Below are 72,089 nucleotides of genomic sequence, written 5' to 3' on the forward strand. Positions count from 1 at the left end.
AGTCACTTCACTTTTCTGGGCCTCAGTTCCCTCATCTGTAAAATAGGGATTGAGACTGTGAGCCCCATGTGGAACTGGGACTGCATCCAACCCGATTTGCTTGTATCCACCCCAGCGCTCAGTACAGTGCCTGACACACAGTAAGCTCTTAAAACAATCATAATAATTATTATTATGGTTCCTTGAAGAGAGGCCACTTGAAAACAAGACGCTTACTTGCAACCCAAACCTCAGTTTTACTCCAACAGCTCAGCACTGCCACTTCCCAAGGTCCAGTTTCACCACTAGCACAAGCTTTCTAGCGGTGGATTTTAGCCATTTCTTCATTCCCTTTCTACCCAAAGGCCATATAAGGGGACAGTTCATTCGTCTTCTCCCCCTACGCTTTTTTTCCTTCAACCCAAAGAAGGCATTTTCCTCCCCAGGGAGAGTCACACGGCTTAAGATCACACAAAGTTTTATCGGAACACATTTGGCCACAGACTTTCCGGAGGTGCGGCTTTAGCTAAAGCTTAACCTTTCCCCAGTGTCCCAAAACAACGAGAGATTACCAGTGGCTGGGGGTATTCCATCCGTAAAGAATCATAAAAGAAACAAATGCTACCTTCCAGATAACTTGGACCATGCCTTAAAATCTCCTGAAGAACGAAAACCCCTAGACCTGCCAATGTTATCACGACCCAAAGGAACACGGTGAAGAAATTTCATTTTGCTCCCGTCCCCTTTCCCTGCCAACTTCGATTGAGCCCTGAATTGAGGCTGCAGCTCCCTCTAGTGGTCGATGCATTTGTATATTTGGATTGAGCGGGGTTTTTGAAACTAAATCAACCAACACCTCACCAAACCCGACACTTGGGTAAGGACGGTAGCACTCCAGTCGGTTTTGAGACTCTAAACGATTAAGAAACTTTTGAAAACTCACAGAACCAAAGGTGAGAAACCACCCCTATTCAGTATAAGACATTTAGCATGAAAGCCGTCTTATAGCTGGGGCTACCTTAAGAATGCTCTTATAATAATAATAATGATGCCATTTGTTAAGCGCTTAGTATGTGCCAAGCACTGTTCTAAGCGCTGGGGGGATACAAGGTAATCAGGTTGTCCCACTTGAGGCTCACAGTCTTAATCCCCGTTTTACAGATGAGGTAAATGAGGCCCAGAGAAGTTAAGTGACTTGCCCAAAGTCACACAGCTGACAAGTGGCAGAGCTGGGATTAGAACCCACAACCTCTGAATCCCAAGCCCGGGCTTTTTCCACTATGCTGCTTCTCCATAGGCTCAAGGCCCCAGTGCATATTTTACACACCTTTTAAGCATTTTCACTCTACCTGGGAGCATCGTTTTCATGCTTGTAACATGCTGGCATGAAATGACACTCAAAAGGGAATGAGAATATATAGACTTTTGGGATGCAAGATAGAATTTCAAGCCTGAAATGTTCTCTGGATTTTCTCAGGATTGGTTTGATAGTACTTGCTAAGCACTAACTGTACTTCAAGCACAGTCCTAAGCACTGGGGTAAGGTACAAGTCAGTTACGTCGGACACAGTCCCTGTCCCATAAGGGGCTCACAGTCTTACGTGGGAGGGAGAACAGATATTCAATCTCTGCTTTACAGTTGGGGAAACTGAGGCACAGAGAAGTTAATGAACTTGCCCAAGGTCACACAGCTAGCAATTGGCAGAGCTGGGGTTAGAACTCAGGTCCTCTGACTCCCAGGCCCGTGCTCTTTCCACTAGGCCTCGCTGCCAGGAGATGCGGATTTAGGTATGTTACTCCACTGCTGCATCCTTGGGTTCTTTCCACACACCGCTCATTAGCCCAGTGGCAGCACAGACTTCAAGCTCCTTGAGGGCAGAGATCATTTCTACCCACTCCACTGTAATTTCTCAAGTGCTTAGCATAGTGTTCCGCACACAGTAAGTGCTCGGTTGAGTGGTGGGATGCTATCCATTTTTCTGACGAGGGTTTCACCCATTTTAGGCAGACACCACCATTCTTGGTTCTGGTCCTTTTGAGGCTGTCCCCCTCCCCCTTCAACAGGAGACACTAGTAGCCTTGGAAGACAGGACCAAATGTTCTTCCTTAAAACAGTTACAGCCAGATCTCTTCAACACCTTCCAAAATGTTTGCTGAAAGGAATTGCGTTGACATCATCAGTGGAACAGGCCGCTGCCTGGAGGCACTCAATTTTATTAAATGACTGCGTTTTTTTCTAATCTGGAAGACAGCTCAACACTGACCACAAAGTTTATTAACAAGTCTTAAAAAATATTTACTAGTTTACAGGAAAAAAATTAGTCTGTTCATATTTTTATACCTGAAAACAAAAATACCCGGAAGATTAATTTTAGTCCCATACAAAATATCTCCAGAATCCCTCAAAATGTTACTCTGGGAGGGCTGTTTCCTAGATTCTCCCTTCTTTCCTTCACCTAATGACTGGTGCATATGTGGGTCACTGAAAAGAAGGAGTTAAGGAACTGAAATTCATTAAAAATTGACAAGGGGAAAGCTCAGCTTCTAAATATATTTTGCAATGCTCTTGTTCAAATGTTCTCAGGCTAGTCAGGGAAACCACATTCTCCAGTCAATTCTGTTTTAGCCAGGCTTATTTCAGTTCTGGAAAATTTTAGCTATTTTCCAAAGACAACTTCTGTACCTGGATGTCAATAAAGTTGCAACTAGATCCCTGAGTAATGTCTTCTCTATTATAGGACTGAACTCCTACCTAATAATAATTGTGGCATTTTTTAAGTGGTTAATATGTGCTAAGCACTGTTCCAAACACCAGGGCAAATACAAGATAATCAGGTTGGACACCACCTCTGTCCCATATGGAACTCAGAGTCTAAGGGAAAGGGAAAACAGGAAATGGGGGCACAGAGAAGTTAAGGGACTTATCCAAGTTCACACAGCAGAGAAGTGAAGGAGCTGGGTGTAGAACCCAGGTCCTCTGACTCTCAGGGTCAGCTGTTTCTGCCAGGGCATGCTGCTCTCTTGGACTCATTTCATCATTTGGGATGGAAGTCCCAAGGTTTCCTGAATGTAGTCACCTCCTTGCCATTAAGCCATAAACTTCTACTAAATGGAAGTTATTGGGAAGAACAGCAAAAGGCCGCTTAAAGGTGAATTTACAACTGAGCAATCTCTTCAAAACTACTCCTCTAGTTCAGTGCCTTTTGCCTAATGAGAAACTGCCCCAAGCAGCATCCAGGAAGACTCCTGGAGGCCAGAGGCCCCCTGCTCTCTCCATCCTCCTTCCATGTTTCCCTCAGGCCTTCAAGAAAAATCAGCTCTTGAATCTCAACACTTACTAGTCTGCAACTTTGGAGAGGTTCCACTTAAATCTTTATCGCTGGCCTTCTCCCAACATTTAAAAAATGGTAAAGCAAGGACTTCCTCAGTGAAATGCAAGCTTGTGTCTCATTAAAGATCTTAGTAAAAGTCAAATCCTGATACAGTAATAAACTAAAATTTTCTTTACATATAAAAATAATGTACAGGAGGATTTTTCAGCAGAATACAGTCTTTGAGATCAAACATATAAAACCATTAAAGTAGCCTGACATATTTTACCGCAGAGTAGGATTAAACAAACCTAAAATTGAGAACTTGGATTCATTTTTTTAAAAATATAAACAACCATACACTAGGGTTTTGAAATAAAAGTTTTCTGCAGGTCCTGGGAAAGGAGGGGATATTACTGCATTCAAAACTCTATGGGTTGATTAAAAGGAGAACCCTCCAACTTGTAAATAGTAACAAAAACACACAAACCAAATGAAAATGTACTAAAATTTAATCATTCATAAAAGCTGTAATTTAATCTGTGACAGTAAAACACAAGAAGCAATATTAGAGTTGGTTTAGTATATTATATATTTTAGCTTTGTAAGCTATAGAAATCAGTTATCCCAGTTTTTTTCCTATAAAAGACCCATTTTTCCAAAGCATTATGCACAAACATTTTTAATTAGAATATAATGGCAGAATGATATTCCATAACTTTTAAATATAAAATGAAGTCAATGACTCAAAAAGTTATTTGTTGCAGTGAGTTGGGAGAGAAAAACCCATATTCTCTATCTATATTACTATAGATATAATGGTTCAGCTTTTTAGTGCTTGGTGTGGGGGAATTATGATAAAAAGGTCAATATGAAATCATTTAATTATAGTAGCAATATCTAACATTTGAAATGCATCCATGCTCTTTTGTATAATCATATTAGAGTCAAGTATATTTATTTTCACATCTGTTATAACTGCTATTGCAAAGGAGAAATACTACTGTCTTATTTTCCAAGAGATATACACAGAGCAATTTTTTTTTTCCCCAGGGAACTTGTGCAAACCATTATAAGATCTAAATTCTTCACATAATATATAAAACAGGAGAAGCCTCTTCGGATATGTTGTTAATTTATTTTTTGAAGTCTGGAATGCTGGCACTTTCCAATTAGGCAACAGTTCTTCATTCCTGTAATCTAGAATTTAAAAGAATAATGAAAAATTAATCTCAGTATACTGGCCCAGCTGATAATTTTGATGGGATTCCCCACTAGAGGGCTAAAGATGCTTGGGAAAAAACCCAAAATGCTTTAAAATAGATGGAGTGAGATACAAGTGGGCTTTAAAAAATTTCCTTCCTTCGCAAAGTTTCTTCATATACTCAAATGATGACGTGAGAATTCACAGCAGAGAAGTCTACAACCGCAAAGCTTGATCTCACTGAAGATTTGTTCATGTTTTATATCACATCAGATATGTACACTTGCAGAAGAATTTCCAGGGTTTAATATATCTTGATGCAGATTTTTCGAAGAAGAAATACTTCTTTCACTGAAAAGTTATTACTCGGCCTGTGCAGAAGCGTTTCTTGGAAAGTCCTGGTACTCCAAATGTCGAGGTAATAGGTTCTTTTAACAAGGTTCTGGATCACCAGCGAAAGCCACTTTTCAGAGAGAGCTGGTCTCCTTTTTAACTGAGGAGAGAATCTCTATCACCAAAACCAGAAGGAATGTTCCTCTACCCTTCAAAGGAGTCTTTTCGGTGTGGATTGTGAAGCACTTCAGAGAGGCCATTAATCAGTTACTGCAAAGTGCATTGCAAATAATGAGCTTTTCAAATGCCAACAGACCAATTACTTAATGTTTACTGAGTGCCCACAGTGAGCAGGGCTCTGCAGAGAATATTCAGAATAATTACCAAAGCTTAAAAGGTAACTGTCGGTGGCCTGATCTTTCAGAGCAAAAGAATGTCATAGAGGGAGGAGGGGGAAAGGGAAGACAAGTTGCTCTCCTAAAGCCCTGTGCTCAAGCCAGGTTTCTCAACTCACACAAGTAAACCAACGACCCTGTTGCATTGGAGTCACCTCAGCGCTTAGGGCAGCGCACTGCATACAGTAAGCACTCAATAAATACCACTGATTGACTGGGCAATTAACTCTTACCAGGGTGCTCCCATTCATAAAAATAAAAATTAAAAATAAAAATTGATACTCCTGCTGCTCATCATGAATGACCAGTAGATAGCATTCCTCTAACTAAAGTTAAGAGAGGAAGTGATATTTACTGGGATCTTAGTCTGAAACCTCAAACTTGCTGAGATAATGGCACCCACCACGTGGAAGCTTAAATCCATAGCCAAAGGAGACGACGCCCAAAAACTGAGGTCAACGTGTTCCTCCTCCCTTTTAAAGAAGAGGAAAAAGCCTCAAATCACATTTGACTCTCCTACTTTCTGACCAGCAGATCAGTCCTGGAAGAAAAGTCCACCAGATTGTCCATGGGACCCATTAAAACTCCCATCAAGGATGGGCTCAACCAAAGCACTGACTTGCCTACACAGTTCGCGAAATGAGTCCCATCGCCCAGTTGGGGATGGTAAATGATTTCCTTTTGGAGATGTGGTCACTGCTTCATTTTAATATTTAATTTTGTATCTTCAAGAGATAAATTGAACTCAATGGCTTAAATGAATTGCACTGCTGAAAAGGGAGTAACTTACTCCTCTCATTGCTGGGGTCAGATCCAGAACTTCATTAAAAACTCCCAATACAGTAATACAAGACCACGCCCTCCAGAGTCAAATCCATTTAGAGCGAAGTGGGGGTTAAGTAAAACCACCCGGGGAAATACAAAAGCAGCATGTCCCAGTTGACTGAGCACTCTAAATCCGGCCCCCAAAATATCCCTATTAAGCCTTCCTGACATTGCTCAAAAGGTACCTAAAATCACCCACTGTTCAGAGATTTTGAAAGGGTGATAAAGACCTGACAGCAAACACTTTGCTTAAGACTGAAACTGTTGGTGGCCAAGAGACCTCGATGAAAGAGCAAGTGAGGGTTTTAAAGCGCAGATGTGCTACCTGGTCACTCACATCATCACAACCGTGCAAAGAAGTGACACTGGCCTCACTGAGCTTCCTTCCTTAATGGTTCAAAACCGACTGCGAGTTAAGTCAGCTTCTGAGAAACAGGCTGCCTCTGTCATTTTCAGAGTACTTTATAACCACCACTGACTCAAATCCGAAGAATTACTTATAGTTCAGGCCCAACGATGTTTTGGGTGAGTTGCTGTTTCACTGTGACTTAGCTGGATTCCTTTCCTGTCTTCCATAGCAGTAAGAGACTGCCCTGTGACCCAGAGGTGGCGTCAATGATCTCACAATTATTGCAGGCCCCCTCCCAGCCCCAGGGCACTTATGTATGTATCTGTAATTTCTTTCTTACTATTAATGTCTGTCTCGCCCTCTAGACGGTAAACTCACTGTTATATTGTACTCTCCCAAGGGCTTAGTACAGTGCTCTGCACAAAGTAAGCGCTCAATAAATATGATTAACTGACCGACTGAACTTTGGGAACAATGTAATCTGGGGGAAAGAGAATGGCTCAGATGCTGACACACATTTACTTTATTCACTCTTACCTGGCTCAGAGCTGCTGCTGGCTGTGGGTCTAAAGCAGCAGACATGATTTCTTTTTAGGCTTCTTTTTTTCCACTGGTGTTTTCCTATTTATCTGTCTGACCAAATCATAAAATATCTATAGAAAAACACCAAGAGGAGTATTCAGTTGCATGAACATTTAGAGGTTTCGTCTAAAAAGAACAATAATGAATTCCTTTCCCCATTAACATTCCATCTAGTTGACTATCTTCGGTCAAAGCTGCTTCTCTCTAGTAAGTCAGTAGATGGTCAGGATATCCATAGAGGTGTAAGGGAACAGAGAGGCATAGCTAATTAATTTTACATAAGAGACACTATGTTTTCAGATTATCGATATCAACTGAAGACAAAAAAGGAAAATAAAAATTCATTAGATGTTAAAGTAAATTAATTCTTCTGGGTTTCAAGAATCCTTATGATTTCTATTAATGTACTCACACTCAAGTAGCACTTTTAACTTGAACTAAACCCAAGGAGATTCCAACTCCAGCCTAATTTTCAGGAATTTCTGGCTGGGGACCAGACCTGGGTCTTCTGACTGGCTGACCCTGAAGCTTTTTGCACCTCAGAGTCCTCAGGTGCCCTGGAAGGAATGCCGAATTGACAGGCAGAGAGATCCAAAACTACCTTGGGGAAATTCAGATGGTTTTTGGGACCCATGGATTAAAAATAGGACATTAAAGAGAGGCAAAAGCAGCATCACAGTTTTCTTAGAAATGGACATCTTAAAGATTTAACTCAACTACCTAGATCTTAAAGCATATATGAACTATGGAGCCTTGCCAAAGGAGTATAAAACTTGGAGCAATCTGACCCCTCCCCTTTATCACCTTTACCCCACCCTCTCTCAAAAAATACATTAGCAACTGGCATACACTGTCATTGTCGCCCAAGAAATGCTATTTGTAAGGACTAAATTAGCTGAGCAAAAAATGGAAAGTATAAATGCTGATTGACCTTTCCCAATGTCACAAAAAAGAGTGATCCATCACACTTTTTTCTCCCCAATTCTCAGAGCACCATATTTTTCTTCCAAGCTCATAGCTTTGAGGCAATTATCCAAGAAAATAATTTACAACCAGGACAAGGCAGGCTTCCCAACTATTTTAATAATGTCCAAGAAGTGCCTTATCCACCTCTTGGAATCCATCCTGGACACCAGAAATGAAGCCATGAATTTGGAAAATGATACAGTGTATGGAAGAGGATAACTGAGAACTCTTTTCACCCAAAATGGAAAGGCGGTTCCCATTTAGAAATGCAAATTCCATTTTAATTTTTGCCAGATTTATCATTTCTCCATAAAGGACAGAAAGACAACAATATTTTTGGAGATTTCAGCTACTAAAACCAAGGCTTTCCTTTGGAAAACCCACTTCACTATTTATCGCTTTCAACTAAGAGCAATCCCATGGAGTTTTGGAGTGAGTGGTCTGGTGATGGAAGCATTTGGGTCCGTCTGTCACCCAGTTCCCTCTCAAAGCCTGAAAGGTCTACAGGAAATAATGAAGGGAACACAGAACTGAGTCATCTCAGAAGAACCCTCCTCTAATCTCAAATTGAGATAGCATGATTCCACTTATTCTGCAACATGGTGAAAACCTTCACTCCATTAAGTTCAAAGTAAGCGGATTTGCTCAAAAACCACCAACCAGCCCCTAGATGTTTCAGAGCAGTGCTATCAGGCACAACCTTAGCTGTAAGATGAAACCACGGAAGAATCCTCATGCAGTCCTCTTAATAGAGAATTACTGATTCTTCCACAGCCACCCAAAAGATAGGATGGAGGGAGAACTGGGATTGAGTGTTTGAGGAGGCGAAAGGGAGTTAGGTTCAGTTATATCACCTCCAGCATGGAGATGGTTCTAATGAACCCTGGCTCCCAGTCACCAAAGGGGACTGAAGAACCAAGGAGGAGGAGGGTGGGAAGGACAGCAAAAGGTGGGTGGGGAGGAAATGAATGTGTTATGTGAGGGAAGTGAGATTTATGGGGAGGGCTGAGTGAGGGAGCAAGATCCTGCCCATGTCTGCCATCTTCCCACACATTGCTCCGGCCACCTCTCTGCCTCTTCTCCCTTCTCTCCAACAATGTGACTGAATTATTGGGTCGAAGAAATATCAGACAGAGAAGCTTGAGGGGGGTAGCTAGGGACCACTGGGCCAAAAGGGCAACGGGATCTGGAGGGGTGGGATGTGCGTAGGTCATTCCCTTGTATGGAAAACCCTTGCCACTCAGTTCTGCCAAACAATGTTCCTCCCCTCTGAAAAAGCCACCTCCTTCAAAGAGACATTCCCTGATTAATTGCCCTCTCTTCTGGCCAGGCAATCCCATCAACCACCTTGGCACATATACATGTATAACCTGGATTTAATTTTTTATTATTCGTATAATTACAGTTGCAAATGTTTCATTTCGAGTGAAGGTGCTAAAAAAAGGAGACAATAGGGACAGGTTTCTAAGAACCAATAGGCCCAAAATCCCACTGGAAGCTCTCGGGTCTCGTCACAAACCGGGAATGAGGGAAGCTGGTAATGCAGCTCAAAAAGCCTTGGAAGCAATCATTCCCATGGAGCTGGCACCAAGCTCTTTTACCCTTTTAGTCATTTGGGTCTGCTTTTCTCCCCCGCAGGCTGCAAATTCCTTGAGGAAAGAGGTCACGTCTTTCATTTCTTTTGCATGTTCCCCAAACACTTTACACAGTGCGCAGTAGGAGCCCGATACATGTTGTTGATGATACAATTAAGTGGTGACCTCATTTTGTTAGAAAAAAAAAGTTTTAGGAATACAGTATGTGAAGGGCCTGGTTACAGAAGCCCTAGTGAAAAAGGAGAGCCTTTTTGCTCATCTGAAGACTGTAAGCTTGTTATGGTAAGGGAACATGTCTGCTAATTCTGTTGTACTGTACTCTCTCAAATGGCTAGGACAGTGCTCTGCACATAGTAGGCGCTCAATAAAGACCACTGATGACTGATTACAAAGCCTTCCCTTTCCTTTAATGTTTTGCAGACAACATATTGAACTGAACTCTGCGAGTACTTCTACCCTGAACTCTGTTCTCAGGGACTCTACACAGACTTAAAGTTGTCTAGGGCCTGAAAACCCACCCAGAAAGCTTCCAGTATGCAAACAAACTAGTTCAAATTGCAGACCCTAGGGGGGATGTGGGAGGAGACACCCTTGGGGTCAAGCACAAAGATGATCTGAGTGGCCCTTATAGTCACTCTAGGGCAATTATGAATAGGTCACATTCTAAAAAAATGTTAGCCTGGAGCATGTAGGTTTCCAAAGCAGTTCAAGACTTCACTGCGGGCTTAAATGAGCCTTTACAGGAGAAAAGCATGTCAGGTCTTAAATCTCTTTTTTAAAGATCTAGAAAAAAAATATTCTAATCATCACTGCTTTCAAAATTATGACCAGAAAATGACAATTCCCCAACCCAAATGTTAAAAACAATTTAGGAATCTTTGGCAACATGAATCAGGGTAATAGCTATAAATCAAGGAAATCCTAAACAGCCAAGGTAAAATAAACACAATATGACATGGCTGTTTATTGCAATTTAAATCTGAACAGGACAGTTCTCATAGTAGTAATATGTTATTTAGAAAATAAATAGGATGTTCACAAAAAGCAGAGTTTAAATTTAACAGCTTCTCCTAACTTTAAATGATAGACTGAATTCGTAACATGCACTTTCCTCATTCTAGAGCTATGACTTCTGAGGTCTTCCTATGGGTAGATTGGGAGAGCCAAGTGGGACAGGGACTGTTATCTAACCTGATCCTCAGAACAGTGCTTATTACTTAGTAACAAATACCAAAATAATAATTAAAGTAGTATATGAACAGCCACAGTTAACGTCATTTAGAGTGATATGTCAGAAATGTATTTCTATAAATGTATTTCTACTTTGCTAGCACATTCTTCGAGTAAAGCAGAAAACAATCATTTAAGGTAGAGCCCAGAGGCTAGAGGTTACCTCATTGACGTTGATCTTTGATTTTGCAGAAGATTCTAAAAAGGCACAGTTACACCACTGTCTCGCTAAGTTCTGACCCTGTTCTTTGCCAACTACTCGCTCATCTTCCAGGTCGCATTTATTGCCGACCAAAATCATTGGAACCTGGAGAAAAAGAAAGGCAGGGTGAGGTAGCCCAACATTGAAGGTTACTTACTTTGACACCAGAAATTTCACAAAATCAAACCAGACCACATAATCAGATTTTCATTAAGGAACTCAAAATAAAAAGGCACTAGCTTGTCCATATGTTCCCAAAAGTAGAAATCCGGAAAAACAAATGTTAGGTCTGTTAACATGATAACACAAGAAAATCCCACCATGAGATAGATAAAATCTACAAATAACAAATGATTAAACCTTCATGAAAAACCAAAAAACACACAGAAATCTCAGACTAGAAGCTCCTTGTGGGCATGTATCAGGTTTTCTACTTCTACTGTGCTCTACAGAGTGCATGGTACAGTGCTTTGCACACAGTAGGCATCCAATAACTACTTCTGCTTGGAAGAGTCTTATGGAAAGTTCTCTTAGTATTGTCAACAAATGCTCATCTCTAACTGCAGCTCATATATGCTTTCACATGATCTATGGATAAGGGGAAGAGCAGACATACACAGGGGAAATTTTCAGTAGCCTCTTTATGTTATTGGCCATCCACATTAAATCACAAATAGACTTTTTAAAAGTTCATGTGCTCTTTAGATTTGTTGGCCAATGGAAACTCAGGGAAAAAAAAGCTCTAAGTTCCTAGTGTAAAAACACTATCATAATGAACAGCGTGAGCGAGTGGAAAAAGCACGGGCCTGGTAGTCACAGGACCTGGGTTCTAATTCCAGTTCTGCCACTTGCCTGCTGTGTGATCTTGGCCAAATCACTTAGTTTCTCTGTGCCAAATCACTTAGTTTCTCTGTGCCTCATATTCTTCATCTGCAAAATGGGGATTCAATGTCTGTTCCTCTTTCTAATTAGACTGTATGCTCCATGTGGGTGGGGCAAGGACTGCCTCCAACCTGATTAACTTGTATCTATCCCAGTGCTTCGAACTGTGCTTGATACATGGTAAGTGCCTAATGAGTAACATAGTAATAATGATGATAATAATGCTAAAAAACCTACACACCCTTTGAATATACAAGACTGGGTTTCAGATAATTATCACCTCTAAACATACTTTAAACAGAATAAAACTTTAAGCAACCTTTATGTACTTAGGAAAGTTCAAAACAGGGTAGTATGTGAAACAGTTCAGACCTAAGTGCTATTAAAAGAACTCTGTCACTAGGGTTTTGAGATTTAATCTCCAAATTGAGATCGACAAAGGTGATTAAAAATACATCTAAGAAAAGGTTCCAAAGGCTAAGAATTTTAAGCCTTAAAATGAAACACGACTTACTCATTTTTCCAAGGGGGTGGGTAAAGGGACAATCTGATCTCTTATAGAGAAGCATCGTGGCCTAGTGGAAAGAGCATGGGCCTGGGAGTCAGAGGACCTTGGTTCTAATCCCAGATATGTCACGTGCCTGCTGTGTGACCTGGGGCAAGTCGTAGTGGATAGAGTATGGGCCTAGGAGTCAGAGGACCTGGGTTCTAATTCCGGCTCTGCCATTTGTCTGCGGTGTGACCTTGGGCAAGTTACTTCACTTCTCTGTGCTTCAGTTTCCTCATCTGTAAAATGGGTGTGAAAACTGAGTTCCATGACGGACATGGACTACGCCCACCCTAATTATTTTTTTACCCCAGTGCTTAGTACAGTGCCTGGCACATAGTACGTACTTAACAAATACAATTTAAAAATACATTAAACTTCCCTGTGCTTCAGTTTCCTCACCTGTAAAATGGGGATTCAATCCTACTTCCTCCTACCTAAGATTGTGAGGCCCATGTGGGAAGAGGACTGGGGCCAACCTGATTAATTTGTATCTATCCCAGTGCTTAGAACAGTGCTTGGCACATAGTAAGTGCTTAATAAGTATAACTATTAATATTATTATTATTCTAAGAATACTTATAAATAAGTTTTATTTCTTAGACCCTTTCTACAACATGTTCACTAGTCAACTTGTAGTTTTTCCCAACCTGCATTTCTAACTTGGAAAATTCTACAATGGCCAACAAGTTTAGAAGCATTAAGAAATTTTTTTCTTCTTAGGTGTTTTACCAAGAGATCTAGCAAAAGACAAATATCCATGTATCCATAAATCAATGGTACTGATTGAGCACTTAATGTGGGCAGAGCATGGTCCTAAGTGCTTGGGGGACTATAATATAATACACTTGGATAGGTATATTTCCTGCCCAGAAGGAGCTTAGAGTCCAAGGGGAGACAGGCATTAATATAAATTATGGATATGTGTTGTGCGGCTGAGGGTGGAGTGAATATCAAGTGCTTAAAGGATATAGATTCAAGTGCATGGGTGATGCAGAAGGAAAAGGAAGTAGGGAAAAAGAGGGCTTAATTGGGAAAGGAATCTTGGAGGAGCTGTGATTTTAATAAGGCTTTGAAGGTGGACAGAGTGGAAATCTGTCATATATGGAGGGGGAAAGAGTTCCAATCCAGAGGGAGGATTCATTCAATAGTATTTATTGAGCGCTTACTATGTGCAGAGCACTGTACTAAGCGCTTGGGATGAACAAGTCGGCAACAGATAGAGACAGTCCCTGCCGTCTGACGGGCTTACAGTCTAATCAGGGGAGACGGACAGACAAGAACAATGGCAATAAACAGCGTCAAGGGGAAGAACATCTCGGAAAAACAATGGCAACTAAATAGAATCGAGGCGATGTACAATTCATTAACAAAATAAATAAGGTAACGAAAATATATACAGTTGAGCGGATGAGTACAGTGCTGTGGGGATGGGAAGGGAGAGGTGGAGGAGCAGAGGGAAAAGGGGAAAATGAGGCTTTAGCTGCGGAGAGGTAAAGGGGGGATGGCAGAGGGAGTAGAGGGGAAAGAGGAGCTCAGTCTGGGAACGCCTCTTGGAGGAGGTGATTTTTAAGTAGGGTTTTGAAGAGGGAAAGAGAATCAGTTTGGCGGAGGTGAGGATGTAGGCAAGGGGTCAACAGCGGCTGCTACCACGTTAATCCAAGCACTTATTCTATCCCGCTTTGATTAATAATAATAATAATAATGTTGGTATTTGTTAAGCGCTTACTATGTGCCGAGCACTGTTCTAAGCGCTGGGGTAGACATAGGGGAATCAGGTTGTCCCACGTGGGGCTCACAGTCTTAATCCCCATTTTACAGATGAGGGAACTGAGGCACAGAGAAGTTAAGTGACTTGCCCAAAGTCACACAGCCGACAAGTGGCAGAGCTGGGATTCGAACTCATGAGCCCTGACTCCAAAGCCCAATTAGCCTCCTTGTTGACCTCCCAGCCTGTCTCTCCCCACTCCACTCCACATTTCATTCACTCAATCATATTTATTGAGAGCTTACTGTGTACAGAGCACTGTACTAAGCGCTTGGAAAGTACAATTTGGCAATAGAGACAATCCCTACCCAACAATGGGCTCACAGTCTAGAAGGGGCAAACAGACAACAAAACAAGTAAATAGGCAACTTCACTTTTGCTGCCTGGACCATTTTTCTAAAAAATGCTCAGTCCTGGTTTCTCCACTCCTCAAGAACCTCCAGTGATTGCCCATCTACCTCAGCATCAAACCCCCTTACCATAGATTTTAAAGCACTCGATCACCTTGCCCCCTCCTACCTCACCTTGCTACTCTACTACAACCCAGCCCTCACACTTCACTCTCTAATGCTAACCTAGTCACGGTACCTCGATCTCGTCTCTCTCCCCGTGGCGACCTCTCACCCATGTCTTGCCTCTAGGCCTGTAATGCCTTCCTCTTTATATCCGACAGACGATTACTTTCCCCATCTTACTGTAGGCACATCTCCTCTAAGATGGCTTCCCTGATTAAGCCCTCACTCCTCCTTTCCCATTCCCTACTGCGTCATCCTGATTTGCTCCCTTTATTCACCCCTCCCTCAGCCCCATGGCACTTACGTACTTATCCATAAATTAATTTATTTATACTAATATTTATCTCCCCCTCTAGACTGTGAGCCCACTTCTGGTAGGGAATGTGACTACCAACTCTGTTGTATTGTACTCTCCCAAGCGCTTAGTACAAGAGCTGTGCATGCAGTACGTGCTCAATAAATACGATTGTTTAAGTTGACAGAGTAGCAAAGCTTGCGGGCTGGGCTGCAGTAGGAAATCAGTGAAATAAAATGGGGAGAGGGGATGTTCAAGCTGATTGAGTGCCTTAAAGCCGATGGTAAGGAGCTGATGTTTGAGATGTGGAGGTAGATGGGCAACCACTGGAGGTTTTTGAGGAGTGGGAAGTTGTGGGCTGAACTTTTTTTTTTTAATGACCTGAACAGTAGATTGAAGTATGGACTGGAGTGGCGAGAGAGAAGAAGCAGGGAGGTCAGCAAGGAGTCAAGGCAGGATATAAGTGTTTAGATCAGCACAGTATCATCAAATAAGAAAGGCAAATTATCTCAGTCACTAAATCAATGTAGACAACTTATCTGCCAAGCATTTCAGAAATGGTTCCTGGAAATCACTATCATGAAAAAGGTGCTCTTCAGACAGAAGAATGTAAATTTCTGTGATTTACAGGTATATGTCTGACACTCCTGCTCTAGCCACTGTTAAATGTAGCAGGGAGACCAACTTAATCACTAGGCTATTTTTCCATTCTGTTTAAGCAGACCAGACTTGGAGACAAAAAACCCATGAAATTTATTTAATGAGGGAACGAGAGTGCCTCTATATATCACACTGTATACATAAATGGAATGGGGTCGGTGGCATCTAGAGTTTGCCTCGACATGCAATGTATGTGGGACAAATCACCCGCAGCAAGAAGGGGGCAGTGATTCCTGATAGCCTCTTCTTTCCTGCTCTTGCCACTGCTGATTTACTTCCAGCTGCTCACGGTGAGGAGGTGAGTGCTCTGAAGAACCTAGGAGGAAGTTAAGGCTCAGTGGCCAGGCCAAATCAGAAGAGAAAGCCATTCTCACAGCTGCGGTCACTGCCAGCTCCCCCAAGTGTGAGTCTCCATGAGAAGTCCCGGAAAAAGCATCACGGGTGTAGCGGGGGCAGGTGAAAGTGCAGCCGCTGGGGTAACGGGCTGATTTCTATTTTTAACTGCTGCTCGGCTCCACCATTAAGGTGTCAGCTAGCCTCAGTGTTTCTAAGTGTGAATGTTACAAAGAGTATGTGTGTATGTGCTTTTGTGTAGTGGGGGACACGCACGGGTGGTGGAAAATGTGGAAGGGTATGTACCATTCTATGTGTTTTGGGGGAGGAGGTTTCACCAAGAGTGAGTGAGACAGCTGTGGGCGCCACTGAGTGCTGTCCATTACTTTACTACTACTTTAGTCGTACATCAGCAAGAGTCACCATGGAAGGTGCTGCCCGGCTCATCTTCCTGCAGAAACGATCTGGGCATGTCACTCCCCTTCTTAAACACCTCCAGTGGTTGCCTATCAACCTCTGCTCCAAACAAAAACTCCTCACTCTAGGCTTCGAGGCTCTACATCACCTTGCCCCTTCCTACCTCTCCTCCCTTCTCTCTTTCTACCTCCCACCCCGCACGCTCCACTCCTCTGCCGCCCACCTCCTCACCGTCCCTCGGTCTCGCCCATCCCGCCGTCGACCCCCGGGCCACGTCCTCCCGCGCTCCCGGAACGCCCTCCCTCCTCACCTCCGCCAAACTGATTCTCTTCCCCTCTTCAAAACCCTACTTAAAACTCACCTCCTCCAAGAGGCCTTCCCAGACTGAGCTTCTCTTCTCCCTCTACCGCCCCCCCTTTACCTCTCCGCAGCTTAACCCTCTTTTCCCCCCATTTCCCTCTGCTCCTCCCCCTCTCCCTTCCCATCCCCTCAGCACCGTACTCGTCCGCTCAACTGTATATATTTTCATTACCCTATTTATTTTGTTAATGAAATGTACATCGCCTCGATTCTATTTAGTTGCCATTGTTTTTATGAGATGTTCTTCCCCTTGACTCTATTTATTGCCATTGTTCTCGTCTGTCCGTCTCCCCCGATTAGACTGTAAGCCCGTCAAACGGCAGGGACTATCTGTTGCCGACTTGTTCATTCCAAGCGCTTAGTACAGTGCTCTGCACATAGTAAGCACTCAATAAATACTATTGAATGAATTGAATGAAAAGGTGCTCATGAACCGCTGGGTGACTGCACTGCTTTGACTCCAAGTTTCACTGCCTGTCCAGTCACTCTGGAGAATACCTGACGAGTGGGAGCCCAGCAAAAGGAAAAAACACAAACAAAACACCCAGTGTGGGTGGCCCCTATCTGTGTGTCAGAAAGTAACAGCTCTCTCTGGCTGGGGGAAAAAAGTGGATAGGGCAGCCTGGAAAGGGAGAGAGGGAGGGATGGGGAGAGAGAGAGAGAATGAAAAAGAGAGAACACCAAATAGAAGGGGGGGGGGGGGGGACACAAAGAGTGTGACAGAGAGCGTGCAACAAAGAGAGTGAGAGAGAAAGCATCAGACAACGCCAGGTTGCAACAGAGTGGCAGAGAGTGTGCCAGAGAGAGAAACAGCATAGCCTAGTGAATACAGCACAGTTTTGGTAGTCAGAAGGACCTGGGTTCTAATTCTGTCTCCACCACATGTCTGCTGCTGAGCTTGGGCAAGTCACTTCACTTTTCTGTGCCTCAGTTATCTCATCTGTAAAATGAGGATTGAGACTGTGAGCCCCAAGTGGGACAGGGACTGTGTCCAACCCGCCTGTATCCATCTCTGCACTTAGAATAGTGCCTGGCACATAGTAAGCACTAAACAAATACCACCATTATTATTATGAGAGAGAGCAAGAGACTGGCCTGGTAGAGGGAGGAAAGCAGAAGGCTCCTCTCTTAGGCATTTGATAAATTTCAAGAGAAAAAAATATTTGCTCTCTGCCCTCTCTCTCTTTCCACTACACTCCAATATTGGACTTCCCACTGTAGGTAGCAGAAAGGGGATCCCGTTTTTTTTTTTTCTCTCGGTCAGTACTTCTTCAGCCTTTTGACATAGCCTTAATGGCTTTTTAGCCTTTCCTTCTAGTTCCAGAGGCCTTCCCCGACTAACTCATTTACCCTATTCCCTTTCCCTTCTGCATAACCCTTGCACTTGGATTTATAACCTTTATTCACCTCACCCTCATTTCCACAAGCCTTATGTAGATATCTGTCGTTTATTTTAATGTTGGTCTCCCCGCTAGACCGTAAACTCCTTCTGGGCAGGAACGTGCCTACCAACTCTGTTGTACTGTTCCCTCCCAGGCCCTTAGTATAGTGCTCCACACACAGTAAACACTCAATAAATGCAACTGACTGATTTTACCCACTTTGCTGAATTTCCAACAAGTTGGGGGAGGGGGTGGGGTGTAATCTTCTGATTTGCAAGACTGTCATTTAGAATTTATTTAGTCTGTTAAGAGGATGGATGCCTCCAGGGGATAGTTACAAATGACAAAATATTCTGGAGTGGGAGTACGACCATATGTAAATATGAATTTCCACCTAAACACATTTTAGTCATATCAGATAGCTATCAGATCACCTCCGCATCAAACAGAAACTCCTCACCATTGGCTTTAAAGCACTTAATCACCTTTCTTCCTCCTACCTCACCTCACTACTCGCCTACTACAACCCAGCCTGCGCACTTTGTTACTCTAATGCTAACCTTCTCACTGTATCTTGATCTCATCTATCTTGTCGCGGACCTCTCGCCCACATCCTGCCTAAGGAATGCCCTTCCTCCTGATATCTCACAGATAATTGCTCTCCCACATTTTAAAGCCTTATTGGCTTTAAATCTCCTTCATTCTCCTTCATATCTCCTTCATTCATTCAACAGTATTTACTGAGCGCTTACTATGTGCAGAGCACTGTACTAAGCGCTTGGAACGTACAATTCGGCAAAAGACAGAGTCAATCCCTACCCAATAACGGGCTCACAGCCTAAACAAGGGAGACAGCAAAGCAAAACAGAACTAAAGGGACTTCCCAGTGAGAGTTTTGGAGTCAGCCTAGCCCCATTCCCTAGAGGTAACAGAGGGCCAGGCGGCTGTCTTCCCAAGCTCGCCCATTCAAAATATGGCAAGTCCACCCTGGGACTGCAAGAAGCCTTCCCTGACTAAGCCCTCCTCTCCTCTTCTCCCACTTTCTTCTGAGCCACTCTTACTTGCTCCTCCATTCATCCTCCCTCCCATCCCCACAGCACACATGTATATATCTGTATATATCTGTAATTATTTATATTAATGTCTGTCTCCCCCTCTAAACTTTGTGAGCTCATTGTGGGCAGGAATGTGTCTGTTATTTTGTACTCTCCCAAGTGCTTAGTACAGTGCTTTGTACACAGTAAGCACTCAATAAATACGACTGAAGGAATGAATGAATACACACAAAGAATATTTTACCATTCAGTAACTTAAGGAATACTGTATCACTTTGCACAGAATACTCCATCACTTTATATTCATTAATCAAAAGTAATTGAGCACTTACTATGTGCAGAACACTGTACTAAGCACTTGGAAGAGTACAATACAAAAGAATTAGCAGGCCCATTCCCTGCCCATAACAAGCTTATATTAATACAAGACTGGAAGCCACTTGCAAAATTAACCAAGGGAAAGAATAAAATTATTCTATAATTTAAGGTTAGTTGCAAGTCAGGCAATAAATCTCCAGATGCAAACAAAACGAAAGGCGAAAGAACTGAACAGATGCATGATGCTCTTATTACTTACTACAGACAATTCAAACAGAACTGTGAAATAAAAAAACCATGCTTAACTGGATTTTTCTGCCTGTACATATTTCTGGACAGGAACTGTTCTGTAGCAAGGGCAAAGACAAACTTAAGAAAACCTAGTCTACACTTTCACCTGAGTTATGCTACCCACATCTAGTCACCTGCCATCACTTCTGATGGGAGACTTGCCTATCATCATTCATAAATGTGCTTGTTTTACTCCCAAAGATCAGTGAGCATATGTCATAGCCAAGGTCAGTTTTCATACTTCAGAATATACAAATATGACAATCAGGAAATTTCAATATATGCCAAAAAGAGTTAAATCCCAAAATAATCTAGAGAGAGAAAAATAAGGATGAGTTCCTTAAGAATTTTTCTAGAGGAACACCACACCACTATGCCCCATTCAGAAACACTATCATAACCACCTTCAGAGAAACAGATTTGCTTATTGGCTATGGAAAAATGTTGGTGCTCTCCCCCCAAAGAAAACATTTACTTACATCTTCCGTGTCCTTAACCCGTAAAATCTGTTCCCTCAGGTCCTGTAAGTCATTAAACGTGGACTGAGCTGTAATAGAATATACTAGTGCAAACCCTTGACCATTCTTCATATACAGATCTCTCATTGCTGTAAATTGCTCCTACAATCAGAAAAAGAAACACCAAGCCAATTAATCTTTTGAAAAAAGGATTTATGGAAAATTCAGAAGAATCATTTTAATTAAAATGGCATCACAATGAACTTCTCCAACATAATTCTTTCACCATAGGGAAAATTAAACCCAACAGTATGAGGTTTTGGACCTTGACCAAATGAGGAAAGTACCCCCTCTACCTTCTCTCCTCTCTTACCACGGGACAGGAAATAACAAGAAGTAGAAACACAATAAGTTAAACTGGAATTAGGTATCTTCTATAATAACACAAGCAAAATATTGGCTGGTTATCACAGACATCTGTGCATGCATCTGGGTTTCGGACCTATCAACATCTGTCTTACTACTTCTTGGAAGAGAGCTGGAAGCGGGGGGAGGGAGGAAAAGACGGAGGGAGGGAGGAAGGGAGAAAGGGAAGAAAGAAGGGAGAGAGAGAGAGAGAGAGAGAGAGAGATATCTTGGAAAGCTTCGGAAAGGAAGCACAGAGGGACTGGAGAGAGACCCAGAAACCTAGTCTCGTACCTCAAGACCATGATTCTCAACTATCACCCTTTCTCCTAACTCTCCCCGTAAGCTCTCCTGAGTTGGCTCTCTTTGCTTCCCCCACTGCTCTCATGGAAATTCCCCCACCACTTCACTTTGTAATGAGCTATAATCTTATTAAAATACTTTATTTTGAGGTATTGCCAATAGAATAAACTCGGTAAAAATATGGTGTGAAAAATATTGTGTCCAGGCGGTTAATTTTACTATCATCTACCAAATATTTTATGATACCGATTAAAAGTAGCATGGCTCAGTGGAAAGAGCACGGGCTTTGGAGTCAGAGGTCATGGGTTCGAATCCCAGCTCGGCCACTTGTCAGCTGTGTGACTTTGGGCAAGTCACTTAACTTCTCGGTGCCTCAGTTACCTCATCTGTAAAATGGGGATTAAGACTGTGAGCTCCAAGTGGGACAACCTGATTCCCCTGTGTCTACCCCAGCGCTTAGAACAGTGCTCGGCACATAGCGCTTAATAAATATCAACATTGTTATTATTATTATTAAAATCAAATCACTTACACAACCAGTGAATGTATTCACTTGACAAATAACTGCAGGCCTATAGTGCAGGGACTGAAACTTCCTAGATCTCATCTTGGGATCACTTCTGCTTTTAATCAGAACACCAAGCATATTTGAAAAAGATAGGGGTGGGGGAGGGGAAGGGGAGGTGGCGAGAGGAAGAGAATGTGATTGATGTCAAACATAGCTCAAAGCCCATTGGTGGATGACTAAACAAAGGAGTCAAATGTCCTCAATTTCTCGATATCTCTGTCCAAGTTTGAACCCAATCTGATATTAGGGGTATTCTCTAACATTAAGAGATTTGTACTAAAGTTTGCTTGACGAAATAGTAGTAGCCCCAAGCCAGGTTTCGGTTTAAAGAATCACGCCTCATTTTGAATTCTGAATTTTAAATAATGAAATGACCATTTATGAAGAACTGGCCAGATGAAACTGCAGCATTTAACCCCTCAAGAAATGGAAAAGAAAAGCGGAACACACACACACACACACACACACACACACACCCCCCCCCCCACGTGGCTGAGGACAATCAACAATCACATGAGGGTTGGGGAAATTTCTGAGGACTTTACAAGTCCTAAATTCAGGAATAAATTTCTAATCATAAAGACAATTTTATATAAAGAACACGATTTTTCTAATGACCAAATTAACTTAACATGCAAACTCCCTTAATTCCACCTCTATGATAGAAAAAAAAAATCCTTACTGTCCCTGCTGTGTCAAGGATTTCAAGCATACACTGTTGGCAATCTACTTCGACTTGCTGGAAAAAAAAGAGAAAAAAATGAAACAGCAATATTACAACGTTCCATCTCATCCTCCACCCACTTCTCTGCCCGAAGTATTTTAATTTGAACCTTATTAATGACTCAAAAGCTTTATGTCAGTGCATTGGTTCCATTTGTCCCAAAATTGAAAACGATGAATTCAGTTCTCCTAGTGTCTAACTAGGAACTGGAGAAATCTCACTAAATAAATTTAGGTTCATTCTGTTGGCAAAGTCAGGATTGGCATTTTAAAGACTGGGTGGATAAACACCCACATTCCCGATGGTGTTTTCAACAGTGTCCTTTGAGAATTGCAAGCTAAGCAGGATGATTCAGATCTTTATTTTTAAGTAGTGCTTCCCATTCACAAAATTTCCCAAACCTGGGGAAATGCAACAGAATATTTAATGAATTTGAATAACTCAAAATCACTGATGCTAGCCAAATTTGAGAAGCCATGGGGAAGGAAGTTCTCAGAGAGGTGGAAGTAGAACAGGATTTTCATTCAGAAGGCTTACGCAAATTGGGACAGGGTATCTCAGTCATTCAGCTTTTTAATCTTTTCATATTTTTGAAAAATACATTTCTTTCTGAAGGAAACTGAAAAAAAGATGGACGGGGGGTTGGCGGGAAGGAGCAGGTTACTCCTAAGACACAGACACAAGATGGGAGGGAAACCAGCAATTATCAGTTCTATGTTCTCTCCCAAGCACTGCTGGTGCAAGCAGCCTTCTGAAGGTGGAAAAAATAGGGAGAGATAAAGGAAGAGGAAACATTTCCCCAAACTCGGGAAGTTTCCAATTTCTGATGTCTGGACATTTGAGGTTGCATTGTCTTTACAGCAAAGTGTATAAAAGTATTTGTACAAGACATGGATTGTGCCAGACTCAAATATTTTGTATCTCTCCCAGTACTTAGCATGATGCTTGGTACCTCAGAGCTCACAAATTCCATGAATAAATGGAAATATTTGATGCAGAGTGGCTGTCAACTGGAATTTGGAATCTTTGCTCTTTCAATGTTACTTGCTTTAACAGTAATACTAATAATCATGTTATTTGTTAGACTCTTTCCATGTGCTAAACACTGTTCTAAGCGATGGAGTAGATACGGGACAATCAGAGTACACACAGCCCCTGTCCCTCATGGGGCTGAAAGTCTAAGGGGGAGGGAGAACAGGTACTTAATCATTTTTACAGATGTGGAAACCGAAGCACAGAAAAGTGACTTGCCCTCGGTCACACAGCAGGGATATGGCAGAGCCGGGATTAGAATCTAGGTCCCATGACTACCAGTTCTGTGCTCTTTGCTCTAGGCCAGGCTGCTTCTCATATTCTAATATTCTGACAGGGGTTTACACTCAGCAGAAGTTACAGCATCCTGAAGCCCAGTCAAATGAGTTGGTCTTGAAGCCATACATTTCATTAATGCAAAAGGGACATCAAGCTTTAGCACCTTATTCTCACTAGATTCACTTGCAATGGACATGTACTTATACGTCCCACTGGATGACCAGGGAAATTGAAGGACAAAGACTGCTTTAAACAGGATAACCATGGATTCAAACCCACTGCTCTCTGTGGTGTCAAAGGGACACCAAAACCTCCTTTCAGTCCAATTAAAGAGAATCATAAAAAGCCAATTTTGCTGCCATTTGATTATTTCATAATTGTTATACTTAACACCAAACATTTAAAAACTGTGCCAAAGCATTAAATGATGATATTTATTAAGAGCTTACTATGTGTCAAGCGTGGTTCTAAGTATTGGCCTATATACAAGTTAACCAGGTTGGACACAATCTGTGTCTAAGTAGGAGGAAGGAAAGGTACTGAATCCCCATTTTACAGTTGAGGAAATTGAGGCACAGAGAAGTTGAGTCATCTGCCCAAGGTCACAAAGGAGGTAACTGGCAGAGCTGGGATTAGAACCCAAGTACTCTAACTCCGAGGCCCATGCTTTTTCCACTAGGCTACGTTAATTCTCGGTCAAAAAGTTGAAAGCCAGATCTATTTCTTGACCAGTGTCTTGTCATTTTTAAATGTGTATTTCCTTTAGCTTCCAGGTTGATCAGTCCACTCAAAATTTACTAAAATTTATCAACCCATAAATCAGCACTGTTCATTCATGAGCTAGTTCTATGAATTTATGAAGTATCTGGACCATTCACCAGAATGTATTTCCTTTTGCATCACCTAAAATCTTCCTGAAACATGCTGTAAAATGGCACTGAGATTCAAAACACACATTGCTAATTTGTAAGTCTGTGACCCAAGATAGCAATTTATTCACAAATCACAAGGAAAAGAAACCTCAAAATGCTTGAGAGCTAATTCACATTTTACCTTTCTGTATGAGTCTTCTATTGTAGGGTCATATTTTTCAACAAAAATTCCCTGAACGAATTGTACTGTCTGGAAAGGAAGGAGAGAAAAGTTTAAAATTATAGAAAAAAATTCATAAAATAAATATTACTTAAAAATTAGAAATGTCCCCCAGTTAGACAGATCTACACTGTGTTTTTTTTTAAAAAATTTTTGTTTTCATTAACACAATGTAGGCAGTAAGCTCCTTGTGGGCAGGGAACATATCTACCAACTCTGTTTTTCTTTACTCTCCCAAGTTCTTAACACAATACTCTGCACACAGTAAGTGCTCATTAATTTCCATTGTAGAAAACCTCATATAATTCTACCCTTGTCATGTTCAGAAATAATTTTCAATATTACTCCGACTCTAAAACAATAGCATTTTTCATCCCACAATGTCAAAGCAATTTATAGTCAGTAAAATCAAAGCACACAATGGCTACCAATCCCATAAAAAGTATCTTGAATAGCATATTTTATAAGTAACAATCTCTTTTTCTGGTTCTCTCAAATCTTGGCCAACTTTATCTTTTGACAGACTCAAACAAAGCAAAGACTGAACAGAAGATATATTATTTCCAATGAAGTAAAACAAGGATAAAAGGGAGTGGTGAAATTTCTTTTCTCATCTTCTAGGAAAGGAAGATGGGAAGGGAGCTGTGCACTCCTGCTTAGAGGCAGGGGGTTGCAAGAGATTCACTTTGAAAGCCCTGCCTAGGTCTAGGGCTCTACTGTTTCTGACTAGTTACTCTGAACAGGAATATCACAGACAGACTAGACATAGACTGAAAATTCCAATCAGTTCCTTTACAAACAACTTAATTTCCTACCCGCACCACTCAGTTCATTATTTTGACTTTGGAAAACAAAACATTACTAACATGCCCTGATTAAGAGTCTCTGAAATGCTATAATTTAAAATAATAATAATAATGGTTTTTGTTAAGTGCTTACTATGCGTCAGGCACTGTACTAAGTGCTGGAGTACAAGCAAATCGGGTTGGACACAGTCCCTGTCCCACATGGGCTCACAGACTCAATCCCCATTTTACAGACGAGGAAACTGAGGCCCAGAGAAGTGAAGTGACTTGCCCAAGGTCACACAGCAGACAAGTGGTGGAGACAGAATTAGAACCCACAACCTTCTGACTCCCGGGCCCGGGCTCTATCCACTATGCCATTTTGCTTCTCTAAAAGAGACTTCCTCAATCAGCATTCCCCCTCCTGCTTAACTTTGCTCCTCTCACGCTATAACCCAGGCTGCACACTATGCTGACTTAATCTCATCTATCTCGCCACCAACTCCTTGCCCACATCCTCCCTCTGGCCTGGAACTCCCTCCCTCTTCACATACGACAGACCTCCACTCTACCCACTTTCAAAGTCCACCAACTCCTTCCCCACATTGTCCCTCTGGCTTGAAACTCCCTTCATATATGACAGACTTCCATTCTATCCACCATCAAAGTTCTTCTATAATCACATCTCCTCCAAGAGATTTTTCCCGATTAAGCCTTCATTTCCCTTATTTATTTTTCTCTGCGTCATCTATACATTTGGATCTTTACCCCTAAAGTGCTTGATTTTCATCCCAACCTCAGCCCCACCATATTTATGTACATAACCTTATATTCTCCTTTTTCCTTATCAGGAATTTATTTTAATGTCTGTCTTTAGACTGTAAGTTCCTTGTGGGCAGGGATTGTGTCTTTTTACCTACCAACTTAATTATATTGTAATCCTCCAAGCGCTTAGTTCAGTAGTCTTGCAAACTGCACGTGCTCAATAAATACCACTGATTGATCGATTCCTAATTAGTGAAGAAATCTTATTTTCAACATTAAAGAAATGCCATTCCAAACTGCATGATCAAAATGATAAACATCTTTTCATAATAACAATTTTTCATATTTCCCAAATTACTTTTCATAAACAACTTCCCTCTCCAAACTACTTCAGCAAGTTGTCTACACTCATAGTCTCCACTTCCTCTCCTCCAATTCTCTCCTTTACCCCCTCCATACTGGCTTCCTCCCCCTTCACTTCAATTGTATTTATTGAGTGCTTACTGTGTGCAGAGCACTGTACTAAGTGCTTGGAAGAATACTATAAAACAGACACATTCCCTGCCCACAACGTCTACTTCATCCTAATCCTCCTTGACCTCTCAGCTGCTTTCAACATCCCCTTCTGGAAACATCCAACCTTGGATTCACTAATACTGTCCTTTCCTAGTCATCCACCTAGCCCTCTCAGTCTCAGTCTCTTTCATGGGCTCCTCCTCTGCGTCCCACTCCCTAATTATGGGAGTCCCTCAAGGCTCAGTTCTGGGTCCCCTTCTATTCTTTATTTAAACACACTTCCTGGGAGAACTCATTCACCCTCATGGTTTTAACTTCCATATCTATGCAGATGACTCCCAAATGTATATTTCCAGCCCTGATCTTTCTCCTTCTCTGCAGTCTTGTATTTCCTTCTGCCTTCAGGACATCTCTGCTTGGATGTCCCATTACCTCAAGCTTAAGAATGTTAAAACAGAACTCTTCTTCTTCCCACTCACACCCTGTCCATCCCGTGACTTTGCCATCACTGTAGACAACACCATCATCCTGCCTGTCTCACAAGCCCATAACCTTGGCATTATCCTTAACTCTCTCATTCAAACCACATATTCAATCTGTCACCAAATCTTGTCGGTTCAACCTTCATAACATTGTTAAAATCTATCCTTTCCTCTCTATCCAAATGGCTACGCTGTCAATTCAAGCATTTATCCTGTCCTGCTTTGAATATTGCATCAGCCTTCTTACTGACCTCCCTGCCTCTTGTCTCTCCCCACTTCAGTCCATATTTCACTCTGCTCCCCAGATCATTTTCCTACAAAATAGTTCAGTCCATGTTTCTGCTCTCCTCAAGAACCTCCAGTGTTGCCCATCTACCCCTGCAACAAACAGAAACTCCTTATCATCAGCTTTAAAGCACTGAATCACCTTGACTTTGCCTACTTTACCTAACTGCTTTCCTACAACCCAGCCCACACAGTTTGCTCCTCTAATACCAAACTAGTCAATTTGCCTCCATCTCATCTATCTTGCCACTGATCCCTTGCCCACATCCTGCCTCTGGCCCAGGAACTCCCTCCCCCTTCATATCTGACAGATAATCATTTTCCCTACTTTCAAAGTCTTATTGAAAACATCTCCTCCAAGCGGCCTTCCCTGGCTAAGTCCTCATTTCCTTTTCTCCCACTCCCTTCTGTGTCATCCTTGCACTAGTATTTGCATCCTTAATTCACCCCATCCTCTACCCACACCACTTATGAATAAAACTGTAATTTACTAATTTATATTAATGTCTGTCTCCCCCTCTAGCTCCTGTTGGGCAAGCAATGTGTGCAAGGAATGTGTCTACCAACTCTATTGCATTGGATTCTCCCAAGTGCTTAGCACAGTGCTCTGCACCCAGTAGACGCTCAATAAATATGATTGACTGATGGGTTAAAGTGAAAAAGCTTCGATCTAGCCACTCCATTTGATGTAGAAAACTAGTCACTTGTTTAATAAGGCATCATGTTCACATTTCAGTACTTCATTTTCAATCTCCCCCTATTCTTTCACCAATGCAACTCCAACTAATGACTTTCATATTCCATAGTAGACATACATCACATCTTCTTCTATTATAGACTAAAGATGAAAAAGAAGCAACCATATTTCCATATGCTACGGAATACTTTATGATTATCATTCTAACACTAAAAAACATTCAGTAGTAGGGAAAGCTGTCCAAACTAAAAGTGGGAGGTTTCCACGTCCTCCTCCAGGCCCGCATCCCTCCCAAAGCTACCACCCACTCTTTCCTTTTCAGCTTCCTGCTTTACTCTGCAACACAAGGGTTTTCTGCAAGCTCACACACCACACAGGCACTAACGTTCTGAGAAATAAATCATGTGGGCACAGTGTAGTGACAAACACCCACACTGCTGAAATATTGCTACAGGCTGCCTCATCTCCAAAAATAAAGGACAGCTACAGTTACGCATCAGGACTACCTGGCTTTTCAAATCACACATATGATCCTATTTTATACTGCACACGACAAGAACATCAATGTCATTTCCAGATCAAACTAATGATTTATCCAGACCAGTATTCTGTCTCCATCTGAGGGAACTAGGCTGCCCAGGAGAGATATGGAATTGTTGCTCTCAGCCATCCATCTCCAAGGTTACAGATGGACATTTTTAAATTTTTCCCTCTGTTAATCTTTCTTAGACCTATTATGCACACCTCTTTAACCCCTCTCCAGTTTAAACATCCTTTTACTCCCAAATCCTTCATTTTGTTTCTAATAATCCACAACATATCTTTCTCAGTTGAAGTAATCAAAATTCTTCTGGAACCTACTGTTAGTTTGTCCAAACAACTTGCTGGGATATCAAATTCCATATGCTTGCCACTCCACGATATGACAATGACCTACTTCTTCCTGTATCCACTCCCTAACTCCCAAAATGGCATTTTCCCAGTTTTCTTATCAGAATCCTACATGTTATCATTTTCAAAGGAGTATGGAAAAAACAGTACTCATTTCCAGTTCACCTCAGAGAACAGTTTATCTTTTTAGGACTTCCCCAAAGTTCTCCATTTTCTTAACTTTTCAATAATCATTACAATAAGGAGGCCCATTAAATATCGGAGGAGGGTGAAGGTTGAGGAAGCTGTGCTTATTGTAGGCAGGGAACGTGTCTACCACCTCTGTTGTACTGTACTCTTCCAAGCAATTAGTACAGACTGCTGTACACAGTAAATATTACTAATGGTAAAGAAGGCTAGTGCATTGGAAAAGGAGAGGCAGGAGAGCTGGACAAACAAATCTTGCCAGCCTCCTCCTGGCTGAAGCTGGCTCTGTTGTCTGCCTCTTGACAGCTACTGGGGTCTCTGGAAACCAGATGCTCATTAGTCAAAAGCTCTGGAAGCCTGTGCAGGAGTTTCTGAGAATTTACCATCCTCCTTGATGAGCTAAGTACAGATTAAAAATAGAAAATTCCTCAACCTGGCTGTTTTCACCTGGCTTTCAGATTTCAGAGACCATCTACATCAAAGTGATGGTGCAACAGCCAGTCATTGCCAGTGCTACAGTCACGTGATGGATGGACTCACCAGAGCAGACTTCCCCACGCCTCCTGAACCAAGGACCACTAGCTTGTATTCACGCATGATGTGAGCGATTCAAATACTGATGATCTGTAAAAAGAAGGAAGAGGGAGGATTAGAAATCATTCTAAGCATGATGGGAAAATAACTTACAGGCACATCAAGTTCCCGGTTTTCTCAATGGAATTTTTCTTGGGCATATGGGGAATGGGGCAAAAAGTGAGGAAGTTTCCAGTGGGCAGACGACAGTGCTTGCGCTTCTGCTATAAGCTCTTTTGTGGGCAGGGATCACATCTACCAACTCTAGCACACTGTACTCTCCCAAGTGCTTATTACAGTGTTATACACACAGTAAGCACTAGATAATAATTAATAGTTTAAGCACTTACTATGTGCCGATCACTTTTCTAAGTGCTTGGGTAGAAACAAGGTTATCAGTTTGGACAAAGGCACTGTCCCATGTGAGGCTCATAGTTTAAATATCGCTGACTGTTATACTTCACATGTCCTTAGTTCAGTGAGCAGCATTCAGCAGATAATCAATAAACATAATTTCTACTACTACAACCAGCACAAGCTCAGGTAAACTAAGCCCACAAGCATTTCAATTTACTTCTTCTGAAGCATTTCAAGCATGGCTTGTCAGCAATATTAAATCATGCCACCTCTAAGAGTAAACTGCAGGAAGCAGGACTAGGAAAACCCCCAGTGGTCTTATAATACTGTTATGACTACAAGTCCCTGCTCACTTCTGCACTTTGGTTTGGGTGACGGGAGGTGATTGGGAGTGGGAGCCGAGCAGCTTGGAGGAGGAGGAAGAGTGAGGAGAAGTTGACTGGGTGCAGTCCCTACTACTGAAGCTGAGACGGTTCTTACTACACTGTTCCTTGGATTCTCTGGCACATTTTTTGTCCAAGTGGGAAATGCTGAGGAACATCTGGGAAAAGCCAGTTCAGTGGCAGTAACAGTGGCCAGGGCCACTGCTTGGATTTGGCTGTAGCAGCCAAGGACACCTGGGTCTGGGCATCTCCTCTGCACATCACTTCTTGGTTTTATCCAAGAATGCTTCACTTTTATCGAGAAGCAGCGTGGCTCACTGGAAAGAGCACGGGCTTTGGAGTCAGAGGTCATGGGTTCGAACCCCGGCTCTACCACTTGTCAGCTGTGTGACTTTGGGCAAGTCACTTAACTTCTCGGTGCCTCAGTTACCTCATCTGTAAAATGGGGATTAAGACTGTGAGCCCCACGTGGGACAACCTGATTCCCGTGTCTACCCCAGCGCTTAGAACAGTGCTCGGCACATAGTAAGCGCTTAACAAATACCAACATTATTATTATTATTATTATTATTATCCCTTTCTTACTCTTGACATTTTCTTTTTAAATGGTATTTGTTATGCACTTACTTGGTGTCAGGCACTGTACTAAGTCCTGGGGTAGATACTAGCTAATTAGGTTGGATGCAGTCCAACAAGGACTCAAAGTATTAATCACCATTTTACAGATGAGGTCACTAAGGCAGAGAGAAGTGACTTGCCCACAAGAGGTGGAGTCGGGACCAGAAATCAGGCCCTTCTGGCACCCAGGCCTGTGCTCTAACCATTTGGGGACACTGCTTCTCTATCTTGAACCTCCCCCATCCTGTCTCCTCTAGGTATGATCATATTTAGTATTTATTAAGCTTTAAGGCACTCAATTAGCTCTCTCCCTCAGTGTGACTTAGAGGATAAAGTAAAGGCCTAAAGTCCAGAGGACCTGGGTTCTAATCCCACCTCCACCCTTTGCCTGCTTTGTAACCTTGGGCAAGTCCTCAACCTCAAAAGTATGGGGATTCAATACCTGCTCTCCCTCCTACTTGACTGTGGGACCCATGTGGGACAGGAACTGTATCCAGCCTGTTAATCTGCATCTACCCCAGCACTTAAAACAGTGCTTGACGCCTAAGGGCTTAAATAACAGAGAGGAAAAAAAACCATAACCTCAATGATTTCCTACTGTAGCCCAACCTACATACTCCTCTCTTCTAACACCAACCTACTCTATGCACTCCGACCTTCTCTATCCCACAAACAACCCCTTGCTCACATTCTCCCTCGGGCCTGAAACTCCCTCCCCCTTCATATCCAGCAGTCCACACTTTCCCCACCTTCAACAAAACCCTCCTAAAATCACATCTCCTCCAAGAGCTCTTCCCTGACAGTCTAAATTGTTTCCTCCATTCACTCTCCCCTCTGTGTCAACCAATCACTTTGCTGTTACCCTTTAAGCACTTTGAAATTCACTCCAGCCACTCAGTATTTAGGTAAATATTCTTACACTCTACCATTTCCCCTAACTGTACTGTGTTTTAATGCCTGTCTCCCCCATAGACTGTAAACCTGTGTCTGGGAATCACTTCTATTTTCTCAAGCACTGAGTACAGTGTTCTGCACACAGTAAGGACTCAACAAATAGTGCTGAATGAATATGCGCTTACTGAGTGCAGAGCATTGTACTAAGTAATGATAAAGAATATATAGGTGACCATTAAACACAAGGCTCAGCCCTCAAAGGCTCATGATCCCTCTCTTAGTGTTCTTCCCTGCATTTTTCTCGCTTTTTAAGTGCTGCTTCTCCATGAGCTCTCCAGAATCTGGTTACATTTCAAAAATCAAATGCAATTCATCTTGTAGTCAACTCTGAGTTCTCTCTATCAGAGTGGCCAAGTATTTAGTATCTATTACAATTATTGTAAATCATTCAGTGAAGATGTTGGCTTAATAAAGACTTCATCTCCTTAGTATATGCAAAATGTGACCTAAGGGTTTTCTGCAACAAACAGCCCAAGTCTTATTTATAAGTTCTCTACTGCCAGACCACAAGTCACAGTTATAAGCTCAAGATGAGCTTTGACCTAAACGAAATGCTTCCCAGAAGGTAAAACAAGAGCTTTCGGGAGACCAAATTAAGCTGGACATGTGGCTGTTAGCAAATAAAATGGCCGAATGACCTGCTGGTGACCACGTTATGGCAAAAAATTAAAGCTAAATCACTTAACCACAAAGAAAAATTACCCTATCTAGTGGTGTGGGGATGGGGATCAGAGGATCATCATAAAAAGCATGTCAAAAGTTTAAACAAAATTTCTTAAGAAAACAGATGAAAAGGCAGGAAGAAAAAATTTCAGAACATTCATTAATGAGGAAACCTAGTAAAGAACAATGGTTATTCAAAAAGTGGAGCAAAAGTATTCAGGCGCCTCCCTTCTTACCATCACCACCATCCTGAATTTAAAAATCAATTTATGGCTTAGTGGAAAAAGCACAGACTTGGGAGTCAGAGGATGTGGGCTCTAATCCCGACTATGCCACTTATTTGCTGTGTGACTTTGGGCAAGCCACTTAACTTCTTTGTGTCTGATACCGCATATGTAAAATGGGGATTAGGATTGTGAGCCCCACATGGGACAACCTGATTACCTTGTATCTACCCCAGCACTTAGAACAATGCTTGGCACATAAGTGTTTAACAAATACCATAATTATTATTATCTGTTGAAATCCTAAATCAGGCACAAGTCCCAATCACAGTTATACAAAGAACGTTACTATGATGCAGCTGTTTGATTTCTTTTTCAAAATGGGAAAAAGGTCATCCCAGATAGGCTACAGCAACTCTGGAATTACAGAGCCCCTTCCTTACACTTGCAAAGTTCTGCTAGCTATTGCAATAGTACAATATAGGCTGAGAATAAGTTCTCCTCAAAATAAGCCCAATTTATTTTTGAATATTCCCAAACATCTTCCTTCACAACACTGCTAAAATCCACCCTTTCCTCTCTATCCAAACTGCTATCAGGCTGATCCAAACACTTAACCTATCCTGTCTTGACCACTGCATCTGCCTTCTTGCTGACCTCCCAGCCTGTCTCTCCCCACTCCAGTCCACACTTCATTCTGCTGCACAGATCATTTATCAACAAAAACATTCAGTCCACGTCTCCCCACTCAAGCACCTCCAATGGCTGCCCATTCACCTCTGCATCAAACAGAAACTCCTTACCACTGTCTTAAAGCACTAGATTGGCTCACCTTATCCTACTTCACCTCACTGACCTCTAACAGTCCAGCCTGCACACTCCACTTCTCTAGTGCCAGCTTACTCACTGTGCCCCGATCTCATCTAACTTCCCACTGACTTCTTTCCCACATATATAAACAAACAATAATAATTATGGCACTTGTTAAGAGCTTACTAGGTGCCAAGCACCATTCTGAGCGCTGGGGTAGATACAAGGTAGTCAGGTTGTCTCACTTGGGGCTCACAGTCTTAGCCCCCCATTTTACAGGTGAGGGAAATGAGGCACAGAGAAGTGACAAGCAGACAAGCTGGGGAGCTGGGATTAGAACTCAAGTCCTCTGACTCCCAAGCCTGAGCTCTTGCCACTAGGCCATGCTGCTTTTCCACATCCTTCCTCTGGCCTGGAACTCCTTCCCACTCCAAATATGCTAGACCACCACTCTCGCCACCTCCAAAGCCTTATTAAGGTCATATCTCCTCCAAGAGGCCTTCCCCAATTAAGCCCAATTTTCCCCAGCTCGCTCTCCCTTCTGCATCATCTAATCACTTGGATCTGTGACATTTGGACATTTGCCCCACCCCCAACCCATAGCAATTATGTACCTATCTTTAAATTATTTATTATAAATTACTTCTTTATTCATATTAATGACTGTCTTCCCTTCTAGATGGTAAGCTTCATATGGGAAGGGAACGTGCCTGCTAATTCTGTTGTACTGTACTCCCCCAAGTGCTTAGTACAGTGCTCTGCATGGTAAGTGCTCAATAAATGCTTCAGATTAATTGATTACCTGCTTGAAGGCCCTTTGTACCTAAATCAAAAACTGAATCAAGATATTCCAGTTCCTCAGCTATTTCAGAGATTCACATGATACACTCATATATGTGTATACGAACATCTCTAAATAAGAGATATGTATGAAAAGAATACTTTGGAAAGAAAACTAAAAGAGAAACTCTAAAAAGGGAATGCTATACATCTTTTTTTTCCCTGTAGTGATCAGACTGAACTTCAGTACTGCCAAGTTATAAAGCACTCTGTTCTTCCAAGCAATTTCTATGCCTTTTTATGGCAATCTTTCTGGTCTCTCTGCCCTCACTCTGCAGCACCAAAAATTTCTCATTTGGATCAAGATTCCCTGACAAATAAGGAGAAGGTCAAATCCAGCAATCACCATTGCACTGTGTTTACATTAAGGGCAGACTCAGTTCTCCCTATGAATGCAGAGCAAACAAACAATGACTGATGTCACTACCTAACTTTTCATTCTTTCCTCAATAAAATTATTGGGTCTTGGAAAATAAATTTTAGGGATTTGACTTCAAATTTTAACAGTCCCAAATTGATTTTTAAGTCTTTTTTCTCCTGCTTGCTTTCCCATCTAAAATCTTAAAGAAGGGGAGCAGAAATTTTATTCAACGAAATACAACTCAATGTGGGGAAATAACACTTTGGGACAAAGCTGATTTATATCTTCTCTGAGTCATTTAACCCAACCAACAATTTTGGGAAAAAAGGATCCTCAGTGTTACGAACACTGGACGGCTATGCTGGATAAATTTAAACTCCTAAATAGGAGTAGGAATTTCTAAATGTTTAAATTTGGATCACTTTATATGGCTTACAAAAATGTACAGGCACTGCCAGTTTTAGCATGCTGAAGTAAAAGGTCAAACTTCTCTATATCATGTCATGATGGAGATAGAAAATATGTACCTGTTTTTCCAGAACAGTTATATTTATTAATTTGTTTTGACAAGGAAGAAGTGGTACTAGTGAACAGGAAAAGAATTTGATTAAGATCAGGAGAGTGAGTGGGGTGGGGGAGAGGAGTGGGGTCTTCCCTAAAGTAGTATACATTTTAAAAATCTAGCACGATCAAATTTATATCTTTGCATCCAAGAGAAAACTCAGTTTTTCAAAGTGGTAAGTAAAATGCAAAAAGTGAAACAGCCTAAGTTTTGGAATCGCCACATTATGACAATGAACTATTGTTATTGCATTAAAGCAGCTGACGGCTCATCCTAGAACTGGCATGATCTGACGCAGCTCTTCCATCCCTGTTTTCCAGCTTGCTATTGGGTCCAGGAACTGTCACGAGAAATCCGGCCAATCCAGCTCTGCTCATACCTTCCTTCCAGAGGGCTCAATCAAAGCACTTCCCACTCAGTACGACTATTTGCATACTGCTGTTTTATTGGTAAGCTTTTGGGCCAATTCTTACTCTTTTTCAACTCGGTCCTGAAATTTGGGAACATGAAAAGCGTTGCCAGGCCCAGTTTTTCACCTCAGTGTATGTCTTATTTTTAAGTGAATTTAAAATTCTCACTTCCAATAAGATTTCCCTGACTACAAATAAACTCAACTTTAACTCGAGGGTTAAAAACTTAAATCACTTTTTCTTTTTTCTTGGGAAGGAAATATGTTTGAAAGTGATTAATAAGGTCAGATCAATCTGCCTATTGCCTCATGTTATACCTATGCTTTTAAGGAATTATATTTGGACTGGACAGAGGGGACGAGATCCTGTTCTGAGTAAAATATGAGCAAATAGCCTCTCTTGGATAGTTTTGGTTCAGAACTGCCTTAAGGCAGGAAACTGGAGTTAGAAAATCTCTTAGGACTTCTTCCAGTTGTAGAATCAAAGTATTCAAGTTTTCTGAACCATGGTAGATTTATCTAAGCTCTGCTTTAGGAATATGGTAAATCAAAGACAGTACTGCTCTACTGGAAATATAGCAATGCTGACTAATTTAAACCCCAACTCCCCTAGATCTAGGAGACTGGGTAAGGAAGACTCAGACTGTTATACTCACCCAATGTCTGAGGTGGCACGCATGGGCACCCCACATCTTTTGCCAATACATTCAGATAGATGGGTGATGCTGAAAAATCATTTCCAAGTGCTGCCATTGCATTCAACTCAAAATGTATCATAACACTCTTTCCGGTAGAACTGAGTGAACAGGATATGGAAAACACAGTTTTAAGATTTCACCTTTTACCTACTTTTTTCTCTCTAAATCATGTCCCTTAATTAGGGCTAACATCAAAACTCTCAAAATTCAGTTATCAAAATTGTTTTGGGGTTTTCTTAATATTTTAACTGCCACTCAACATTTTGGAACGGAACTTTGGTTACTAGTAAAACTCATGAATATCTTTTTCCTCTGGAAGACTTCTCTTCAATCTGTAAAGAATCAGAAATTTCTCTGGACTGGCATCCACAGCCAGCATCTCTCTTGGGGAAAGATCATCATTCTTCCTCTAATTGAGACCTTACCTCCAAACCAGGATTACGATATTAAACTTCGGATTAGTGATGGAGGTCAAAACTCCAAATTTAGCAAGGTTGCTAAAAGCATGAAAAATCCAAATTTAGGCATTATCAGAAAATTATGACGGTATTAGAATAGCAAGTTCTGAGGAAAATTTATTTCAAAACTTCAACATAGAAAAACATACTTTAAGTGGGCAACCACTTTCAATAAAGGTGCTTCTAGCCTACCAAAATCTAATCAATGATGATATACACATCATCATGCTTTTTTTCCCCTATAATTTCCCAGATCTAATGAATCCTTGGCTTAATTTATTGTTTCACATACTAGACTGTCATCACCAAGAATATCCATGAGGAATAAGGTCATATTTCTGCTTGCATATAATTATTTTATTAACTCAAAACTACCTAATATGGATGAAAAAGTGCTTAGGATGCTAAAATTTAGAATGTGATATATGGCTAGCTCAATCTTTAAGATTCTAAATAGATGTACACAATTGAAGTTATGAAGATTTGTGGTAATGAATCCCCACATCAGCAATTTTCAGGGTGCATAATGGTAATATTAACATTAATTATAGTATTTATTAAGCACTTATGTGCCAAACACTATTTTAAGCACTGGGATAGGTATCAGCACAGTCCCTGATCCACATGGTGCTCACAGCCCAAATAGGAGGGTAAACAAGTACTGAATTTCCATTTTACAGCTGAGGAAATAAACACAGAGAAGTTAAGTGATTTGCCCAAGGTCACACAGTAGACAAGTGACAGAGCCGGCATTGGAACCCAGTTCCTCTGAAGCCCAAGCCCATGCTCCTTCTACTAGGCCACACCGCTTCTCTTCATGCCCTTGAAGATAAATACAAATATTTTCATAGCCACCCAGGCTTTCTACAACAGTAAAATCAAGAAAATCTCAGTGCCCGGGGCTGAGAGTCAGAGGGTCATGGGTTCTAATCCCAGCTCTGCTACTTGTCTGCTGTGTGACCTTGGGCAAGTAATTTAGCTTCTCTTTGCCTCAGTTTCCTCACTTATAAAATGGGGACTGAAACTATGAATCCCACGTGGGACAAGGGACTGTGTCCAAACTGCATCCACCCCAATGCTTAGTACACTACCTGGCACATAGTAAGCACTTAACAAATACCATAATTATTATTAGTCCCTTCAAATTATTACTCATAATTTTAGGCAAAATCTTTCCTAGAAGGCAGGTGCATGAAAGCCCTCAACTTTAATTTAGGGATCTCCACAAATAACATCTCACTCAACAGGATTGAGAAGCCACCACTATGACAATTCAATCAGAAGTCCAAGAAAGTAAAGAAAATCAAGTACTTAACTTCCACATTTTGATATATTGACTGAGTGCTAACTTCTTAAGTCAACTCAAGGGTTGTATTAAAACACAAGCTACCTGAAACCAAACATGAGTGACCCAACAGCCCTGCCCAGCACTCCACAGGAGCATTTGAACTTGGGGCTCTCTGACTCTTGGGACATGAACCTGGGATGCCACAAAGGCTTACTGTCCTAAGCAAGCCAGGACTGCTTAGAGTTTACCATATGGTCACTGGAAGTAATCAATACACCTAGTGGTCATTCTTCAGGTCAAGAATCTGGTCATTTTTGAAAAAGCTCTGAATCAAATACAGCTCTGGATATATGTGCAATAAACGCAATACAATGTATATTTGTGCAACATATATATATATACATATATATATATATATATATATAGTTGTCCTTCACACCAATGAAAGAGTAAAGTTGACTTAAGGGTGTGGGTGTGACCAAAAAGCCGATGTAGGACCTATAGTCCCAAGCATATAACCCGGTTCTGCTGTCATGATTGATTTACACAGTGCCTGGTACTGTTCTCTTTATCTTTCAACCCTTACAAGGCATCTGCTCAAAAAAAGGCCAATCCCTTCTTGATTGCAGTGCACCATGCAGGACTAACTGGCAATTGACTCCCACTGTTCACCCAAGATAATGACACTGGCCGAGGCTTTTTCTTCACAATTAAAATGTTTGCTCTGTTCTCCTTGCTTTTGCTTTCCCAATTTCAGCTCACTTGACAAGAGGCTATTTGAGCATCCTACTGTCATCCTACGGGGTTCTAGGAATCCGCACAACGGCCTCAAGGTCCAGTGGAATCTGTGCCAGCACCGAAAATGCCTCTGACCCTGAGTAACACCCGAACTCATGAGAAAGTTGAAAAAAGCAGTCGCGTGACCCTATTCTTTCAGTCACACACATTTTGAACCTTGATTCAGGTTAGATAACAGTATTCAAGAAACAAGTAAATGATAAACCAACCTCACTATACTTATCCAATGCACTCATTTTTTAACCAAAAAATTAGCAAGTTAGGCATTCAAATTTTGCCATACAGTCTCACCGAAGTTTATTTTTACATTTTCAAACTTGAAACCTCCTTAAGTAAAAGATACTTCTTTTTATACTCATGGCTGGGAGGAGAAATACAAAAACATTTCAAGTCTAGGAAAGGATTTTGGGAAAAGTCAAATGACTGAGTTTGTTATCCAGTTTCATTTTTTCAGCACAGCATGGCACATTCATCCCCCACCTCAAAATCTACGTATTCAAATGAAGGAATAAAGGAATGAAGCCTCCCACTTGCTCTGAACAAAATTTTGCGGGAAAGTCTGATATGAGAACATTTGAACACCACCCTCTACTATGAAAACCAGAGGCAGCAATTTGATCATTTGAAACTATTCCCCAAATTTAACAGTTTTCATACACTGAAAGACTACATAGTACTTCTTCCCCAAACACTTATTATCTGTGTCTTGCGCATACCCACACACTTTTCAGACACAGAAAAATCATTCTACAGTAGTCTGGAGAATTGCTAGGCTTTGAGTTGAAATGTTTCACAATGAAATGTTTCTTGGTGCTTTGCCACAGTCTATAAGACATAACCAACATTTCTGAATTCTCGTTTCGGGGGAAAGCTCTGCTTAATGTAGATCTATCCTGGAAAAGGAGCTCATTCTGTTTCTGCAAGGCAGTTACTGGCTTATGGACATTTTGATTAAACACCATAACAAAAGCAAATAAAGCCCTACCCTAAGAGTGTAATTGTATTCTCATGCCCATCTGGTAAATTACGATCAGCTGTAGAAGATAGTTGTTTGTGGACTACTACTCACTGCAAAAATTGATAATCAGGGATAAGTTGCTTTTCCAACACTGCTTCAACTGTGTTGGTCAAGGAGACCAAGATACTGAAGATCATTACCCTCCCCAAGCTAGAAAGGCTACAATTATAGGTATACAAAAGACCAGCTCTATTACTATCTACCCATATATATATTTTTGTATATGTATATATGTAAAGCATATATATATAAATGCTATAAAATTACAAATACAGTAATAATGAATAATTATGGTATTTGTTAAGTGCTTACTATGGGTCAGGCACTGTACTAAGTGCTGGGGTAGATACAAGCAAATCGGGTGGGACACAGTCCCTGTCCTATGTAGATTTCTTCACTTGCTCTTTTTGCTTTTGAAATAAAAAAGATAATAGCCATGTCTATAAGGACACTTAAATACAATTTGCTCTAGAAAATTCTAAATCGGCATGAAGTCCAGCGTTGGCTTTAAACATCTGTCAAGGCTGAGATAGAGAAAAGTTGACCACTCCAGTACCACCCTGCCATTCGGTGTGTAATGTCATTAAGTCATAGTGCACAAAATACCCCAGGCATATAGCTTATGACATAATACAGTAGTTTCCCCAAACCCTCTCTTGCTCTTGGGCTGGTCTGGGGATCCCCTTTCCCAACCTCACTCCCCATCCTGGGGTCTGCCCTTTCTCTTACACCCCCTCACCACCCTCCAGCTTCTCTCCCCTCACTCCCCCCAACCAACCCAACACACACACTGTGGCTTTTTAAATGGTTTCCCCATTTGCCAATAGCGCCTGAGCACCACCAACCACCTGTATCCACAGAGCTAGGCCATGAACGGGTTAGCGTTGTAAAGCCGAAAACCAACGTCCTGAAAAGCTGAAACGGTGAAAATTTTGAAATTTTATAAACTGCTGTTTGACTCAAAATACCTCAAGTTAATGACTGCCTGGATAGGGAATGTATCTGTTGGTTGTTGTACTGTACTCTCCCAAGTGCTGAGTAGAGTGCTTTGCACACAGTAAATGCTCAATAAATACAACTGAATTAGAGAATGAATGGACTGAAGAATGTAATGGGATCTGGGGGTTTTGCACAATATGATAATGCGTTCTGCTGGACTGATGAGCTACAAGCAGCTTTTTTTTTTTAGTGTCCAAATAGTGACAAAATTGAGATGCACAACACAAAAAACATTTATATATTGTTTTAACACTTAAAGAACAAAATCTCAAATCCTAACATCCTAGAGAAATATAAAGTTTAATTAGCCTTTCTGTGTGCCATTCTTCCCTGTTCTTTGCTTACCCCTGAGACTGTATATTCATGCTGAGCTTTTTCATACTTACACCACCTTTAATAATATACAGGATTCAGTTTTGATCATTACGGTTCAGAGAAAGATCAGTAATATTAGTTTCATTCACCAGGTGAGGAAAAATGAAGAGGCCAGGAAAGCTAAGGAATAGGCTTACTAATCACTTAGTAAAAACATAGAAACCTAACTGAGGTGAACATTTAAGTATAGGGCTACTGCTTAAAATGATGAGGATCAAGTGCAAGATACATTATTTTATTTTTACTGGTATCAAAGCCCAAATAATGTTCACTCCTGAGTCACAATGGAAGAGACAGATGGTCATTCAGCAATCTATCCTTTGAAAAACAATCCCAGAAATAAATTCCCTTATCTTCATATTTAACCATCTCTCGCAAATGTATCCTGTTAATCTTTATAGAAAAGTCTAAGCAGAACCTTCGTTAAACAAAGTTTTAATAACTGGAAAGTGATGAATTTCTTAGCAGCCTACTTACTCCAATTGTACATTTCTACAACGGCTCACAGGGTCAGGGAACATGTCTGCTAACTCTGTTGTACTGTACTCTCCCAAGCACTTAGTTCAGGGCTCTGCAAATAGTAGGCATTCAATAAATATCACTGATTGATCGATAAGCATGTTGATACTGTCTAATAACTGTTATACTTTAACTTTATATATAATATAAATATATATATATATATACATTTTAACAAACATTTGTATGGTGGTCTTTATGTGTTGCTTAGTTGTGTTTTTCTTCTCATATTTGTCCTCCTTGAATGTTTCTGCTTAGTTTTACTTAGCCTGGCTCATAGAACCCAAAGAGGGACACAAAGTATTACTTTGTTTTTAAGTAAGAGGGTGGAAGAAGTGGATAAGCAAATATGTAAATAGGTGTTCAGCTTTTGAAAGGCTCAAATTATAGCACTTAATTACACTAAGTTACAAATTTAAACAAAATTTATCAAAATCATCTAGTTCATTTGCCAAAGTTCATTTGTGTCTTGTGCAACACCACTTTGATAAGAAATTTTTTTCTCTAAAATGCTCTCTGCTTCATAAACCAGGAGGGACAAAACCAAGACCAATGGAGTGCTATCCCAAAACACCTGGTATGTTGCTTTTGGTTGCAACTTGCTTACTTTCATCCTTTTTTTAATTAATTAATTATGGTATTTGTTAAATGCTTACTATGTGCCAAGCACTGTTCTAAGCACTGGGGTAGTTACAAGGTAATCAGGTACTCCCACGTGGGGCTCACGGTTTTAATCCCCATTTTACAGATGAGTTAACTGAGGCACAGAGAAGGTGAGTGACTTGCTCAAGGTCACACAGCAGATACGTAGCGGAGTCAGGATTAGAACCCACAACCTCTGACTCCCAACCCCGGGCTCTTTCCACTGAGCCATGCTGCTTCCCCATTTTCTTTCAGGAAATTGAAAGTGCTCAGCAGAATGAAAAGCATCCTATATCTTGCTCTACAGCACTTAGGTACATTATGTAATTTATTCATTTATATTAATGCCAGTCTCTTCCTCTAGACTGCAAGCCCTTGTAAGCAGGGAACTTGTCTACTGTCTGATGTACTGTACTTTCCCAAACCCTCAGTGCATCTGCATACAGGAAGCACTCAAAAAGTACCAGTGATTGATAAATACCATTGAGTGATGAAAAAATTTCATCACATCTTCTAATCTTTGCTTTAAAACCGCCCTTTCCATCCAAACTAGTGCTATGTCGATCCAAGCACTTATCATATATCCTGCCTTGACTACTGCAATTACCCTCCCTCCTGTTTCTACCCACTCTAGTCTGTACTTCACTCTGCTTTCCAGGTGATTTTTCTACAAAAAGGATTCAGTCTACTTCATTCAATAGTATTTATTTATTGAGCGCTTACTATGTGCAGAGCACTGTACTAAGCGCTTGGGATGAACAAGTCGGCAACAGATAGAGACAGTCCCTGCCGTTTGACGGGCTTACAGTCTAATCGGGGGAGACGGACAGACAAGAACAATGGCAATAAAATCCCTCCATTCCTCCAGTGGTTGCGCATCCACCTCTGCACCAAAGAGAAACTCCTTACCATTGGCTTTAAGACACTAAATCAGCTCGTCCCTCCTTAATACAGAGAAGCAGCGTGGCTTAGTGGACAGAGCACGGACCTAGGAGTCAGAAGGATCTGGGTTCTAATTCTAGCTCTCCCACATGGTGCGGCATCACCTTGGGCAAGTCACTTCACTTCTCTGGGCCTCAGTTTCCTCCATCTGTAAAATGAGGATTAAGAGTGTGAGACCCAAGTGGGACAAGGGCTATGTCCAAGTTCATTAACTTGTAGCTAGCCCAGCATTTAGAAAGTGCTTGGCCCATCAACTTATCTCACTGATTTCCCACTACAATCTAGGTCGCACACTTCGCGCCTGAAATGCCCACTTACTTACTTTACCTCCACCTCACCACTGACACGATGCCCAAGTCCTCCCTTGACCTGGAAACTCCTTCTTCCTTCAAATACAGCAGGCTCTTCCCAACTTCAAAGCCTTACTAAAAGCACATGTCCTCTCCCAAGGGAGCCTTCCCCTGATTAAGCTCTTTTTCCCCCCTTATTCTTCTTTCCTTCTGTGTTGCCTATGCACTTCAATCTGAACACTCTAAGCAACTCATATTTACCCCACCCTCAGTCCCATAGCACTTATGTACACATCCATAATTTATTTTCATGTCTGCCTCCCCATCTAGACTGTAATCACATTGTGAGCAGCTATCTACCAACTCTGTTGTACTGTACCCTCCCATACATCTAGTTCAGTGCTCTGCACACAGTAAGTGCTCAATAGCTTTGATTGATTTTACTGTTTCATATTTCAATAATGCAACATTTAATTGAATTCTACTTAAGTCTAATGATCTCCTTTAACTTTCATAACGTCAAACAGGTAAAAGTTATAGATAACAGACAGGAATCTAAAAGCAGCCCCAAAGAGAAATGTCTCAAACTCATGCTACCCTTTAAATTTACAACAATTTCCCTTGAGACGTGGAGATGTGAAGCTATCAAAGATCACTTTTGAAGATTTTAGTAGAGCAGAAATTTTGATAAACTTTTTTGCCAGTATTATTTGCCAGGAGAAATATTTTTAAGAGAAACTGGAATTATGTGACCAGAGATTTGCCCAAACTGAATAATATTTTTTTGCTTGAGATTTGGACACTTTACTCTCTGCCTAGATTTTCTTTTCATAGTGCACTTGGCTCCTGATATGATTAAAGTAAAATGTTCTTCAGCATTGCTTCCAACAAAAAATCAGCACAAATAAATTCATTTTAAGTTATCTGGGCAACACATTTTGAAGTGCAATCCAGTTGGGAGTATATAAACCAATCAATTAAACCCTGGGAAAATTCACAGATTATATACACACCCACTGTTGTACATCAGTAATTATGTGTTTTTATATAAGCTATGCATACATTGACATATATTTTAAATATAAGCTTATTACAATAATATAACCCACATCAAAATACTGCCTGAAACAAGTGATATTTGTAAATGTTCCTGGTTGGCAAAGTTGTCAATTTCCTATTTTACAAATGGGCACCTTGCTCAAGAATAACCATAGCTGAAGAAAGACTGTCATTACCGGAAAATGTGCAAACACTACAGCCCACCTTCCATTTTACTTGGCAAAATCTTGTCAGGAGTCAATTAACATAGTATATTTATTTCACCACCAGAGTTCTTTTTGAGGATCAGGACTCAAAGTTCTGCTTTGAGTCAGATATTTCTTTATTCCTACAATTGAATTCAAATGTAAAGAGGAAAAAAAGGCTACAAAGCTGATTTTATCATCATTCAAGGAAGACAAAAAATGCTTTTCTGGTTCAATGATTATATTACTTTTCTAAAAAATGTTGGAAATGTTTTTCATCTCAGATGGTTTTCTAACAGCCAAAATGACAATCTGGAGCCTAATATGGCAATTTTATTAATTCTATCTTAATGACAGGTGGAAATCACCATAAACTGACTTCTGAAATAAGTATTCAATCAATCCCTGGATAGGGAATAAAGGAGGTTTAACTAGGTGCATCAACAAGCTTTAGACCGGTTGCCCAGGCCTATTTCCTAAGACAACATTTACCTTTTCAAGTCTCCTTTTCATTCATGCCCTCTTGAGAATTTTGCCACTGAAGTCTACTCAACCAACAAAAATTTCAATAAAACCACAAAATTACTGCAAAATTCAAAACATAACAAGTATAGAATTTTTGATTATCCAAGCCACCGGAACAGCACAGCTAAATGAAATCCAGAGGTCCCGGAACAGGTTTATTTACATTAACATCTGTCTCCTCCTCTAGACTGTAAGCTCACTGTGAGCAGGGATTGTTGCTGTTTATTGTTATACTGTATTCTCCCAAGCGCTTACTACAGTGTTCTGCACACAGTAAGTGTTCAATAAATGCGAATGAATGAATGAAAGTTTCACCTTCCTCTATTTTGTGACCACTTACCAGAACTGCTCACAAGTAGCAGAATTTATGGATTTACCCCATTTCCTGTCGCTGCCCTTCTAACACATGATGGTTACAACAAGATGTGAAATGGTCTTCAAGGTGGGTAGGAGAGGAAAGGAGGGCAAACTGGGAGAATAGATGACCCACCAACTGAATAATCAATCCTCGAAGATTCAAAAATGCGTATGCAGAATGATCTTTGGACTTGGATTTAATTCTAAGCACTTAGAGGGAACTGAGAACCCAAACAAAGAAACCATTTTCCTTACTATCTTAGCTACTGAATATTTGAGGCTTTCCTCAGTTCTTTAATTGGAGAAGTGAACAGCACTGACATTTCCATACGGCCATGCATCTTGCTATGCAGTAAAAGGGAAAAAAAAATTTTATGCAGCAACTCATTACACACACAGTATAGTTTGGTTACAACAGGGATTTTGGAGAACAAGTTTGCTCAACCACATGATGGTCTGGCCTTAGTTGTATAGGGGACCTGGGGATCCCATTTCTGACCCTGGAGCTTGGTCACCGTTCCTGGATAAGAAAACAGAACCTGGGAATTCTCTGACTCCTCACCTTTTCAGCCTTTATTTAAAACATTATCGGTGCTATTACTATGTCAATGGTCCATCTAACCCTTCAGCTGTGTTTGACAGAAACACCAAAGGACTTGGGGGAACTGTGTGATGTCGCCCTTTTCAGAGCCCACCCACCTTAATGGATATAGCGTCTAACATTCCCTACTTTCCCTTTTATATCATTCATTCAAGCATATTTATTCAGTACTTACTGTGTGCAAAGCAGTGTACTAAGCACTTGGGAGAGTACAATATAAATCAACAAACACAATCTCTCCCATGATAAGCTTACAGCCTTGAGAGGGAGATAGACATTAATTTAAATAAATCATGGATATGTGCACAAGCGCTGTAGCTGTACATAAGTGCATCACTACTTTTGCCCTCCAATATAGCTCACTCCCCTGCCCCACAGTACTTAGTTACATATTTATAATTTATTTATATTAATACCTATCTTCCCCTCTAGACTAAGCTCACTGCGGGTAGGGAATATGTCTGTTATATTGTTGCACTGTACTCTCACAAGCATTTAGTACAGTGTTCTGCACACAATAAGTGCTCAATAAATAAAATTGATTGATAGATCCATGAACTAATCCAAAGCCCCCTTCAAACTAGAATCCTGGAATTTTCAGGCTATTCAATTCCCCATATTTACCACATGCTGGGTGAAGAAGTTTTTCTTTTTATTTGTTTGGAGTCTTCCATTTACCCCTTATTCTGGTTTTATGAGATTTGGTGATCAATGATTCCAGGCTGGCACAGCCCATACCCTTCTTGATTTTGTCAACATCTAATACGTTCTAACTCAGCCTTGACCTTTCTAGACTGGAGAATTCCAATCTTTTCAGTCTATTCTCATGTACAGCTTTTTCCATCTTGCTGATCAGCACAGACTGTAAACCTGCTGTGGGCAGGGACTGTCTCTCTTTATTGATGAACTCTACTTTCCAAGCACTTAGTACAGTGCTCTGCACACAGTAAGTGCTCAATAAATACGACTGAAGGAATGAATGTATAGCTGCTTTTCTCCACAACTCCAAATCTCTAGATAATAATGGTGGTATTTGTTAAGTGCTCACTATGTGCGAAGCACTGTTCTAAGCAATGGGGGGATACAAGGTGATCAGGTTGTCCCACGTAGGGCTGACAGTCTTAATCCCTATTTTACAGATGAGGTAACTGAGACACAGAGAAGTTATGTGACTTGCCCACAGTCACACAGTTGGCAAGCGGCAGAGCAGGGATGTCCTTCCTATGGTCTGGCAAGCAAAACTACCCAGATAATTCTAGGAATAGACCAATTTAGGACTTGCATACCTGTAATTTACCTGACTTAACCCACAGGTAGCCAAAGGAATGTTGTAGTGCTAGTAATTACTTATATCCATAATTTATATACATTAATGTCTGTCTCCTCTTCTAAACTCTAAGCTCGATGTGGGCAGGTGATGTGTCTACCCATTCTTTAATATTGTACTCTCCCAAGTGCTTAGTACAGTGCTCTGCATACAGTAAGTGCTCAATAAATACTACTGATTGATACACGTTTTATGAAAATTTGGGTTGGGATGAGCTACTAAACTGAAGTAAACATCAAACTCCAAGTCCTCCTCAACTGAATAAAAACAAAAAGAAATGCTGTGGACTGATGACCTAATTCCAGGTAGAAACCTTAGAAATGAAGAGCCTCAAAATTTGGACCATATTAGCACTGCTGCCAGGGAATCTCTAACTCTTCAAATAGGGGGAATGAAAATTGAAACAGTGAAGGAGTAAATGCAAATTCTGATGATGGCATTTGGAAGGATGTTTGTGAAACCCCAACTTGCTCCAGAGTAATTGTGTACTCCTTCCAGGTTCCTGTTAGCACAGGTGCTGCCTTTTTTTTTTTTTTTGTATTTAAACACTTACTATGTGCCAAACTCTGTATCTAGCGCTGGGGTAGATACAAGATAATCAGGTCTGTCACATTCCTTGTCCCACATAAGGCTATCCCAAGCGCTTAATATGGTGCTCTACATACAGTAAAAGCTCAATATGATTGATTGAATGAAGGAGTGAATGAGGCTCACTGTCTAAGGGGAAGGGGGAACAGATATTGAATCCCCATTTTACAGATGTGGAAACTGAAGCCCAGAGAAGTGAAGTGACTTGCCCAAGACCACCCAGCAGGCAAGTGACAGAGTTGGAATTTGAATCTAGGGTCCTCCGACTCCCAGGTTCTTTTTAATAGGCCACACTGTTTCCTACTTGGGTGGAGGGAGGCTGGATGCTTTCATATGTTCACACCTTTCTCCCTTGTCTTGACTCTTACTTGTCTTTATCTGTCTTCTCCAACTGTCTTGTTTTGGTTTTGTTCTGTTTTGCTTTGCTGTCTCTCCCATTTAGACTGTGAGCCTGTCATTAGGCTGGGATTGTCTCGATCTGTTGCCAAATTGTACATTCCAAGTGCTTAGTTCAGTGCTCTGCACATAGTAAACGCTCAAAAACAACTACTGAATGAATTAACTGTCATCACAAAGCTGAGCAGATTTGGGTTATGTGACCAGGCGAATGTGGATTGGGAACGGATGGATGGTCTGCTAGTCACATGTAAGTGTAAAATGTTCCCTCTCCTGCTCAGGCTGAGTGTAATATATGGGACAGGGACCGAGTCCGGCCTAATTAACTTGTACTTACCCCAGCACTTAGAACAGTGTTTGACACAGAGGAAGAGCTTAACAAATACCATTAAAAAAAATGTAGTAACTTTGCAGGTCCCTAACTCCAAGACAAATCTAGGGCTTTGGTTCTTGCTCCCTTTGCTGAGATGCTTGCATTCTGCTGGTCTTTTAAGCTATTTTGGAAATGACAGCCCCCTCCAGATCAGAGAACTGGATTGCAGGAAGAGATTCAAGGGGATCCCTTGTATCCGTTTCCAAGGACAGAAACAGGACCGGATTTCCCCGCCTTCCCTTGCCACCCCAGTCTCTGGGCTTTACGTGGCTAAATTACCACTCTGGAGTGAGGACATGGGAAAAGGAAGCTGCATAGTCTCATGGAAAGAGCATGGGGCTGGGAGGTTTACCACTGCCTGTGTCACTTTGGGCAAGTCACTCAACTTCATTGTACCTGAGTTTTCTCATCTGTAAAATGGGCATAAAATATCTGTTTTCCCTCCCTCTCAGACTGCCAGCCCCAAATAGGGTAAGAGCTTTCCACTTTGATGATCCTGCATCTAGAAGTAATAATATTTAAGTGTCTACTGTATACAAAGCATTGTACTATGCACTGGGAAAGACACAAATGAGATATAGAAGCAGTCTCTGGTGGGGAGGGGGTTAAAGACAGACACATAAAGGAAGATGAAACAAAAAAAGAAAAGGCGAGGCTGACAAACATACAAATGCTTGGAGGAGCAGGGTTTTAGGCTCCACAGGGCTCAAACCAACAGTCGGAGAAGTCACAACTGAAGCCTTGGATTCAGGGGACTAGGGTTCTAAGGTTCCAAGGCCTTTTGTGTGACCTTGGGCAAGTCACTTCACTTCTCTGTGACTCAGTTTTCTCAAGTGAAAAATGGACATTCAATACCTGTTCTCCCTACTTGACTGTGAGCCCCCATGTGGCTCAGGGACTATGCCCCACCTGATGAACCTGAATCTACCCTAGAGCTAAGAACAGCGCTTGACACATACTAAGCGCTTAACAAATACCACAACAAAACTGCTAAAAGTTAAGAAGGCTGCAGGCTACTTGATTTTTGATTCCCATTTGGGTCAATCTTGTGGTTGACACAGTGCTTGGAACACAGTGAGCACTTAAATACCATCATAACGGTTACTAGAGATTCCACAGTTTCCTCAGAGACATGCTTAAATCTGAGGAATAATGAATCTCTTGGGATAATGAATCAATCTCTGAGGGATAGTGAATCTCTGCAGGATAATAAATTTCTGCAGGATAATGAATCTCTAGTTTCACCAATGGGGAAACCAATGTTGTATTGTACTCTCCCAAGCACTTAGTACAGTGTTCTGCACATAGTAAATGCTCAATAAATCCAACTGAATGATTGATTTACAAAAAGGTTTCACACCCGTCTTGGAGGAATCTCTAGCTCTGAGGAACTGAAGGCCAGGGAGAGGAAATAATCAAACTTTATAGGTAAGGTGAAATGAAGTGTAAATTCTGAAATTTGTAGGAATTGAGAGGATGCAATAATTATTAAGAGAGGATGAATCGGTGTAAGTAGGAAATGTATCCCTCGATATTGCCTCAAGAATGGTAATGAAGTACCTTTCTATCTAGAAGGTAATCAAATGTTACATATTAATAAAGCCTTGTGTACAAATGTAAATATTCTACAGTGATTCTTATGAGCACTTTTTTTTAACTGTTTCAGATAATGGTATTCCACTTTTCAATCAAATGTGGGCTTATTTTTCATTTTGATCATACAAGTTAACCAGGTTGGACACAGCCCCTGTCATTCATTCAATCATATTTATTGAGCACTTACTGTATGCAGAGCACTGTACTAAGCACTTAGAAGAGTACACAATAACAATATACAGACACATTCGATGACCACAACGACCTTACAGTATATGGGGCTCACAGTCCAAGTAATTGGGAGTAGGATTTTATCCCCATTTTACAGGTGAGATTAACTGAGCCACAGAGAATTTAAGTGACTTGCCTAAAGCCACACAGCAGACAAGTGGCAGAGGCAGGATTAGAACCCAGGCCCATGCTCTTCCCTCCAGGCCATACTGCCTTTCTAATGTACTGATGAATACGCATTACAACTATCATATTCAGGAAGCTCTGGATCTGAACCTCCTCAACTACAACCCAGCCCACACAGTGGCCTAATGGAAAGAGCACATCTGGGAGTCAGGGAGCTTAGGGTCTGATCCTGGCTTTACCATTTACCTGCTCTGTGACTTCGAAATGTTATTTAACTTCGCGGTCCCTCAGTTTTCTTATTGTAAAAATGGAGATTCAATATCTTTTCTCCCTCCTATTTAGACTGTGAGCCTCATTTGGGATAGGGACTGTGTCCAGCCTGATTAACTTGCATCTACTCAAGTGAGAATAGTGCTTGACCCAGAGTAAACACTTAAATACCACAAAAATAATAATTTTGGTATTTTTTAAAGCTCCTACTGTGTACCAAGCACTCTACTAAAGTCAATCCATCAACTGAATTTACTGAGCACTATGTGCAGAGCACTGTACTAAGCACTTGGGGGAGTACAGAAGAACAGAATTAACAGATATGTTCCTTGCCCACAACAAGTTTACAGATTAGAGGGGGAGACAGTCATTAATATGAATAATATAAAATACATAATTTAAAGATACAGATGTAAGTCCTGTGGGGTTGGGAGTTGGGAGAATATCAAGTATCCAAAGGTCAGAGATTGAGGTGCACAGACAAAGAAAGGAAGGCAGAGGAAAAGAGGGATTAAGGCCTCTTGAAGATGTGACCTTAGTAATGCCTTGAGAGAGGTGGTCTGTCGAATATGGAGGGAAGAAGGAGTTCCAGGCTGATGGGGATGTCGTGTGAAAGGGGTCGGTGGCAAGACAGACGAGATCGAAGCATTGTGAGTTAACTGGCGCTAGAGAAGCTGAGTGTGAAGGCTGGGCTATAGTAGGAGATTAGTGAGGTAGGGTGGGGTGAGATTGTTGAGTGCTTTAAAGCTAACAAGTAAGGAGTTTCTGTTTGATGCGGAGGTAGAGGGGCAGTCTTTGGAGGTTCTTGAGGAGTGGGGAGACATGAACTGAACGTTTTGGGGAACAAATGATTCGTGCAGCAGAGTGAAGTATGGACTGGAGTGGGGAGAGATAGGAAGCCAGGAGGTCAGTGAGGAAGCAGTTGCAGTAGTCCACGTGGGATAAGTGCTTGGAGCTGCCTGGTAACAGTTTGAATGGAGAGGAAAGGGCCGATTTAAGCAATGTTGCGAAGGCTGAACTGACAGGATTTGATGACATTTAAATGCCTCGCCCTGCACAGCAATGGCTACTTTAAATACCTGCTCTGAGATGACTGCACCCCCACGTCCCCAAAAGCAGCCCTGGGCCTCCCGGAACATGTGACGACATTACCATAATAATAATAATAATGTTGGTATTTGTTAAGCGCTTACTATGTGCCGAGCACTGTTCTAAGCGCTGGGGTAGACATAGGGGAATCAGGTTGTCCCACGTGGGGCTCACAGTCTTAATCCTCATTTTACAGATGAGGGAACTGAGGCACAGACAAGTTAAGTGACTTGCCCACTGTCACACAGCCGACAAGTGGCAGAGCTGGGATTCGAATGAGGCTGTTTCAGGGTAACAACAGTTGCTGCAGGGGGGATGGGGAGTTTTTCGTCTTTTTTTTTTTTTCGGAAGAGGAAGAAAAGCAAGGAAGGGAAAGGTGGGGAGGGAGGGAGAGACAGCGGAACCGAGTGAGGAACCATGGGGCGGGCCCTTGAGTTCTCTGGGGCTTCTGAGGTACGGAACCAGGTCCATGGACTTCTGGGGGTCAGCACCCACAGGCCCTGTCTAGCAGAATGGAGGGCAGACGCTCAGGGGGCTGCATGTCGCCGACTCCTCCTGTCCCTGGCAGTGATGGGCCAGGTAAGAGCCTGAAGTTCCTGGGCCATCTTTAAGGTAGATGGCGGCGGTGTGCCTGGCCAGCACTTTTCCAGGCCTCACCCCCTCCTCGTGGGCTCAAGAACCACATTCGGTTCCATGATGGGGCAAATCTGGCTCCCAAGGAATAGGCTGCAGGCCCCTTCTCTAAGAGAATCAGCTTTCTAATCCCACCTTTAGAACTCCAGTACAATCAGTTCTGCCCTGACATGTGTCTTCCAACAAGCTATTAGGGAATTAAGAGTGCTCTTCTGACAACTCAAGCCCATTTAGGCTTACTGTGCTGCACTGCATAAGAAACAGTTTGGGCACAGGTGCACGTCATCACAAGTGGTGAATGTGTGTTTTCCTAAATGTGGGGTTGGCAAAAAGGCAACCCTGGTGTTATAGGACAATTGGATGTGCTATGACAACAGGGGAGATGGTGTTAAAAGGGACTGCCGGCCTGCTAACTCTGCAAACCACCTTCAGAGTTACTTACCTACTGGGAAAATGTTTGACTAAAAGAAATGGTCATGCAGAAAGTTACCTGATTAGATTTCTGCTTTTAAAAAGAGATTGATATTAAGCTCGTTATGGGCAGGGAAGGTGTCTGCTAATTCTGTTGTATTGTACTCTCCCAAGCTCTTAGTACAGTGTTCTGCACATAGTAAGCCCTCAATAAATACAACTCAATGATTCAGAAATCTCTTCCCCAGAGTTACACATCCTCACATCAGACAGCAGCATACTACGGGGGGTTGGGGGTGGGGGGACGGGACATGACATGGACTGATTAGTACATCACATATTAGCAGAACTGTACAATCACATGGGAAAGACAATGGGCAATTAAAAGACAAAAGGTGGAGCAAAAATTTCAAATGGAGGAAAAAGAATTTTCTATAAAGACTGAAAAGATTTCAAATTAAGGAGGAATCACTTTTCTGCACTGGAATTAAACAAAGTGCTTGGATTAGTTGATTTCAGTGAAATGTAGTAAAAGATGAATTCAGAATGAAAACTGCAGAAAGAAAAGAAACGTAACTGAACTTGGGCAGTAAAGAACAAATTTCACAACAATGTTGTGCCTTCTCTGAGATCCAAATTGGGGGTGGGGGAGAGAGGGAGAAAGAGAAAGAGAAAGAAGTGTTATTCCAAATTCTTTAAACACTTCTCCCAACACTCATTCACCCACATACAATTCAAGTCAGGAATTGGAGAAATGTATTTCTCAATACTGCACTTTTGAAAAGGTCTGGAAATAATGTGATTAAATTACACATTTACTTTATTTTTGCTTCTGTTTAAATCTAATTGTTAACACCCTGGATACACTATTTCCTATCATGGAAAAAAACTAATGACGATTCTCAAAGCTTTTGCTATGTTGTTATAGATTATGAACTGTTTGAAATTTTTTTTTTCACTAACAAGATTTTATCGGTACATGAAGGAACTGAGAGGAGAGACAGGGAAAGGGAGAAGGGGCAAAAGTTTGCTCTAAAACAGAATCCTGGTACATCGTGTTTCAATTGGGAACATTTAAAGCAAGCTAAAACCACCTGAATATAGGAATTACACTGAATCTGCCGACAGCCTTAACTACAGGGTTGCAAAGAAGGAATGCTATAATTAAGCATCCCAACTGAATTTTTTACTGCAGAGTTGCAACCTTGACACAAATTAGTCCTACAGCCCTACTTCTGAGAAAGGTTATTGGCAAGACGGGAAGACTGAACCAAAATGTTAGCACCTGTATCCATTTGGATGGCAAAAAGAAAATAAACATTTCAGAATCCATGAGTTTTGGAAACCTAGATCATCTGATATGGTACACTACAAATGGCTAATGACATGAGCCAGTACAGTATTATTATTAAATGCCCATTTACTGAGGGCAGGAGGCAGCAAGGGGTTAGGAATAAAATGAACAAAGAGAAGCAGTGTGGCCAAGTGGAAAGACCACAGGCCTGGGAGTCAGAGGACCTGGGTTCTAATAATGCTTCACCAGTTGCCTGCTGCGTGACCTCACCAAAAGGGCACTTCTCTGGGACTCAGTTATCTCATCTGTAAAATAGGGATTCAATACCTGTTCTCCCTACTTAAAATGTGAGCCCCACGTGGGACCTGATGATCTTGTATCTACCCCAGCGTTTAGTACAGTGCTTGGCACACAGTAAGCACTGAACAAATACCATAAAAAGGAACAATATATCCAAATTAGTGGAATGAATATAGGAATCTTGCTGAAATGTTGCTTTTTTAAAAAATAAAACCCTGAAGCCTATGCCACTGCTTTGGATAGGGTGGGACTAAGGAAGACAGTAGAAGGGCAAAGAAAAATATTGGAAAGGTAGGAGCACGGGATTCTAAAAGACATGTCCCGACCTTCCCATGCTTTAATCAAAGAACGCGTGAGTTATATGCTGAAAGGCTGCCTTACAGTAATTTGGGATTCCCTTAGCCTGCATTTACTGCAAGTCCTTCACAAACACCATTATGTGAGACGGGAGAGCCAAAAGCAGAGCTTAAGGGCACAAGCACGTATACACACCCTCCTCAAATTAGAACAAAACACCACGTCACTAGCTGGGATTGGCAGAACTCCCCTCTAACTGGATTGTAGTACAAACTCCGTGCTGCAGATAGAGAAGCCTATTGAAGTTGGGCTTTTTTTTCCCCCCGGAGGAGGATGGGAAAAATCAGACTATTTACAGAGACGTTCTATTAAAAGAAAGGGGCATGAAAAGGCTGCTTTCACAGGAAGCACACGTTGTCAAAACTATGGAAACAACCTCAAGGAATCATACGGTTCAGATACACAGCATGAACAAAGACAAAATATCCCATCTGACAAAAATGACGAGCCCATGTCTGAATTCACATTTTGTCTGATTCACCGTCTATGTGTGTGCCTTATTTACTGAGCATTTACTGTGTGTAGAGAAGAAATGAATTTCAGGGTCCAAAGACACGTTACTCAGATTTGCTTCACTTCATATTTAATAATAATTGTGGTATCTCTTAAGCATGTACCACGGGCTCTAAAGTAGGGTCAAGATAATCAGGTTGGACACAGTCTCTGTTCCGCACAGGACTTGCAGGCTAAGTAGGAAGGAGAACAGTTGTTGAATCTCCAGTTTACAGATGATGAAACTGAGACACAGATTGAAGCTATGTGACTAGCCCAAATTCACACAGCAAGTAAGTGGCAGAGCCAGATTTGGATCCCGGATGTAGGCTGCTTCAGTCTCCCAGGTTATAATTTTTAGCTTCCTTTTGAAAAGCACAAGGAGATGAAGTTCAAGCTTTGACTCTCAGGAAATGAAACAAAAATGTATGGTGTTAGAAAACAACAAATAAATAAGGAAAATAATAATAAAAAAAGGAAAACTAAGGACTTTAGGAAAACTCTCAGTAGTCTTAATTTGTTGAGCAGACACTGAGCAAGGGTAAGGTGACAGGCGGTGAGGCAGTTAAAATTGCTGCTGCTCTCCGGGATGGCAGATGAGGCAGTTAAATCTTTAAGGTTAAAATGAAGTATGGTATATTACTGTTAGTTTAAACAGTATGATTGGCTCTTGGCACACAAAATGCTTTTCATTTGGCTCTTCTGCCGACCCCTGGTATAGAAAACAAAAATACAATACCAAATGCTAAAGCAATCTTAGAAAAATACCAGAATTTTAAATACAACTGAGGCCTTCCCTAATTGTTGTTAACTTCTTAAGAAGTTGTAAATAATCAACCTCTTAAGAAAAGGCATTTGCTTCATTCTCCTGATTAGAAATTTTCCTCACCCATCCTTTCTTCAGGAAAGAGTTCCAGGTGGGGCCAGACCCAGGCCACTTGGATCACCCCACCCTCTGCCATTCAGGCCAGGTAATCCATCCAGGTCTTGTTCCACCCAGAGAGGAAGGGTCTGCCCTTTTGCCGGGAGGAATCCCTGCCCGTCCTCGAGGCTCCTAGGGGTTTGTCACTTCTTCAGAGTTGGGAGGGAAGGAAGGCTGTGGGCAGGAGCAGGCCTTAGACAACCACCAAGCAGCCCCAGCAAGCCACCCCCTTCCCCGCACCCCACCCACCCAAGCCAAAACTTGTCCCTGGCTGGGGTGGACAGGGAGAAGTGGGGATGGCACAGACAGTATCCTGCTCTGAGTTGGACAGGGCATGTCCCTTGAGATCTTGCTCCAGTTCCCGAAAGGAAGAGGGTGGGGCTCCCGTCTTCACTTTTAGGTCCAGATAGGGAGGGAGAGGCCATGCCCAGCCATGTGGGCAGTTTCCATTTACATCCCTGGGAAGGGGAGAAGAGGAAAGGATGAAGAGATTATCATGACGATTCTCTCTTCCCCTCACCTCCACTCTTCCTCCTATCATCACCACCTCCCCTCACCCCCAGCAACAGCAGTCAGACAGCAAAATGGTGTTCCCTCATTGTGCCTGGAATTTGTGACGCAATGACATCATGCAGCACATGGGGGCTGCATAAAACTAAGTAGCCTTGGACCCCTGGGGGAGGATTCAATCCAATTCTGGCACAGTTGAGCAGACACTGAGCAAGGGTAAGGTGACAGGCGGCGAGGCAGTTAAAATTGCTGCTGCTCTCCGGGATGGCAGATGAGGCAGTTAAATCTTTAAGGTTAAAATGAAGTATGGTATATTACTGTTAGTTTAAACAGTATGATTGGCTCTTGGCACACAAAATGCTTTTCATTTGGCTCTTCTGCCGATCCCTGGTATAGAAAACAAAAATACAATACCAAATGCTAAAGTAATCATAGAAAATACCAGAATTTTAAATACAACTGAGGCCTTCCCTAAGTCCTTACTTTTTCCACTCATCTTCCCCTCTGTGTTGCCTATGATGTACTCCTTAACCACTTTGATGATCATCATCAGTGGAATAGACTGAATGCTTATTATGTGGACAGTAAGAGTAAACTCATTATGGACAGGGGACATGTCTAACTTTGATGTGTTGTACTCTCCCAAGTGCTTAGTACAGTTCTTTGCACACAGAACATGCACTCAATAAATACCATTGGTGAGCACAATACGAAGAGTTGGTAGACATGTTCCTTGCCTACAATAAGTTTAACAGTCTAGAGGATTGATACCCCATTCTCAAGGCACTTATAGACAAAACCTTATAACCTATTTCACCTATTCCATAATTTATTTTAGTATTTGTCTGCCCCTGTAGACTTTATGCTCTTTGTGGGCAGGGATTGTGTCTACCGAGTCCATTATACTGTACTTTCTCAAAGTATTTTGTACAACTCCCTCTGTTCACAATAAGCACTCAAATACCAATGACTGACAATCATTCTGAATTATTTTTGTACAACAACCAAAAGGCATTTCTAAAAAGCACACTGTGTCTTCAAAACAACAGTTAAACCTCCGAATGTAAGACTAAACTCCTAAATCTGCCTAGTAGCGGAATCTATCAACTGTCAAATAAGAAAGAGCATGTTTAGACTGGTTGCAAATCTGCATGAAAGTACGAAAAAGCTTATCTTTGTTTCTGATATAATGACACCCTGATTTGTAAAATAAGATTAAAAAGATTAATAAGAATTAATATATGACCTAAACTTTAGAAAATTATTTCAACACCACAGTGGTTACAGAGTTAATAACCTTGCTCCCACAAAAAAGATGGCAATAAGAAAGGGTACTTTTACTCCTATGAAAAACATTTCCAAGTTCTTAAATGATGAACTGAACAAACAACAGTTTTGCCGTCTCTGTCTCCATTGGATAATTTAGATTTGACAAACCAAAAGAATGCTTATGGATTAGTTCATCAATACCACGTTGGCATATGTAATATTCTACAGAAAGGATGATCAAAATTGCTTATATACCTCGATTTCCTGAAAAGTGGTAATAATAATGTGTAGGTTAGTGAAAAGACCGCAGGCCTGGGAGTCAGAGGACCTGGGTTCTAATCCCAACTCTGCCATCTGCCTGCTGTGTGACCTTGGGCAAATCACTTAATTTATCTGTACCTCTGTTAAATGGGGATTCAATACCTGTTCTTCCCCATATGGGACAAGAACTGTGTCCAACTTGATTACCTTATATTTACCCCCAGAGCTTGGTACAGTGCTTGGCACTCAGTAAGCAATTAACAAATACCACGATCGATCATTAGCATTACAAGGAATAATGGCATTTACTACGTACTAAACACTGAGATAGGATCAAGATGAGATCAGACTTGCCCTCTATCCCATACAGGGCTCGTAAGCATTATTACCTGCATTTTACAGATGAGGAGACTGATGCCCAGAGAGGCTACATGATTAGCCTAAGGTTACACAGGAATCTAGTGGAGGAGACGGGAATCAAACCCCGGTGTCCTGGCTCCCAGTTCTGTGCTCTTTTCATTAGGCTACACTCATTTATTGCCTGTTGGCTTAAGTGCAACGCACTGTGTGATTAATGCTGAGCTTTCATTACTCACTTGTAAGAAAAGCAAAAGCAGCAAGACTACAATTTCTCAACTTAGAAACAGTATTGCATAAATGGACATGAACTTCAACAAACCTGAATGAAAAATGCCCACCCATCACAAGTCCTTCCTTAAGTCTGAAAGAGAACTATATTAATGCTTATAGTAAAAATTAATTAAATAATTTTGGTGAAATGCATTTCTTGCCAGCCAAACTGTCCAAAACACTAAATTGCCCAAACTCTCTCAAGTGACTTTAAAGTGATATGCTCACACATCATTTGGGTAAAATCTATCACTCTCTTCTACGGGTTCTACAGTCCCTTGATAGACATTTACCGACTCTTCACACGTCTAATTTGTGAATGAATTTCAGGCTTTTAGTGAGGCCTCAGAGCACTGACTGATTAGCCTAAGGTAAACTACATTAAAGCAACTTCACACAGCCTTGCCAACCTCCATCCTAATCCATCTTGGGGTGACTCTACAGACTGCCTAACCCTGACTCCGCCACTTGTCTATGTGACCTTGGGCAAGTCACTTAACTTCTCTGGGCCTCAGTTACCTCATGTGTAAAATGGGGATTAAGAGTGTGCCCCCCACATGAGACAGGGACTGTGTCCAATCTGATTTACTATCTACTCCAGTGCTGAGAACAGTGCTTGGCACATAGTAAGCACTTAAATACAACAATAATAATTATTGTTAATACTGTTGACTAGGGTTAGCTGCTGCTGCTAAAGTGCTCAAATTGGGATTTCCAGATAATCGGAGTCTCATATCACCTTTAACACCACAGACCACTCCAGACCATCGCTACATGCTCTCTTCTACTAGCAAGACTACATGGACAAAACTGCACCAGCCTGGCCAATTAATAACCTCAACATACAGCTTCACGTTTGGGATGTTCATCTGTGCAAACAAAACTGCATTCCTAAACCTCAAGAAGCTGGGAACACCCTCAAGCAAAACACACACATTGCCGTGCACAAGAAGAGGACTCCCTCAAACAATTACCTTCTGCACTTGGAAGAACCAGGGTCAGCTTCTAGGTCTGGTCCCTTATTTCCTTGGGAGGACTGACGCAAACAAGGTGAGCCTTTTTGGTTTGCCTGACACACAATTGCAGTGATGGTGACTCTGGAGAGCGAGCAAAGTTTCAGGGTCTAATTCAACACTTTTTCCACCAATTTCCACCTCCCTTTAAACTCTCATGCATTTGTCATTTTATGACTGGGCCTAAACCCACTAGTGAGTAAAGGTCTTTCTGGGAGGAAACTGACAGGTGACTTTGATCTGTTAAAATACCAAGGCACCAGTAGCAAATTAGTGATATTTTAACGATTCCATAATGATATCTAAAAGGAAAGCAACTTAGTCCTAAGTGGTAGTTTACAGACTGGAAGAAACAGGTCTTAATTACTAGAACGACACTGAGCCTGTTCAAGGTTCCCCTTAATTAAAAATTCCTGAGATCCCAACCCTGGAAATTTATTTTTTGAATTTCTATTCTCTGCCCCTGATCAATATACAATCACTCTGATATCCAACAGATATGCCTGTAATTCCTTAGATTGGAGACGTTTCTCACATAAATGTCTTCTAATTTTCTGAATTGCCACATAATCAATTTAGCAATCTGAAAAGATTAAATGCCTATTGACAAAAATAAATTAGCAAAATTATCTAACCCGGTGGACCAACATGCAGGCCAAGTATGTTGTGGATACTGCAGGTCACTAAGGCCTGTCCTCTGCTTCTTGCCAACCTCTCTTTGGGGCAGAACAAAGCAAACAGAATAAACATTTTGAGACTGGGCTGTAACAAATCTGCAAAGGACCATTATTAGATTGCACACTACTTAACGTTTCTATTGCATTTTCCCAGTGTGCACTGTACACAGTAGATATCTAATACATGCTACAGCCAATGGATGAATATAACCCTCCACAGATTTTGTAGGATACTGCAATTATCTCCTCACTTTTAAAATGGGTGCAGATTGTTAGGCAGTGTCGGGATCTTTTGAGCGTCAACCATGACACAAACACTTCACACTGGGGGTGTATGCACCAACTGTGTTGGGGGAGGGGAATGCAAGAGCTACTAAGCACTTCCTATGGCAACTTCCATATATGAGTTTGAGAGGCAAATGGAAGCAATGTCTTTAGCGGCTGAATGAGCCACTGACTCCCAAGCAGTAGTCTCTGCTTGGTACTCGGAAACCTTGTCTAAACATAGACTATGGAAGGTGATGAAGGGAGATTACTCTCCACCCTAAGGCTCTAAAAGGTACTTTTTGGTGCTAAAAAGGAACAACAGAATTTCATACTACACAAACAATTACACCTGGTCTCAAAGACTCACACAGTCCAGTGTGCAAATCTTTGGCATCAATTGATCATATTTATTAAGCACTTACTGAGTGCACAGCACCGAATTAAATGCTTAGGAGAGTACAACAGTTGGTAGACACAATCCCTGCCCAAAAGAAATTTACAATCTAGAAGGAGAGACATTAAAATGAATTAATGGATATGTACATAAGTGCTGTGGGGCTGAAAGTAGGGGGTACTTATCAGGTACAGATCCCTGCATCCTCTCCTCCCATTTCATTTGTGGAAGTTTGACCTTCTGGGTGGGTGGGGTATGGGGGGTGGGAAGGCTTTCCCTCTCTTGGAAAGGAACCATTACACATATGAACTGCAGTTGGCTGCATTCCCAGGAGTTGAGGGGACAACTCCCAGCAGCTCAAGGAAGCAAATGCCCAGAGGCAGGAACACTTCCTCCTAGTTCCCAGGAAGTAAGCCTAGACCAACTTCGAGTTTAGTCTGCTTCACTTCTAATTTGGATCAGCCGTCAAGCCCTGTGGTTCAGGACCAGAATCAAGCTAGTCCCAGAATTTTTACCTCACAAAGGACTCAACTACACACTAACCTCCTTGAAGAAATGGCCAACTGATCCTTCGCCACCCCCACTCTCCCCGGAAAATTTAAACAAAAAACAAGAAACAAAATACAAAAAGATACCCAAGTACAGGTTGAAAACAAAGGTTAAAAAAGAGTGTAACATCCCAGAATGCTTCAAAAGATAAATCAAAACACAAAGGGAGCAGCGTGGCTCAGTGGAAAGAGCATGGGCTTTGGAGTCAGAGGTCAGGGGTTCGAATCCCAGCTCTGCCACTTGTCAGCTGTGTGACTTTGGGCAAGTCACTTAACTTCTCGGTGCCTCAGTTACCTCATCTGTAAAATGGGGATGAAGACTGTGAGCCTCACGTGGGACAACCTGATTCCCCTGTGTCTATCCCAGCGCTTAGAACAGTGCTCGGCACATAGTAAGTGCTTAACAAATACCAACATTATTATTATTAAAGGGAGCTCATTTCTTCAAATGGGATACCTCTGACTTACAGAATGCCCAGAAAGATCCCATCTTGCTGATTTTCTAACCCCGAAGTACTAGCAGTTGTTTAGAACTCAAATGCTTAAAGGACCAGATATTTAGACTCTTTAATAGCGTCCACCACATATTCTACCTACATATATAAATTTGGACTTGTTGCTTTCTGGGTCATTGTCTTCCAGCACTGGGATGGGATGGAACCTTCCTTGAGCCAAGCAGTAATTGTAGAGGGGACTGGGGCCTAGTGCATATCTCAAAATAACTCTCCGCTGCCTCCTGGAAGAAAAGGGCTACAATGAAAACAGTCCTAACCTCTTGCCTGCTGGCACAGACCCAGTTCCACCCTGAAACGAGGGCACTAGTGTCACCACAGCCTCAGATCCACCTCCTGCACAAACAGGACCAGGCCAGGAAGGACCTGGAAAACCTGCACTCTCAGGAGTCACCAGAGCTGTAGCAGTGACAGGAAGAGGTAGAGTAGAGAAAGTCCAGTTTCCACTACTGGCACCTGGGGGCTTTTTTGGGGTTTTTTGCTCACTTTGATGCCAAAAATGTCTGCTTCGGTGAATGTGAACAGGGCTACGTGTGAAGGAGGCTTAGTGAGCATTTTCATACCTCTTCCTGTATCTCTTTCTATTCTGCTAACAAGCATCTCTTTACCTTTGCATTTGTCCCTGCTAGTTCAAATTAAAATTCACACACAACCATTTCATTCCAATTATCCTTAAAACTTGAACCCCCCAAAATCTGAACCCAAAACAAAGGCTCAGTAAAAACTCTGGGGAAAAGTCATATTAACTGCATCTCAGCCACAATGAACACTATTACCTAAATGTCTCTCTCTGAATTAGATTTTAAGCTAAATAGGTAATGGCCTAACTTTTGAGGCATCTTTAAATTAAAAGAATAAAACTGTTCAGGTCTCAAAAATCACACAAAACACTCTGGGCTTCCAAAGATGAAACCCTGTGTCTTACATTAAATCCTTTTTGGCCATTTCCTTTGAGGAGAGAAAAGGATCACTCACCAAATAAGTCATTCAAAAACTATCTTTTAAAATCTAGTTGAGATGGGATCTTGATTCTCTCCTATTCTAAAAATATATACTAATAATAATAGTATTTGTAAGGTGCTTACTATGTCCCAAGTGCTGGAATAGATGTAAGATAATCAGGTCAGACACAGTTCCTTTCCCATATGGGGTTCACACTCTAAGTATCTATGGATCAATTGTATTTACTAAACGTTTACAGTGTGCAGAGCATTGTACTAAGTACTTGGAAGAGTACAACACAACAGAGTTGGTAGAGCCCACAATGAGCTCACCATCTAGAGGGAGAGACAGACAATTATATAAATAAATTACAGATATGTATATATGTGCTGTGGGTGTGGAGGAAATGGTGAATAGAGAGAGCAAATCAGGGTGATGCAGAAGGGAGTGGGAAAAGAGGAAACGAGGACTTAGTTGGGGAAGGCCTCTTGGATATGTGCCTTTAAATACGCTTTGAAAGTGGGGAGTAATTGTCTGTCAGATATGAAAAGGGAGGATGCTCTAGGCCAGAGACAGGATGTGGGCAAGAGTTTGGAGGCGAGATTAACGAGATGAGGTATAGTGAGTAGGTTGGCATTACAAGAGCGAAGTGTGTGGGCAGGGTTGTAGGAGAGCAGGGAGATGAGGTAGGAGGGAAGTAGAAGGAAGAACAGGCAAGGGACTCCCATTTTACAGATGAGGCAACTGAAGCACAGGGAAGCTAAGTGACTTGCCCAAGGTCACTCAGCAGGTAAATGGCAGAGCCAGGATTAGAACTCAGGCCCTCAACTCCCAGCCTGTGCTCTCTCCACGAGGCCACCTTGCTCACACTGCTCAACCACTGCTCAAAGCCTTACTGAAGGCACATCTTCTCCAAGAGGCCCTCCCAGACTAAGACCCACTTTTCCTCACCTCCCACTCCCTTCTCCGTTGCCCTTACTTGCTCCCTTTGCTCTTCCCCCCTCCCAGCCCCAAAGCACTTATGCAAACATCTGTAATTTTATTTATCCCTTTGCTCTTCCCCCCACCCCCAAAACACTTATGTATAGATCTGCAATTTTATTTATTTGTATTGATGTCTGTCTCCCCTACTCTAGACTATGAGTTTGTTGTAGGCAGGGAATGTCACTGTTTATTGTGGTACTGAACTTGCCCAAGTGCTTAGTACAGCACTCTGCATATAGTAAGCACTCAATAGGACTGAATGAATGACTGCAAGATTAAGAAGGATTAAGGGTGTAAATCAATTACTATTCTATTTAATTCAACACACCTCTGCTTTACCCAGCTCAGGGGAGAATTGAGCTCATTTACTTGAGCTCATTTAGTGTACTCTATTTTCTGGCTAAACCCCAAACCTGGGACTAAAGGACAAGTGCCCAGAGATCCCGGCTCCCAGCTGGAGTCCTGCCTCAGTGCTTCATTTGCACACCTGCTCCTCACCCAGTACCTGCAGACTATCTACCCCAACCTGTGCCCCACCTGCAAAGTAAGCCTATCTACCTGGCCCAACCCACATCTTTATTAGAGCAACGGGAAGATCAGGTAAATTGGGGATATTGCCGGTCACTATGGCAGGGCCTAGAATGATGCCAGCCAGGTCAGGGTCAAAAAAGAGGAGGAAAAGAGGAAAAAACCAAGGTACGGAGAGGTCTCAAAATAGGCTGCAGTGCAGGCCTGGCCCCATCCCACTCAAGGGCCTTTGATGGGGTGACAACCACTCATTCATTTACACATTGCCACAGACTCTAACCTCAAGCGACCTGAACCCACACACTAATACTAATTATCCAACCCGATCTACAGCTTTACTCTGAGTACCTGTGGGTCAGGCTGGGGAACTTTAGATAGAGTAAGGACGTCACGACTCACTTGTTCCTTCCGGGGTTCAAAATTAAGATGAAGGCAATGGAGCGGTGCGGGCGGTTACAGTCCTGGCATCTCTTTAAGCCCATTAAGTTCTGACTATGGTCTACTGGAAATTATATTAAGCAAAAAATGGCATTTACTCACATTAACTGCCCCACATTCTGCTCAGCTTCTTGCAACTCTGAAACAGGAGAACGAGGTGCTACTGGAGGTCATATAAGAATTAAAAGTAACAGTAAGGGGAGCTGGAGAAAGAAAGAAGAAAAAAGCAGGGGAAGAGGAAGCTCAGAAGTGCCTTTGAATGCACTTTCTCAAGTGCTGCTTGCAGTACATTCAATTAACCCCCTCCCTCCCTTCTCCTCTCCTTACCCAGTTGTTCCCTCCCTTTCCAGCCTGTCATTAGCACATTCTGACCCATCTCCTCTTCTTTCTACCTGGGAGTGTGTTGTCATCACTGCTTACAAAAATCATTTTTCATTTCCTCCTCCAAAACTGGAGGATGAGGGGAGGGATTTATGTGGAAAAGACAATTATATGAGTAAATACAGTAATTAAGGGGAGTGGTTCTCAAACGTGGCCATCTAATAATAATAATAATAATAATGTTGGTATTTGTTAAGCGCTTACTATGTGCCGAGCACTGTTCTAAGCGCTGGGGTAGACATAGGGGAATCAGGTTGTCCCACGTGGGGCTCACAGTCTTAATCCCCATTTTACAGATGAGGGAACTGAGGCACAGAGAAGTTAAGTGACTTGCCCAAAGTCACACAGCCGACAAGTGGCAGAGCTGGGATTCGAACTCATGAGCCCTGACTCCAAAGCCCATGCTCTTTCCACTGAGCCACGCTGCTTCTCCACTCCAGCTGAGTCAATGACAAAATCATCAGCATTTTCACAAAATATTTCATTTGCCTCTAAGTCTCTAGTCAAAACCACCTTAAATTTAAAACTATTAATCACTCCAAGCCTAATTTTTAAAAGGCACAGTTACAGGCAAGTTGGAGTGTTTGCAACAACAACCACAAGGATATATTCTATGAGGATGGAAGAGTGGTATTTGTTAAACACTTACTATGTGGCAAGCACTGTGCTAAGCTCTGGGGTAGATACCAGATCATCAGGCTGGACACAGTCCCTGTCCCATACAGGGCTAACTGAACTAGGTTCAACTGCCTACAGGACGGTTAGGCTGCAGTTTTATTTTACCTATGTAACTTCTAAGATGTATGTCCCAAAATGGAAACAATTTACCAATAAATTTACCAAGATACCCAATAAAACAATTAAATGGAAAAGTTACAACACACATTCTTTAGACGTTTATAAAAATGGTGTTATCGAAACTGATTTGTCTTTAAACTTGATAGCTAATAAAGCACATCATTATCCAGCCATAAGTATATTCATTAAGAAAATAATGTTTCAGAAGAGAGCTAAATTTGAGTATAACATTTTCAGGCTGTTCACAACTGTTTACCTTAAAGTACTGCACTCTTCACTAGAGACAGCATGCAGAGGATAGTAATTCTGTGCCAAATTCCACAGAAAAAAAATTATATATTACATATGTAAATCGTTTCTCTTTGTATTCAAAGATCACACTGCTGACAGTTATTTCCCATGTGCAAAAAGTATGGCTGAGATGAATAAACCCTCAGGCCCTTACCTACCCACTAAGAGTTTGAGACTCTAGCTCTTAGTCTCAGAGCTTGCACACCAGCTGGATTCAAACCCGAGAAACTTATCAATAAATGGCATTCACTGAGTGCTTACCGTGTACAGGTCACTCAGGAAAGCACAATACAACAGAAATGGTAGGTGCAATCCTTGCCCACAGGGACCTGACAGTCTACAGGATTATTGTTGCTTTTTTTTTTTTTAACAAGCAACTACTCTAAAATTCAAACTTCTTAGAAATTCGGAGACAGCTCAACAAAAGAGCTTTGTGTTGTTAAAAATATAATGCAGGATGACTTCAGTCAGGGGGTTCTGTGAGACAACTTTTTGGAGGAGACTTCATCATCCAGGAAAGTGTTCTTGGAGAGGACAGCTACTACTTAAGCCATCTATTTAAATACCATCATTAAATCAAATACGGCAAAATAGTAAAGCATATCTTGGGGGTATACTTAGCATGTTATCTGATCAGCAGCATCAAAAAATATATTTCTCATTCAGACTCAAATGGACTAGCCTGCCTGGAAGGAACTAATCTAAATTTGACTGGCCTATTTGTATTTAATTATGCTGTGAGTTTGACTGGTAGGTTAAAAAAAATTCTTCAAAGAAAGAATAAAATTACATGTTAAGCTAATATGACTTGTGATGTCAAAGTCATTTCCCTCCAAAATTATAATGTTGCTCCCTGTCTAATGAAGTCTTCTGTACAGTATGATGCAGTAGTAGCAATTACCTGCTGTAAAAGTACCTACTCCACGTCTCCAGGAGGTAAGTTAAATAATAAATAACATGCCCTCAGATGACAAATCCACTTAATAAAACTGATTTAAAGGCACAGTATTATTATATCCACCACTGTCCTCATTTTTGTACCAGGCAACCTTCAGTTGCAAGAAGTAATGGGTAACCTGTACGTTAATATTAAATTCCTTGCTCCTTGAGATATCATTGATAGACTGAGATCAGGGGCTGCGACTTTTCGTTTTGAGCATGGGAGGAACTGAAGCAGAGCATCGAGGGAACAAGGAATGAAAAGAGGGGGAGGAAGGAAATTTGCTGGAGAGGAAAGGGGAGGAGAGGAAGAAGAAAGTGGGAAAGAAATAAGGGAGGAAGAGAGAGAGGAGTTAAAAAGGGGCCTTAAAAGCCCAGGTCTCTTATTTCCTCTGCACTTGCCCAAGTGCCTAGGAGACAGTGACTAAAAGCACTGCTACTCCCTGCCCTGCCAACTCCTCCCCCTCACCCACCTCTTCTGCCGCCTGGCTGGTCTTCTCTAGGTGCCCATGAGGATGAGTTATCCAGAACTGCCGCAAAAGCTATTAAACTGGAACGCTGCCTGCCCCCTACATCACTCCTGCCCACCTACCACGGTCAGCATCAACCACACCACGGCAGGGCACGGAGGCTGCTCTGGCTTAAACAATCTCTGCAATGGCTCCAGACACTTCTCCTCAAGGGCGCCTGGGGAGAGAATAGCCACCGGCTGGTGAAGACGACCGGCATCTCGCAAGCTCTGGGGCTGGGCCACAACGATGTATTCTGCCAGTGGGGAGGGGTGGGGTGAGATATGGAGCCAATATTTCCTGCTCCAAAGGGCATGGGGGTGGTGGGGGGAGAGAGCTGCTACAGCTGCCTGCCCTGTGGGGGTATGTAGGTGAACTGGGAGATTCCCACCTCCCCAAAGTTGGCACTTTTGAACAAGCTACCAAGTTCTCAAAAAGCTGAACACTGCAACTGGTAAATAATTTTGAAGACCTGATACCTTGTAGAAGCATGAGGCAAATGCCTTCTGTTATCAATATGTAGAGTGGTCTTATTTTCAAAGATCAATCTACAATATTTATTGAGTGCTTCTACATGCAGAGGACTGTACTAAGAGCTTAGGGGAATACAACAGAATTAGAGGACACATTTCCTGCCCATAACCATGATAGCTATTGATGAGATTGTATTATACTTATCTATGCTGTAGAATAACAATCAATGGCAATTTATTTAGTGCTAACTATATGCAGAGCACTATACTAAGCACTTGGGAGAGTACAATACAATAGAGTTAGTCGAAATGATCCCTATCCATAATCGATCATATTTATTGAGGACTTAGTATACAGGGCTCTGTACTAAACTCTTGAGAGTACAACACAACAACAGACACATTCCCTGCCCACACGAGCTTACAGTCTAGAGGGGGAGACAGACATTAAAATAAATAAATTATAGAGAAGTACTTAAGTGCTAAGGAACTGAGGGAGATTTGGGGAATTTAGAAATATTTTTCCGGTAGTGTGCATCTACTGGATGGAATGTGAAGTAACATCAGGAGAAACGTGCACACACAAATGGTGTTGGTTATGGCAGGAGTATCATATCGTGATATAAGAGGCTCATGAAGATCACAACACCTGCCTTATATGAGAACTATCTTCTTCCACAAGGTAAATGCATTAAAATGATTAAATGGTGTAAATCTCTAGAGAATAAAACTAAAAGCCTCTCATATCCCTTCCTAAATGAGCAGAGGGAGAGAACCCAAAACTAGCAGTGCATCACCAAATAGCAGGCATTTCCCATCATGAGTTTCTTGGCCTAGTTCAAACTTCAAAATTGTTCTATTGTTGCATGGGACACTGAGGTGCAGAGGATTATTTTCTCAAAGCTGAAGAATAGAAGGGCCAGGTTGCCATGTTTTGGTCAAGCCCATTTTTTTTCTGTAATAAGTGCTTACGAACATTAATTTCTAAATGTACTTTCCTGTTCTTGAATGATTCGGGAAGACTGCCGTTATATTGTGTAGAAACCCTATTCTTCCTGTGAGTCATTTTCAGGTGAAACTGACCTAAAAAAAGCCAGATTCAGAAGCCCCTTCAAATAAGGCAGTGGAACTCCTCTATTCATTCAATTGTATTTACTGAACGCTTACTGTGTGCAGCACACTGTACTAGGCAGTTGGCAAAGCACAATACAGTAATAAAGAGAGACAATCCCTGCCCACAATGAGCTCACGGTCTAGAGGGATGTTGCATTTACCAACTCTGCTGCACTGTACTCTACAACAAGCACTTGGGACAGTGCTCTGTGCAAAGTAAGCACTCAATAAATACCACTGATTGATTGATATGAAAAGATCAAATCTGTAGCAGAACATTTTAAAGCACATAACTTGAATCAGGGCAAAGGCAGCTGAGAGCATCACAGAGCGTGTGCTTAGCGTGGTTCCACTCTCTCCCAAGCAGCTGGCACTGAGTAGTGTGACAGGACTCCAGTTTGACATGCTGAAGAGAGTAGTCCAAGTATAAACGGTAAAGGAAATACAAGAAGGGATGATGACATTGTCTGTTTAAACTCCTCCCACCTCCAGTTTCAAGGACAGAAGTTTTTTTGGCTGGGTTTTTTTTTTCCCAGTACCGTACTGCTGACTATTACATCCTATGTTAAAGGACTGTTACACTTAGAGGAGAATACACAACTACATATAAGAATAGGAAAAACAGTAAATAGATTTACACTAAATGCAAAATTACACTTTGTAACAAGTTTGGATAAAGCCACCAATTTTTATTTGGAAGAAAACATGGTGCTGGCTCTCCACACGGCATCCACGATTACAGAATTTCCAAACTTGAATAATTCCAAATCATGAGCATAAGGTAAATTAATGAAAAATCATAAAATCCCCTCCAATCCCCACCAAAACCTCTACCAAGCTACACAATCTTCCTTTTTCTCCAATTGATTTTATCAAATCTAAGCACTCATTTACAGGCCATGCTCTCTCTCTCCAGATCTTTGTTCCTTTTTATTTTGGGATCCTCTGATGCCTCCTCTGCCCCAGCCTCTTTCTTCACCCTTTCCATTCTTTTACACTTGTGTCCTATCTCACCCTTTACCTTGGGTTCTTTTCGCCTACATCTTCCTTCTTTTTGTTCTGTAATAAAGGGCTAAGGAAATAAACTGTTGTATTGGTCAAATCCCTCTTAATTTGTTTCTCTTCCCTCCACCCTGAATTTTTGTTTCCTTTCTTTTGAACTCCCCTCCTCCTTCCCCTCCTCTCTTTCCTAATCTGACTTTTTTTTTCCACCACTTTTTTTTTTTCTTTATTTGGGAGGGCCTCTGACCTCTTCCACTGTGAAACTATCTGATCCCTACTTGAAACAGATTTGGCACAGTTCTGGGAAACTCTGGTTTCCTCAGAGTGCTTAGGAAGGGGGAGAAGGGAAATCAAGGGCCTGCGTGGAGGCCTCTCCAATTGCCCAGCACACTAAACCCCTGGTACCCCATCTTGCACTGTTCCTCAGTTGAGAAA

At 41.6% G+C, this 72,089-nt stretch overlaps 1 protein-coding gene across 1 annotated transcript; it reads right to left on the reverse strand.

Moving 5' to 3' along the window:
- Positions 1 to 3,784: 3,784 nt before the first annotated feature.
- On the reverse strand, positions 3,785 to 29,886 carry RAP1A (RAP1A, member of RAS oncogene family). Its single transcript, XM_029069093.1, has 7 exons — positions 29,803 to 29,886; positions 24,617 to 24,685; positions 22,211 to 22,267; positions 20,274 to 20,414; positions 10,933 to 11,076; positions 6,934 to 7,049; positions 3,785 to 4,490 (listed from the first exon to the last, which is right to left on the reverse strand). Exons 1-6 carry the CDS (start codon positions 29,857 to 29,859, stop codon positions 6,963 to 6,965), a joined length of 555 nt encoding a protein of 184 aa, XP_028924926.1. The 5' UTR covers positions 29,860 to 29,886; the 3' UTR covers positions 3,785 to 4,490; positions 6,934 to 6,962.
- Positions 29,887 to 72,089: the final 42,203 nt, after the last annotated feature.

This window comes from Ornithorhynchus anatinus, chromosome 7 (genome assembly GCF_004115215.2).
Source record: "Ornithorhynchus anatinus isolate Pmale09 chromosome 7, mOrnAna1.pri.v4, whole genome shotgun sequence".
NCBI classification, from domain to species: Eukaryota; Metazoa; Chordata; class Mammalia; order Monotremata; family Ornithorhynchidae; genus Ornithorhynchus; species Ornithorhynchus anatinus.

Coding starts and splice junctions, on each gene's coding strand:
- RAP1A (XM_029069093.1), bottom strand. CDS start 29,859: ATGCGTGAATACAAGCTAGTGGTCCTTGGTTCAGGAGGCGTGGGGAAG. Junction 24,686..29,802: donor GCGTGGGGAAGTCTGCTCTG/GTGAGTCCATCC, acceptor CTTCCTTTCCAG/ACAGTACAATTCGTTCAGGG. Junction 7,050..10,932: donor CAAAGATCAACGTCAATGAG/GTAACCTCTAGC, acceptor GTTTTTCTATAG/ATATTTTATGATTTGGTCAG.